Here is a 71,811-nt window from a genome sequence, read left to right as displayed (position 1 = left end):
ATCCCCTGGGGAAAAGGTGAAAGAACCTTTATCTGCATCATTTAAATATCAACTGACTGGCTAGGGAGCAGCTTTGCAGAAAAGCAATTGAACATAAGTAAGCAGCAAGCCCCTGAGTCATTTAAATATCAACTGATGGGCTAGCAAGCAGCTTTGCAGAAAAACAATTGAACATGAGTAAGCAGCAAGGCCTTTCAGCAATGAAGGCTAATTACATTTTTGGGCTGCATTAGCAAGAATGTAGTTAGGATGTTGAAGCACTTGTGATGCTATATTTGGAATACTACCTCTATTGTCAATACATACCCCCACCCTGCCCCAGCCCCAGTACAACAGAGATGTCAACAAATTGTAGAGAGTCCAGCAGAGGGTCACGAGGATGATCAGGGGACTGGAGCAGAAACATAGGAGAAGAGGCTGCAGGAATTGATTTTGTTCATCTTGGAGAGGCTAAAGGATGGCTATTTGCATGACTCCAACTGCCTAAACAGACTTGGAGTCTTAGAGGGGCACAGTGGAAGCCAGTGGGAACAAGCTGCAGCAAGATAAACTCTGATTAGACATAACGAAAAAATGCTTCCTCTTGAGGGTGCTTCAGCACTGGAGCAGATTTCTCAGAGAGCTTGTCAAATCTCTGTCCTTGAAGATAGTCAGAAATCACCTGGACAAAGCTGTGAGCAACATGATCTAGCTTTGGAGTTAACCCTTTTTTAAATAGGAATTTGGATTGAGAGATCTCCAGAAGTCCCCTCCCATCAAAATTTTTCTACAAGTATATGATTTTTATCATCTTGTTTTGCTGTTTGCAGATATTTAGAAAAAACATGGGTGGTTTGGGGTTCTTTTTCATTTGTAAAAGCAGGTCAGCAACTCCCTAAAACCCACAAGTTTTTCGTTTTTTGTGTGTTGCACAACAGAAACAGCAGCTGCACATGCAAAACCCATCTGCAGACTTCAGTAACAAGAAGATTGTGTGATAACATGAGACAAAAAACCCACCAGCTTTCATAAGGCCCGTATGTGTCACTATTTCTGTCCAATTGTCATATGGTGAACAGAGAGCTGCACCCTGTGCCTTATCCGGAGAGGCTGCGGTGGTGTTGTGGTAAGAGAAGCTGATGCATTATCAAAATGGGTTTTTTGAGTAAATGTCAAACCTCATCCTGTTTTGGCTAAATTCAACTGCTGTTCCCCTAAAGAGATGTTTTCAAGCACATTGTGGCATGTCATCTGCTCTGATTCTGAGGTACCATTTTCTGCTGAGGCCTTCAGAGATATTTCCCCCTTCTGTTGAAGACCCTGGCTGTGCTAGACAGAAGCTTCTTTCAGGGTCCCCCCTCCATGCCTCCTACTCCTTCTGCCTTGCTATTGCATTTGCAGATGTTCTGCTTCTGACTTTTTTTTTTTCATTCTCCTGATTAGGAGAACTTGTTCAGTGCTCATTTGCACAAGTTATAACTTGGCTGCCCTTAGCTGAAATATCATGTTAACTAGTAATTGTATTAGACTTTTCACATTGGTATGACTGATTAGGAATTGGGCTGAAGAATGAAAAGTTCGGGGCATCAGATGAAACTGGATTTGGAGTCTTTCTCATGGGAATATAATTTATTCTAATTCTACAGTATACTTAAGGAGATAACGTACTGTAGTATCTGGAGTCAGTGACTTAGCAAAGTGTTCTAATTGCTTGCTAGAATATCAACGTACATCTTTATGCTACAGGCAGGTCTGCTGCTCTAAGTGATATTTTTATGCTGAAATATTGAGTTCTAGCAGCCAGTCACATGGAAGATTTCATGAGAGTAGACAGTAGAGTTCATATCTATGCAGGTGTATTCAACAAGAACATGAATGCATGTGTCTGCACATGTACAATCCTGCACCCATGCATACAGGCATGAATAGCTATGCCTGCCAGCAAACACAAACACAACACACACACACAAGACACATCTCTCTTTGCATACGCAGGTGTATGTATAGATAAACAAACTCACTGTCAAGAGACAAAAAATTAATGGTTTAACTTACCTTTGAAGATACTACAATCTGAAAACAGAAGAAAAGAAATAGGAGATATTATTTGAGCCCAGATATGCATCAGCACTTCTTTTAAAGTGCTGTGTTTGTACAATTACTTGTATAAGAGGGTAGATGTGGGAATGAGAATTAACATGGCTTGTAGCAAGTTTGGAGAAGAACAGGATTGGACTTCTGTGCTTGGTCTCCATTTCCTGGGGACTCACAGACCTGAGTTAAGTGTAGTAGACTGGCAAGAAATATGCCTTCAGTAATGACTGGTTACTCTACATATAGGAGCCTACAGAGGATGACCCCCACACCCACATATATTTTACTCACCAGCATCACTATAGATGAATTTGTGTATCGCTTCCAGTGTTTCATTCTTAAAAAAATGGCAACACACTCAAAACAGTTCAAAGGGTTGAACCATTCCCAGGCTAAGATCCTCAGCTGGCTGGTCAATGCGTAGGTAGTCCCATTCCATGTGGAAAACTCATCTGTCCCCACCCCTTCTGTCCTCTTAACACCATTCACCTTCTAGACCAGATTCAGGTGGTCAGGGTAGAAACCAGAGGCCAGGCATACCAGTGTGGCCTTGCTCTTCTGTTGGATCTTTTGCTTTGATGGGGAAAAGATGGCCACAGCTGGAGGTAGGATTTCATCGTTCTTCCCTGAAACAGAAAGCAGTATGGCCCGGAACCTTCACCCTCATATGTCTAAATATCAGACCATGTGGGTTTTTGTAGAAATATGTCTGTTGGAGACTGGATGCTGAATTCAAGATTCAATGTGACCTATAGTGCTGAACATAGCTACAGTGCTGGTTTTAGTAATTATGTACACAAACTCCGCTATGTTAAATACTCATAGCAGCAACTCCATGGTAGTTGGAGAGTCAGAGCCGAGACTTATGAACAGCCCAATGATTAGCTCATGATCTTCAGGCTAAAAGACAATTATATTTACATTAAATTTTAATTGTCTTTCTAACATAGTATGTACTAAATATGCCATGCTATATATGTAATTTAAATCAAAATAAATAGGCTATTTGATCAGAATGTGGCTCCAGAATTTAAAATATTAATGTACAGAGCAAGTACAGAAATTTTTCTCTGGATACTGACCAAATAGCTGAGCTTGCTAAAGCTAAGGTACTAATTGAAAAAAAGAACTTAATTCTCTGGTTTGTTGTGCTAAGCTATACAATGAGCAGGGGGTAAACTGATCCTCTGCATTCACCCTCCATTGTCTTTATCTCTTTCTGTGTATGTCCGTCTCCTCAGATATCACACTATCTACAACTGCAAGCTGGTTTTCTTCAGCACTATATCAATTTTCACCAGAGCCAGACCACAACAGATTTGTTCACTCATGCACAAATGCACTTTGGCACCACAATTGCCATCTGCCATCTAAGTGTCCCAGACAATGACTTTTCTTTTTTCTAGGCCACTTGGCATCATATATCCTACCATTTCAGGCTCCAGCAGACTGAAGTGTAATCACACAGCCTGACATTTGCCCTCATCCCTTACTTAATTCTGCAGAATTTGAATCACCTAACTGGAAATCCCTTACCCATGCACCCTCCTTCCTATAATTCATACAATGATCAGGTGCTTAACCCACAAACTCTGTTTTCTCCTCTCCCATAATTAATGTTCTGCCTGTTTCAAGTGATGAGGGACCCAAAACTAGATGTCCTTTTCAAGGTAAAGTTTTATCATAGCCACCAGAAAGAGTTCCTACTATGCACATTTCTTGGGAGGTGTTGCTTCAGATATGCAAATGCTGGCTCCCACAGGAAGGTCAGTACGTCTGGCATGTGCTAACAAAAATGTTTCTTAAGGAGGGTGAAAGAGAATTGACAGATGCACTCAGTTTTGCTGTCAGCCTCTACTTATGACTGAGTGTAGTCACTGAGGTCTGTTGTCTGAAGTTGAGATGGAAACAATAAGAAAACTACATACCTGTTGTAACAGTGTAAAGGTTTTGAAGGGCCAAGGACAAAGAAGCCTCCATCAACTCCACTCTTCCCTCTCTCCCTCTTCCTAGATCCCTCTTCTGTGATCTAGGAAATTTTGGACACAAGAGTTCACCAACTGGGAGGTGTGAGGAGCTGTTTATTTTCTGTTCCTAGGATTCTGGCTTGTGCCAACAGATATTTGTCCCCTATTCCATCTCACATTTGGCACAGAACTTGCTCAGCAACCTTTTTTGCTTCCTTCACTTCAGATTATATCCTTTTGTCCTTTTGTTTCAAATGCTGTTTCTCAAGTATATTGGTCCTTTGCTTGGATTTTCAGACAGCAGTCCCTTGCCATCAATCCTCCTCCTCCTCATAAAATACATTGTTAGAACTCTAGTTTGTCCCTTTATCTATCTTTCAATTTCTGAATAGAGTGTTAGTGCCTTGATCTGCAAGTTATCTCCAGCTTATGAGTTTTACTTCAAGAATCAAAACATCATCTTCTTTCTTCTAGGGTCTTCCCCACTCATACCCTGTCTGTGTTTCTTGTTGGGTTTTTTTTCCCCTTCTTCTGTATCTTTGTCTATTTCCTTGAATATTTCAAAAGTAAAAATAACAGAGGGTCTTTTGCAATGATCAGGGCAAAAGCGGCAAAAATTATTTATGAAAATAACAATTGCAACTGTAAGACTGATCACCTCTCTCACTGATAGACAGAGTAGATTAAACATGACTTGACTAAAATAGAAAATATAGGTATAGAAAGAAATAACTGAAAGACAAAATTCTTTCTGGGTTTCCTTTGTTTTATTTCAAACATACTTTGTAAACAACATTTTCTTAATTGTAACAGTCAGCTTGGTCCCTCCTCCAAACTGCAGTGGCTCTGTGCAAGCCAGAAAAATTATTGCTAGAATTGCTAAAATCTTGCAGATAGAAGTCCAAATGTCTAAGACTGTTACTCTGTGTTGTCTGAGTTTGTGTAAAGGAGAAATCAACTCAAATTTCCTCCCTTAGTGGGGAAGCAAATGCTAAGACTTTATGTAAATTATTGAGGGACATTACATTGTTTAGTTGAGGATATCAAAAAGTGCTCCTTTTGTTCACACTTCTGAATTTGCAACCCATAAAGGCATTTTTGTAAAAAAGCAGTCTCTCACAAAACAGTTCTCCTTTTTTTTTCTGAAACAACTGTGAGACTACATAAGTAATAGTTGTAATCTCTTTGTCCAATATGATATTATCTTGTGTTCTGAATTGTTCTGAGATTAAAGAAGTGACAAGCACAAAGCAGAAAAAATTAACTTCATTGAGCAGAAAAAATTACTCCATTTTATGGGATTATACCCATCTGTCCTCTGGCACTAAGATACACTTTTTTTCTGATAATGACATTAAAAAAGATATGCCAGGTTCCCCTCAAATCTATCATCATATCCTTTTCAAACAAATGCATTGACAGGTGACTTTTAATCTATTCACCGAATTTTTCTTTGCTACCACAATGAGCCTGGTGCAATCACCAAGCTAATCTCGAGTAACAACACAGTGAGAGAAGAAGCAGCTACTGTGCCTCTCCTGAAAGGGTGTCACTTCTCATCTGGGTAGTGTTCTGTTCCCTTCTCTACCACCCTTGAATTCTGCATCTATTTTGGCTAGAAATCAGCCTATTTTTTATTAGCAGGTGTGTGAGGATTTGCTTAGATGACAGATACCAGAAATGGAAGAAAGCTCCTCTTCTCACCAGTCACACAGGAAAATATAATGGAATATGTTCTAAAGCTTTGCCCTTTCCTGATTTTGCTGTACTTACTTTAAATAAGAATGCAAAATTGTTAGAATAGCTGTGTTGGTCATACTGAAAGGTTCTGCTAGACTAACACAATATGAAGAACGAATGCCAAGCAGAGACTGTAAGACTAATGAAGGCATGTAGTGGTTACTGTCCTAAAATACTCTTTTATCTCCAAAGATTTTAAGTTCAGGGATCACAGTAAAATTGAAGAATTCTTTACAGTTGTGTCCTACTTTTCTGATCTCACACTGAATCCAGAAAAGCATTTAATTTATAAATATGTTTAGTAATAGAGACTTCTTTTCCTCCTTTACATCAGTAGGAATGGATTTAACAATTACTGCAATCTGCCTTTTGCCAAGATAATAAATAATTTTAACCATGTTTCCTAAATCAACCCTTTAGCACATTTTATTGGTTGTATCAGCATTTTATTCTGTAATTAATTAATATTATACAGTAAGAAACAAAAAAACCTAAGGAAACTTACCAAGCACTGTCAGCTGGGTGCTCTGTCCAAAGTACAGTGATGAGTTTGCACAATATTTTAAAGATGTACCAGAATTGTCTGCCACTAGAAGCTCTGAACTGCACATAAAGCCTGTATGATATCATGCTATATCTTACTTTTCATGAGGTCACAAACAGAGGGGACCTTTATGCTCTCATCTGTGTTAGAAAATATTGCACTTTTGTAGAAGAATATGCTGAAACAGATGGTATATTGCTCCAAAAGGTACTGTACATAGTGAATCCAGCCTATCAAGGAAGTAGCTCTTTCCATCTCTATCTGTGTCCTGTTCTCAAGTGTAGTTTCAGAATTCAATCTAAGACACCTTCTATAAATAAAAGCAGGAACAATGAATCTCTCCCCTTTCTGCCATCACTAAGCTGTGCTAAAGAAGAGTTGAGTTTCTGAAACTCACCCATCCTGCACTTATTTCCTCTGACTTCCCTCTTGCCCAGTTTTCATACAAAAGATTTCTTTTTGTCTTAAAAAAAAAAAAATCCAGTGTCATGTATTTGTTAAAAGTGTAGGTTTCTTTTCCTTACCTAGTATCGCTACCTGGGTCCCAGGACCAAACTGCTGAATATGTTTCATAATACTACAGAGACTATCTCAAAATATACCCCTCCCCGTAACAAAAATATGAGGGAGCAATATGAACATCCCATCTGAAAAATCCAGGAAGGAGATGTGTGATCCTGGAAGACAATCTCAGGGACTGATGCTCACAGGAGACATTGCAGGAATGCTGATAGTACTAACAAGTAGGCCACAGAATCTGCTTCCCAAAAAGAAGTGATGTAAATGCTGTTTTACAGCAAACTGGAAACTAGCCTGGACAACATCCTAAGGAGTATCCTATTGGGTATGTTGTCAAAAGGATAATATGGGGTGGGAGTGTAGATATAGTAGACATTCTTGTAGTTTCCTTCCGAGAAGTCATTTACCTGACATGGTGCTTTCTCCTAGCAAGAAGAGTCTTTGTAAACATGTTGAACTTACTATTTTTTCTTATGATGATATGGAATTAATTTCTCCTCATCCGTCAGCCAGACAGAATCTTCCAAGGCCTCATATAGGAGAAGACAGACATTGCATGAAGCAGTATGATTGGCATGTGGCTGCTCATTAATGACACAAACCTGCTGATTTCTATTTAGAGGACGTCCTGCTTGAGACTGTCTTGTAATGGTGGAAATATATATAGAACAGTTATGGACTGAGCAAAATGTTTTTTCTACACACACACAATCTGCAATGAAGTCTAGACTAGAAACCCTCCCATGTGCAGACAAACAGGAATGCTGCCAGGATTTTGTTACAGGATAAAAAGATTTTTTTATGTGGGTGACTGATGGGTATCAGGAGGAGAGGTTTCTCTATGTTTTGTCCACCTGTTCTTGCTGGGCATACTCCTCTGAAGTATGATCTCAGAGCAAGCTTTAGAGTTTATCTGTTCTGAGGGAGTTTTTTTGTAGAGGTGTCCCAAAGGAATGCATTGCTGTCTCAGCAGTGTTCCCACAATGGTTGAGGTTGATACAAAACCAATGCTTCCTTCAGCTCCACCACCAGTGGCTGAGGAAAAACTTAAAAAAGCAAGAGTCTGTGCTTATACACACTGAACTTTAGAAAATAGATGGTCTTGGCTATGTTGCATGTCTCTGTATTGCAGAGGCATCTGGAAAGGCAGAAGGGCTTCTATACCTCTGTATGCAGAGTTGTACTGTGTTATTTGTCTCCTGTGACCCACTACCACTCACCAAGCTGATCTCGTATTTATATCTGATGAGAAACAGGAAGGGGAGATGGCTGTGATAGGCTGAAAACTGGAGAGACACTGACATGGGTATGAGCACGTAATACAGATACAAAATACTAGTAGGAGTCTAAACAGCACAGGTGCACTAACAAGGGAGAGTGCAGAGTTGTTGTCATGGCATGATTTAGGGGTGAGGTAGTCACAAGAAGAAAACACCACTCAGTGACATAGAATCTAAAATATATTTACTAAGTGGTAAGTATAGTGGGTAGATACCAATTTCTATTCTAAGATTTCTGGCATGTGCACACACACAAACTCTGTACAGCAAACACATCAACCAAGCCCCCCAGTGCAGCTGTGGCCAGCACCCTGGACTCAGGTGAACAGGATGCTCACTCCAGCTGGTTGAGGTGTCTAAGTCTAGGCTGGTCACCTGCATTTTAATGTGGGCCTCAGGCTCAGTCTTCTACAGTATTGGACGTTCTTTAATGTGTTGGAGGAGCTCGTCTCAAATATTTCTCTAGCTTAGATGGCTGGCATAAGTCAACATTGGCCTTCCTAGTCATGCCACACCAGGCTGATCTCTGACTTTCTCCATACCTGAAGCCAATTAGCATTTGTTACCTGGGTCACAATCACCTTCTAGCCTCCCACTGTGCATGTAACAAGGGTGTAAATTTGGTGGATGTAGTCCGGAACTCTCAGGTAGGCCTGCCCTGTAACAGTAATCTGTGCTTTGTTTCTCAGCACATCCTGGAATTGCCTGATGAGTGAGAACAGCACACATGTAGTAAAAATCTCATTCTATCTGAGTGGCACTTTCAGGCAGGCTTCACTCTGTGAAAGTACAGAAAGTACTTCTTTCTGAAATACAGAAAGTATTTCTGTCAGGACCTGAGTGTGCCTGTAGGCATTAATGTCCCCAACCACCCTCATCAGGGACCTCCACTCTCTGCCCATGGGCCCAGGATCTCCATTTAAGCTTAGATCTGGGCCTTCAAATCTTCCCTGATCTATGTTGTAAGTGTACTTGTATCCAGCCTTGTCTCTGATCCTTCCTCCTGAATGGAGACAGACCCAGATGAAACGGGCACAAACTGAAATGCAGGAGGTTCCCTCTGAACACAAGGAAACACTTTTTTACTGTGAGGGTGACTAAGGACTGGAGCAGGTTATCCAGAGAGCTTGTGGAGTCTCCATCCTTGGAGATAATTAAAGCTGCCTGGGTCCCGGGCAACTGGCTCTGGGTGCCCCTGCTTAAGCAGGTTGTGTGGGCAAGAGGACCTCCAGAGGTCTCTTCCAACCTCAACTATTCTGTGATTCTGTGAATCCACATTGTAGCCTTCTTTCCAATCCTGTCTCTGGACTACAGTCCAGTCCATTCTTCTTTTGCTCCTGACTGGACTTCCTAAATATATCCTGGACCTGGTGCACTGCTTGCCTTGCTTGGGACTGTTGATGGACCTTACACCCTACTCTGCTTGCTGTGTTCAGGTGCTGTAGGAGTGTGCCCTGCTTAGTGAATGTACTGCTTGAGCTGTGGTCACACTTGGTTCCTGGTTTGCCTTCTCCACTGGCCCTTACTGCTTCTTGTCATGATTCTCAGCAGTAAAAATGTAACCAATAATGCCTAGACATATTCATACAGTCTCTTCTCATAGTAGTCTCCAGGTGAAAGAAATAGAAGCCAAACCTATGGAATGATGAGGGGCTTCAGCAGGGAATGGAGTCTCTCAGGAAAACTTAGCAGGCATGCTAGAGAAGCAACTCAGTATGAGCTTCGAGCATGATCTGTAGCAGAAATGGTTTGTGCCTTGAATGCAAAATCAAGCAATAGAGTGTAAGACAAGGGAGGTTGGTTTACAGTGCAAGAGCACAGTAATCTAGCTGGGAAGCGCATAACCTGAACCAATGTGTGGGAGCTGAAATCAAGTATCTTCTGACCGAACTAAGGCAGAATTACTCAAGAGTGGAAGTGCTCAACTACTGCAAAAAATTATCAAGAAAGGATGTGGTTTCTTCACTTCTTGAAGTCTTCCCATCATTACTGCATGCTTTAGCTGCACACAAGCTTTTATTTATTATCTCAATGCAAAGTAAAATTAATTATATGAAATTTTTGGTGTGCAATATGCAAGATATCTGTCATGGTTTAGCCCCAGCCAGCAACTAAGCACCACGCAGCTGCTCACTCACTCCCCCGGCCCCGGTGGGATGGGGGAGAGAATTGGAGAAGTAAGAGTGAGAAACACTCCTGGGTTGAGATAAGACCAGTTTAATAGTTGAAATAAAGTAAAATAGTAATTATAATAATAACAATTTAATAACAACAACAACAACAACAACAACAACAACAATAATAATAATAATAATAATAATAATAATAATAATAATAATATACAAAGCAAGTGATGCACAATGCAATTGCTCACCACCCGCCGAATGAGACCCAGACAGTTCCTGAAGAGTGATCGCTTCTCCCCGGCCAACCCCCCCAGTTTCTATACTGAGCATGATGTCATATGGTATGGAATAGTCCTTTGGGCAGTTTGGATCAACTATTCTGGCTGTGCCCCCTCCCAGTTTCTTGTGTACCTGGCAGAGCACAGGAAGCTGAAAAGTCCTTGACTAGCATAAGCAGTACTTAGGGCCAACTAAAAACATCAGTGTGTTATCAGCGTTCTTCTCCTACTGAATCCAAAACACAGCACTATGCCTGCTACTAGGAAGAAGACTAACTCTATTCCAGCTGAAACCAGGACAATATCAAAATGATAATTTAATGGTCCCTTCTGGCCTTTTGACAGATACATGAGCTCATGAAAATGTTGGCTTTGAAATTAGCTTCCAAACTGGTTTTGTTATAGGCCTTGGCATGTTGGTGCCAGCTGCTGGCAGCCTGAGGATGGCTCACAGTTTATCTTTTCCAAGAAAAGGGGCATTTATCCAGTTTATTCTTTTGCAAGACTCCATTGGTTGGAGAGAATAAAGGCGAGATGAACTTTCATACCATGTGTAGATATTCTGTAATCTGGAGTGGTTGGGTCATCTTCAACACTGCAAAGATTGACCTAAATTATGTACAGGTCACTCTAAGCAATTAACATAGGGTATAGTCAAAGATCGTCAGCTGTTTACACATGTTCATCCTTCTCAGGAGTGTTTCTGACATGTTGTAGGGACTGGAGCAATTCCTTTTGGGCCAGATGCACCAGTCTGGACAACCTTATTGTCACTATAAAGATATCACAAGATGGGAACAGTCAAGACTCTTGACCTTTGGGAATGTGAATACTTCTTTTTCCCTTGCTTTTTGAACTCCATTCAGCAATAGCTCTGATCTGTTACTTTCAGTATTCTTCCCAGTGTTACATTTTGACAGTAGTCAAAGTTTCCTTTTCACAGCCTTCCTGCATCTCTCACATGATATCATCATCCCACATCCTTATTCCATGCTGGATGCAGTAGAACAGTCTGTTTATCCTCTAGCAATATAAAAACACCAGCATCACCCGAATCACATATTAGGGTGGTTGTGGGCAAAGGTACAGGATGACATTCTGAAGAGCCTTGTGAGTGTTAAACAGGAGTACACAACAGATGGAATGCTGTTCACACATATCCTGTCAGTGTTTCTTTTTGTATAGGAGTTAAAAATATATTTGTTATTTTTCTTTTATTCTCACTCTGAAATATATAAATTCTCTTTTGTCCAAATAAGTGTCTAAACTTCATTTATTTGCATTTACCCTTATTTTAACTTCTGTACTATGAGCGAAAGAGCAACTCAGTCTTCATGGCCTATTTAGTGCTTGGCTTCTGTGATGAGAAGGGCAGCAGTGAGGCCCTTTTGTAACAGCAGTGGGGATTACATTTCACAATAATGAATGGGACCTGTGCTTCCATACTTCCCAGCTGCATGATATTATAGGCAATACCAAAAAAGACTAAAGACCTCTATTTTTTTCCTTCCTCTGCCCCCAGTAAATTTATGACTGTAAAAACACAGGATCACCCCTTCTACCCTCCACCCCCATTTTTCTTTTCTTCATTTAGTCTAAGATTGGACCCATCTTCACAGATTCTGAACTGCTGTGGCACAAAAACTATTGACAAGGTTGGGATGAAACATAGGAAGCCTATTTTTCCTAATGCTGACAAGATGTACCACTGTCCATCTAAATACTGCTGTGCAGTAAGCATGGGTTGGTTGATGCCCTAAATGCTCTAAGATGGCTAGAAGTGAATGGTAAGTTCTAACTGTTGTATTTGGGGTAACTGAATCCAATAGCCCAATAGTGGTGAGGCTGCTGCAGCTTCCTTTCCCTAGGTCCACCCACTAGGAAAGCTGCATGTTTATTCCCAATAGGCATACAAACACATACACAATACAGATATATGTATACACACAGCCAGCCACACAAACCAATACAGACAGAGACACTCATACAAACACAGATGGCACTAACAGACCTGGATGTGAGAGCCCCTGAGGCCTGCAGCCCCATGCCACTTCCTGGTACAGACCCTCTCACTCACAGATACAAACCCTCATGCACTCCTTTGCACACATGTGCACGTGCGCACCCGCACATACACTGGGTCCCAGTAACTGGCCTTAGGCAGTCTACCCAGCAACTGGCCCTGAACTCCCTGGTCCTCCAGTTACCTCACACACCCCCACACATGCTGGGACCCACACTTACACACTATGGCTCTCCCAGAAACTAGCCTTAGACATGTAGTCTGCTTGCTAGCTGGCCCTGGATGCTCACTCTCCCAGTTGCTGGTACTGGAGTGTGCAAGTGTCTGAAACCTGCAGCCCCACTCCAGTTGCTGGTACACAGTGTAAGTACTGGATGAGCCTTCTTATCTGTTCTCATAACAGATAAGCTACTCCTATAAGGATTGTCAGTGAATGTTCTTTAATGCAAGTTCCTTATGATACTACGCATCACTGGAAGTTGTGTTGTAGGACATTATTACTAAAAAAGACCAAATTAAAAACCAACAACTCATGCTTCTTGAATGGAAAAGAAGCTAAAACTTTATTCCTAAATCAAGGAGCTGGGTCCTCAGCCTCTGAGCATTAAGAAGGTGTTAGTTTTAAAGGTACGATACTGTATGATACGATACAATATGATATGATACAATATGATATGATACAATATGATATGGAAGTACAGAGAAAACCCAGCAGTGATTACAACAAAGTGGAAGGAACAGGAGGGGGACAGAGAACCACCAAGAAATAATACTCAGAAGTTGTTAGACAGAAGCATAGATCCTTTGCTATGGAAAGGTAGAAAGTATAATTTGCTGTGTTCCTGCTGATGTGATGAAGAGGGCTCTTCATTTATTCTCTATACAACTTGCCACCAGCCTAATTGAAAACAAAACAGAATAAACAAATAATAATGAAAAAACAAACAAGCAAAAGGAACAAATGCAATAATCTAGGAAATAATAGACCATATTTATCATTTTCCCAACTGTTGCATCTCCTGAGAGCATTAACAGAAATGACCATGTTGTATCTCCATGCTTTCTCCCCTTTTTGTACCAAGGAAGTGTCTTAACCTGTACAAATTATTTACTTACATACTGAACTAGTATCTTTACACACAACTTTGTATGTTAGATGACTAATCTGGTGGCCTTCTGTAATGGAGTGACTGCATCAGTGGACAAGGAAAGAGCTACGGACGTCATCTACCGGGACTTCTGTAAGGCCTTGGATAAGGTTACCCACAACAGTCTTGCTGCTAAATTGGAGAGATATGGGTTTGATGGATGGACTGTTAGATGGATAAGAAATTGGCTGGGTGACCATGCCTAAAGAGTTACAGTCAGTGGTGCAATGTCTAAATGGAAACTAGTAATGAGTGGTGTCCCTTAGGGGTCTATATTGTGACCAGTGTTGTTTAATACCTTCATCACTGTGTCATTGATAGTGGGATTGAATGCATCCACCTCAAGTTTGTGGATGACACCAAGCTGAGAGGTGCAGTTGATATGCTTGAGGGGAGGGATGCCATCCAGAGGGGCCTGGACAGATTTGAGGAGTGGGCCCATATGAACATCATAAAGTTCATCAAAGTCAAGTGCAAGGTCCTGCACCTGGGTTGGGGCAATCACCAGGATCAGTACAGACTGGTGGATGAGTGGCTTGGAGCAGCTCTGTGGAGAAGGACTTGGGGATACTGGTGGATGAAAAATTGTCTCTCGGCTGGCCATGTGCACTTGCAGCCCAGACAGCCAACGGTGTCCCAGGCTGCATAAAAAGAAGCATGGCAAGCAGGTCGATTCTGCCCTTCTGCTCTGCTCTGGTGAGATCCCACCTGGAGTACTGCATCCAGTTCTGGTGGAGTTCCCAGTACAAGAGAGACATAGACCTGTTAGAGCAGGTCCAGAGGAGTGCCACAAAAATGATCAGAGGGCTGGAACACTTCTCCTATGAAGAAAGGCTGAGAGAGTGGTGGTTGTTCAGCCTGGAGAAGAGAAGCCTCTGGGGAGACTTTCTTGCGGCCTTTCAATGTACAAGGGGGCTTATTAGAAAGATAGAGAGATACTTTTTTCCAAGGCCTGTAGTGACAGGACTAGGGGCAATGGTTTTAAACTGAGACAGGGTAGCTTTAGAATAGATATAAAGAAGAAATTTTTTATGATGAGGGTGGTGAGACACTGGAACAGGTTGCCCAGAGAAGTTGTGGATGTCCCACCCCTGGAAGCATTCAAAGTCAGGTTGGACAGGGCTTTGAGCAACCTGATCTAGTGAAAGATGTCCCTGCTTATGTCAGGGGTGTTGGACCAGATGATCTTTAAAGGTCCCTTCCAACCCAAACCATTCTGTGATTCTACAATTTTGATCGAGTAAAGTATGAACCTCCTCCCTCTAGTATCCTTGAAAAAGGACACAAAAACATAATTGAGATTGCGTTCATACTCTGAACTCCACCAGGCCACTTTTCAAATACATCTCCCAGTCCTGCTTTTAAAGAAACAAGTGCTGAGACTTGCACTACTGTCACTAGGAATATCTTTCAGCCATATGAGAAACACTGATAAAAAGTATTTTGTGGTAGTTAGTTAAACTTCTCCCACTTGTTCAGGTTTATCCCATTGTTCTTTGTAAATCTGTATAAATCTTTGTTTTTTCAGATTTATCCCATGTATCTCCTCAAACACCCTGCTTATTACTTTCACTGCAGGCATGAGTCCCTTTTCAATGCTTACAAAAAAGTATGATATATCTGATATTTCCCTTCTTTACTTTCTGGAGAAGTTGTCCTTAATTCTCATCTTTTTCCATGTGTTTAAAGATTGTTTTGAGAAGGGATTGCTCTGCTAGACAGCACTGATTTTATTTGAGTTCTGGAAAAACAATAATAGAAAACTCGTCACTTATGATTTTTCAAACTAGCCTGCACAAAGCCTGGCAGAGCACATGGAGAACAAACACACAGCTGAGAATAGATTTAGTTTGTATCCACTGATCCTTGTTCTAGTGAATAAGCTCAATCTTCAAGCAGCACACTAGCCTACCTTGGCTGTCCACACCAGACTGCTCACCAAAACTGCATAGAGCAAGGCTTTGCCACAGAGAATGAGGTAAGTGAGCTTCAGAGAATTTCCATACCGCAAGTAGGACTCTGCAAATCAAACATCATTTCTGTATTGAATTAGCATCATCATGAGAGACTAGATCTAATGTAGCTTTAATCAAATAAGAACCCTTGAAATCTTTAGCTAAGTGACACAAAGGAACTAGAACAAAATGAATGGTTCTGTTGACACGAGATAGCAGGGGGTGGGAAAGAACACTGTGATTCAAAGAACCAAAAGACAAAGTGAGTCTAGAAAAGACAGAGGTTGGCTTTATGCTAAGAAAGTATGTCCTGATCAGGATTGTTTAACCACTGTGTTGCCACACCTACTGAAAAACTAGGCTGTTCATGTGAATCCCCTCTTTGGAACTCAAATTAACCTGAATCACAAGACACAATTTTTTTTCACTCGTTATTGTCAGTGGCTTTGTGAGTGCTGCTGATATATCAGGGAAGTTTTACATAGCCCAGAATAACATGGTATCTTTTATTCTTATAGACTTTTCACTCTTAAGGAATTGCAGTAGTATTGAGACACCAGCCTGATCTTGGTTCAGCCTTAAGATTACTGAAACATTGAAGAAGTTGGTGAAAACAAGAGTGTGTAAATATGTATACATAAAGGAAAGAAACATAATTTTTAATATGGGCATCCTCACAGTTTGGAGGGGTATGTGACTTGTAATGAGAAGAATTCTGAATTTGATACTAAGAAATATTCAGAATTACAGATTCTGAATCTTGATGTCATAATCACTTGGCTAAGTATGATTTTTTTCTTTCATGGCTGAGCAAGAAGCTTTCCAACAGAAGGCAGTGTTAAGTACTGGAGGAGATGATAAAAAGAGCAAATTATACTCTATAGGAAGGTTCCACAAATTCTTCTGTTATTTTGAAAGGGAATCATAAACAAGAGCTAAAAAACCCAAAACACAGCTACATACAGCATGTACATACAACCCTCCCAAAGACTTTTTTTCTCTTTTTTTTTAATCTAACTTACAAACCACTTAGATGAGGAAGTAGAAGCTATTCTTGTAGTAGAAATCTCACACACCTTGTACTTAGAGTCAGTAAAACTGGAATTAAAATGTGTACAGATATTTCCCTGTGAGAAGACACACATACCTTCCGTGAGTGCACAACCTGAAGGACAAAAATGAACTGAAAGTCATGTTTCTCTTCAATGCAAACAGAACACAAATCTTAGAAGTTTCAGTTTACAATTTACTACCTGATTGATTTTACTATACTATATATTTTACTAAACTACAGAGATTTCTCAGTGAAAATCTGAAGAAACCTTTTAAAAAACTGTAGATCTATAATGATAATGCAGATACACAGGCCCATGAATATGAAGACACATGCAAATACCTACATATTTACATATATATTTGTGCCATAACAACAGCCTGTATAGAAGTTGTATATAGATGTGTTTCAGATCATAACCCACAGCCTTTTGATTTGTGATTTCTAGTTTGTACAGCATAGTGATACACATTTTTTACTCACCAGCATCACCGTAGATTAATTTGTGTATCGATTCCAGTGTTTTGTTCTTAAAAAAATTGGCAACACACTCGAAACGGTTCAAAGGGTTGAACCATTCCTGGGCTGGGATCCTCAGTCGGCTGGTCAATGAGTAGGTAGTCCCATTCCATGTGGAAAACTCATCTGTCCCCACCCCTTCTGTCCTCTTAACACCATTCACCTTCCAGACCAGATTCAGGTGGTCAGGGTAGAAACCAGAGGCCAAGCATACCAGTGTGGCCTTGCTCTTCTGTTGGATCTCTTGCTTTGATGGGGAAAAGATGGCCACAGCTGGAGGTAGGATTTCATCATTCTTCCCTGAAACGGAAAGCAATATGGCCCAGAGCCTCCATTACTGTCTTCAGTCAGAAACCCCTTAAAATTATACTGTATTTGTGCTGTGTGACTCCAGATATATCTGGCCTTTTAACAACTGTGTATTAGACGATTGATATCTATTAAATAGGTAGACACCAGGAAACTGAAAGCATTTGTCTTCACTCATTACACAGAAACATAAAAGGTCTGGCTACAGAAATGCATGAGTGTTTGAATTTCTAGTATTGTCTCTGTCAGAACAGCAAAGCTGAAAAGAAGCTAGGCAAACAGGTAGGCAGAGAAGTACCCAGTAGTGCTATAAGGCCTGTATTTGTAATATTTTACCAATAGGTAAGAGTCTGTGTTATAAGGCACAAGCATCTTCAACTGACTGCATTACATTCCTGGAGGTGTAGTAAGACATGATGGTTATTGCAGTGTCCAGAATTATACTGCCATGTGATACCCTACTTGGACCCCTCCATCTAAGAGGTGACTTGAAAGGGAGGAGTTAATCTTTCTCACTGTCTGAAGTGAAGAACACTTTAGGTGGGTAACCTCAATCTCCCTGGGACAAGTTTTGCTTTAGGTCTTAACTTGCCATCCTTTTTTAAGGCTATGAAATATCGCTTTATGTTATTTATTATTTAGGTTATCCTAGGTATGAGAAGCCCTCATCCTAGACCATAAATCTGCCCAAAATGATGCAAGATTCTATACACTCACAAACCAAAAGATGTCCCCTGTCCTAAAGTGTTTAATACCTGCCTATAAGACTGAAGACAACAGACTTCTACAGTCAAAAGGATGTACAAGGCAACAATGAGACGTTATTCAGAAGCTAGGCAGTGACCCTAAAAGACACCTTTTTTTTTCCCTGCATACTTTATTAGAGTGCCTTTTTTACTCATCTAGTATGATAAACCCGCCAGGTCTGCACAGTGTACATGGAAACAGAAATGCAGAGAGAACTATGGATCCAAAGAGAAAACTTTTACTTTTTTGGAGGGTATGAAGGCACTATAAATTGTACATGTTCTTCATCACTCCCTCTTTTCTAAAGCGGAGAGAATTAGCAGAATTATCAGAAACTTTTGTCTTGCATAGATCTTGACCCCTAAGCCCTAGTGTTTGCTTTCAACTGTTAACCTTAATCATGATTGTCAGTGCTTACTCTACAAAGATCCCTGGGGTGCTTCTGTGAAACCGTGTGAACTTGTACAGACTTCAGAAGACGTAACTGGATAGTAATGGAGATAACTCCCTAGAAGGTTTGGCACTGCTCTGCTTTCCTTCCAGTGGAAATGAGGAGAGGTTGATCACTTTTACTGCTTCTTTCTAGTACTTGGCTTTGTGATTTTTTTTCCTATCCTAAAAGTATCTGTGACATAAGTTCATTGGCTCATAGACTAAATGGCTAATGAATGAAGACATGGACACAAGAGAAAAATGAGAGAGATTTAATGGACTAAACCAAAAAAAGACAAAGAGGAAGGCAGGTGAAAAAGGCAGAAAGAAAGAATGATAAAACTACTGGAAAGATAAAGAAAGCCAAAGAATAAGCATGCTTGAAATGGAATAAGGAGACTGGTACAAGCAAGAGCAGAGACAATCAGAAAAAAAGTGTTATCAACAGCCCATTCTGTTCTGATCTTCTACAGTGTTCATGGCGGACATTGGCACAACACTTAGTCACTTCCATGCCTAAACTCATGCATTCCCTGTCACACATTCTTCACCAACGTAAGAGAAAAAGTGCCACAGTTCTTCCATTCCCATCACAGGAAGGTCAGTTTCATGATTTCTTGTTATCTTTCACTCCTACTTTCATTTTAAAATCATCTCTGTATATGCTACATATTATTAATGCAAGGGAAATTTTCAAGCATCCTCCACATTGAGCACTTGGGTTAATCACAGCTACTTACCTGTAACTCTGAACACAGTGCCAACTCCAAAGGTAAGTAGAAGAGTAGAATCATAGAATCGTTTAGGTTGGAAAAGACCTTTAAGATCATCCAGTCCAACCATTAACCTAACATTACCAAGTCCACACTAAACCAATTAAGGGTAGACTAGACTAAACCATGTCCCAAAGTGCCAGGTCTACCCATTTTTTGAACACTTCCAGGGATGGTGACTCCACCACCTCTCTGGGCAGCCTGTTCCAATGCTTGACTACCCTTTCCGTGAAGAATTTTTTTCTAATATCCAATCTAAACCTCCCCTGGTGCAGCTTGAGCCCCTTTCCTCTCGTCCTATTGCTAACTACTTGGGAGAAGAGACCAACACCCACCTCACTACAACCTCCTTTCAGGTAGTTGTAGAGAGCGATAAGGTCTCCCCTCAGCCTCCTCTTCTCTAAGCTAAACAATCCCAGTTCCCTCAGCCGCTCCTCATAAGATCTGTTCTCTAGACCCTTCACCAGCCTTGTTGCCCTTGTCTGAACATGCTCCAGCACCTCAATGTCTTTCTTGTATTGAGGGGCCAAAACTGGACACAGTATTCCAGGTGCGGCCTCACCAGCACCGAGTACAAGGAGACAATCACCTCCCTGCTCCTGCTGGCCACACTATTCCTGATACAAGCCAGGATGCTGTTGGCCTTCTTGGCCACCTGGGCACACTGCTGGCTCATGTTCAGCCACTTGTCAACCAGCACCCCAGGTCCTTTTCAGCCAGGCAGCTTTGCAGCCACTCTTCCCCAAGCCTGTAGTGTTGCATGGGGTTGTTGTGACCGATAGCACAGTTAAAAAGCACAGCTGTGCATGATCAGCTGTAGTGACCTGCAGTGTCATTATGCTCTACTTGCCAGCCACTCAGTTCCTTAAAATGGTACTGCTTAAAGGAGCAGGCACCAATGTGTATTTCTACAGTTTGCTATCAGATGTGACAGAAGCAGATGGAAAAGGTTATTTTGCCCTGTGATTCCAAAATGACTTAATATAGGTGATGTTAAATCCTTTCCTGGGAGGGGAGAAGGCAGAGAAAGCAAATGGGGAAAAAGAAAAAAATAGAGAAGAGTGAACAGAGAGAAAAAGAATATAGACCTTTTTGAGAATTAGAAGTCATGAAAAGGACTGTTAGAGGAAGATAAGGTCCCAAAGCAACTTTAGGCAGCCTGCCCACCATTTATGGAGAGGGGAGCAAAGTACCAGCAAGAGCACTCCTTCCCTGCCTGATTCACCAGACACAAGAATCCAGACTCTACCTCTAAAATGTTGCTTTTGATTGTTACATAGATGAACTGCAAAAACTTGCAGACCAAAGAAGGATCTTTCATTCCCAACCTCTATTAAGTTTTCTTGGAGAATGGGAGGAAACAGAATTATATCTTCCTTTCTCTGTTCATGAAGTTCCCAGTAAGGGAAGACAGAGCCAAAGGACACAAGCATCTCAAAATTTGTGCCTGCAAATCCTACACTTCCATATTAGCACATCTCATTTTAATAAGCAACCAATAAAGCACTAATCTTGTTCTCATGGCTGTATGAAAAATTATCATTATTCTGCTGTTAATTAAGAATGCTCTTGTCCCCTAAACCAGTATCACATACATCACAGAGATCTGACTTCTGTCTTACCTAGGACTGTGAGTTTTGTCCCACTGCCAAAGTACAGTCTTTCATTATTCACACTGTTTTGCAGCTGCAGGAAAACCTCTCCTCTACTTTCAGTCCTCTGAGCCAAACCTGTGGACTAACCCTCCCCTCATGCAGTACCAACAAAAGAAGAAACACAAAGTACATTAATTTATGATCCCCTAAAAAAAAAGAAAGGTCTGTAAGGAAACACTGCCATATCTGTGTGTCTAACCAGATGAGATCAGTCTAAGAAATATGTCTTCCAGAGTTCTTTTGCTTCAGGCTTAGGTGAATTGGTTGTTGCAGCTTTCACCATTTCTTTAGAGGACACTTATCTATTTATCTAGGTGTACTATTAGAAAGTATTTCCCATATGCAGACAGAGTCATTTTCTTTGCTTATTTTCAATTAAACAGCCTCATTTCCTTAATTTCCTCATTTCCTTTCAACATCATGAATATTCTTCTCTTGTAAAATAAATGTCTTTTTTTCACTTACAAAATAACTGTAATATATAACACAGTACCCTGGTCCACTGTCCCCATTGTAGCAGTCCCTAAACATTCCTCCCTTTCTCCTTCCCTGTAAGGAAGTCTCTGCTTTTATTCTCTCTGTTCTCTCATCTATGATTATTAAAATTAGCTGCATAATTGACTATGGTCAATGAGGGATCAGTGCATTGATTTTGATCAGGTCAGGCACCTCACATTCACACTGGATTTCAAAAACATGCTGATCACTGAATTTTTCCTATGGAGATTGAATTTTATCACTTGTTATCATTTTACTCTGCAGTGGAATGGTTTGGTACAAAAGCCTGAGGCATCAATTCTTCTGCCTCCAGGAGCAATACAACAAGAAGAGATCACCATCAGAGTCTTAGAAGCAGCCTTGGTTTTCCCTGGATTTGGAGGGAGTCCAAATCGAGAAGTGTGGCCCAGAAACATTCCCTGAGAGCTACTTTTATTTGAAGTGAACCACATATTCTGTTTCTGTGGTTTTCAGTGGCCTTTTAGCATCTATTCTGAAACAGTAAGACTGTTGTCCTAAATGATCTTTTTATAACCATCCTGATGAGCCTGTTTTGTGGCAAGAAACTTGCTGTGCTGTGGAGAGTTGTCTTCTATAACAACAAGGAATTAAACAGCCACAAAGAGCTGTTAGTATTGCTTATGATAAAGTTGAGTATTTATTTGTGGCTTCTGTTTTGTCAACTGAAAATGCTAGTACACTTTTTTGTCTTTCCCAGTTATCTGAGATAACATATGCTTTACCTTACCCTGAAAAGATCCAAAGTAGTTTAAGTTTGTAGAGTCTTGATTTTGTTTTCTAGATGCGGCCAAAGTGTAACTGAGCTCAGCTCTTTCCAGACAGATAGCCTTTCATTGACTTGTCCTTAATCACCTGTAGCCTCAGGTGAACTAGCATTATGGAGAATAGTTATACTTTTGGGGAATAGTGATTTTTGCAGATGTCGATTTATTAAGACAATATATTTATGATACGCACATATATTTTAACCCATTCCTCATCCTAATTCTTCCTATGGACATCTTTATAGTCACTGAAAATGCATTCATTCAGTTCTCCAAAGTGAAATGTGTGTCCCTAACTGGAGTACTAAATTTCTAAACTTCTTAAGTCTATTCTCCAAAGTAGACTGGGTTACTAGCACATCAGGAAAGCAGTTGAAGGGGAGAATAGGGTTGAAGTGAAGTTCTCTAAAGAGAAGACCTGGGAATGAAGTGATTTAAGAGAGAAAACAAAAATTTCTTACCCACTACTGTAAGTTTTGTGCCATCGCCGAAAATCATCTTATTGGTGGTCACGGTGACAAAGTGTTGTATCATAAGCTAAGTAAAGGGATGCACTGCAGTTGACTTCAGCAAGCAGAAGCTTAAGCAATGTTTACTGTACCTAGAATCCCAAAGATCCCTCAATCTCTGTCTGAAAGGCTTTGGCAGAAAACCAGCTTGAAGTCCCATTGTATAATCTGTATCATTTATAAAAGCATTTCCTAGATTTTTTTTATACTTATTGTTATTGTCTACATTTCACCTCAAGCTGTTTTACAACCTTTCTCTAATCTCCATGTTATCTCACTGATATTACCTTCTAATTCTCATTTTGCAGATGTAGAAACGATGGAGACATACCCAAAGTGGTAGAGGCTGTCCTTGTCTAGAAATATAATTCCTCTACAACTAGAACTTCCTTACTGTCAGTCTTGTAATATAAGCATTGTGAAGCCTTCCTTTCTGTAACTTGTGGAGTTAATAATCAAATAATACTTGCTTTGTGGTTGTCATAGTCACATGCCTTTTCATATAGGTGGTTAACCTTTGTGGCACTGAACTAAAACAAATCCATTTGTTTTCCCTTCAATGGCAGGCCAGCCATCTTGAATAGTCTTTCAGGATCCCATTCAATTTTCTGATAGGTTAAAAGTAATCCACACAAGGAGAGTCCAGAAGAATCAGTTGGCTGGTCTGAGGCAAACCCTTGATATCCATTAGGAAGAACTGCAGTGAGACAGTGCAGAGAAAGATTAGAGTAAACCTTTGTGCTCACAGGCATGAGTCGGTCAGTGGACACTGGAGGCTTATTTGAGAGAAAACCCCAACACATTTTTTATAGTACCTCTGAGAGATACCTGCTACATGTCAGAATTCTTTTTCTAACACTTTTATCACATTAATAAAAACCATTTTGTGGTCTATTGCAAACACTATTGCATCAGAAAAAAACCCTAATTCTCTGATTCACATACTAGGTTTTAGGTGCATCTGCAGTCAATCTGGTTTGCTGAAAATTATTTCAGTGTCTCAAAATCTCCTGGATTGTTTTCCAGAGAGGACAGGCTCGGTTCTCAGATGATGAAAGTAAGTCCTAGCATACTAAGTCTGTCAAGAAAAACCAAGACAGAACATGCCCACTGTGCCTCAGAATTCTTTGTAGCTTTCTTAACACACTCTCCCACAAGGCTTATGCACCTATGGGTTTTTGTAAAGGCCTCATGGGGAATGTATCATTGTGGATCACCAGTCCCCACAATGATACAACTTCATACAAAAACAATCCCACCCATGGCTCCACCCTCCCATTTTTGTCACCCAGTCACCATGAAAGATTGCCATGGGAACCACAGGCCACATCCTTCCTCTACCGTTGCTGTTTCTGTGTGATAGTCTGGTTACCTTTTAGTGTATCCATTATCCCTGAATTTATAATCCCGACATTTTTTTCCTATAGACAAAAAAGTGTTGAGGTTTTTTTTTTTTTTTTTAGCTGGTTTTAAATGCAGTTATTTTTCACTTGGTAACTTCATGACAATGTTCATGGTGCTTTCCTTCCCCCTCTTTTTTTCTTCTGCCCCAGGGTGATAAACAGACCTCAAGCCCACAGTAACTGGTTTGCATTGAGAGCAATTTGCTTACTACAGACTGGTGTTTCTGTTTGTAGGCTGGCCTGATTGTGAATATCCTCTTTGGTCTGTGCTGCACTTGTCACGGCTGCTCTGAAAGGGAGGGAATTAGGATGCTGAGGTCTTAAGTTTGTCTTCCTCTGACTGCCCTGTTACAAGAAGCAGGAGTACAAGCTTCTCGCAGGTGCCTGTAACCCTGACTATGAAAAGGCTTCATCTAGGAGTAAGAGCGTGCCCTCATTTTGGAGGCTGTCTGAAGGGAGTGGGGAATGGCGGTGACAGGTAACAGAATATTTTTATCTCCCTCCCTTACACATTACTAAATGGAGATAGAAAACCAGGGTTTTTTCCCCCCATAGGTTTGTCCTATGATGTAACTCCCAAGAGGGAAAGATCTGTGTCATTGAGACTGTGTGTACCAGCACACACTGAAGCAATACAGGGAAAGACTGGCATGTGAACAAACCATTTTAGGTTTGGGGCATACACAGCCCATTCTGGCCTAATATTCTCACATAAAAGGTTAACACATAGTCAGCAACATTACCAAGTACCTCCGGTAAACATGTTGTTCATATTTCTCTTCAATGGTTTCACTTCAGTCTGTCTTGATATAAAAAGTAGACTGTAAGTACAGGACAAAATCCTCCAAAATGAGGTAATTCTACTAGGAAAAATCACAAATTATTTTCTCTTGTTTTCAGATATCACAGAAGAACCCATAATTTCTGATACAGCCTGTTCAGCTGTTAGTGACCCAGGGAAGGGAATGAGAAACATAGACTAAGCTGAAACATTTAGGACCAAGACATAAGACTACAGAAGGCAAGATATTGGGCGGGTGATCTCAGGTGCCCCTACAGTATCCTCTCTTTTACAACAGCAAAACTGTGTGTTTAAGTCACTAATTATGGGAATGACTGCAGACATCTGTCTTTGTTTTCTTTTTAAAAATACATTTAAGATTTATCTGTCTGGCTCTGCCTAAATAATAACACTAATAGTGGGATATTATTTGCCTGCCTTGTTCTTGGTCTGCCTCAGTCTTAGTCTGCCTCTGATCTCAGCACTGTTTATTCAGGGTTTAAAACAATTCTGCTAAAATTCATTTAAGATTACTCTGTCTCCTTCTGCAGTCTACAGCTCCATTAGTGTCTTTACTGTCACTAACAGACTCTTTCCCATGTGGTGTCTTTCATTAAAAAATAAGCAAATCACCTCTGTATTAATTTTGAAGGAGTGTTTCTATGTGGTGCTAACATCTCCTCAGGGCATGTTCATAACACAATTTCCAAGACATGCCAGCAGAGACCAGTCTTGTCCCACTTTAATGTTCATCTGTAACCTGTCAAAAGGAAAGGCCTTGTAGGCCATGAATTCAAATGAGTGAGAGGGAGAGAAGAGAGGAAAGACAGTTCCTTGATTTTTATTTCATGTCTGTCCTAGGAGGTTTCATGAGCCAAGCTGTGTAAAACTTCAGACAACAAGGAAAGGCAAGAATATGCAAGCAGGAGACACGTAGCCCATATTTTCTATCAATGGTATCATTTTAGTGGGAGCATCTCACAGGAAAGTAATTATCATATCACTTATATCAGGCCTGGATTCTTCTTTAGAGTTTACAGAAGAAGCAGATACAAAGAAGCAGGCAGAACTACAGAGACGCCCTGAGCTTTGCAGATTTCTTTTAGGGACACTAGGAAGTTCTTTTCATAAACATTCAGTACTTTTTATCATGAACACCTAAAATTAAACAACATCCCTTTTTCAGGGCATATCTGTTTACTGAAAAGATAAGATGATGGTGGGAGAGGATGTGTAAAATCACATCCTGTGGTGGGTTGATGTTGGCTGGCTGCCAGGTGCCCGCCAAACCCCTCTATCATTCTCCCTCCTCAGCAGGATGGGGCAGGGAGAAATAAGATGAAAAAGAACTTGTGGGTTGAGATAAAGGCAGTTTAATAAAGAAAAACCAAAGGCACATGCAGAAGTGAAGGAAAACAAAAAGATTTCTTCTCTATTTCCCATCAGCAGGTGCTGTTCAGCCACTTCCTAGGAAGTAGGGCCTCAGTACACTTAGTGGTTGCTCTGGAAGACAAACACCTTAATAATGAATGTCCCCTCTCCTCCTCCTTTCTCTTAGCTTTTTATTGCTGAGCACGACATCATATGGTATGGATTATCCCTTTAGTCAGATTGGGTCAGCTGTTCTGGGCTATGTCCTCTCCCATTTTGTTGCCCACCCCCAGCATACTGGCCTTTGCAGTGGGGCAGGGGGGCAGTTTGGAGAGACAGCCTTGGTGCTGTGTGAGCACTGCTCAGCAGTAGCCAAAACACTGGTGTGTTATCAACACCTTTCTAGCTACAAATACAAACACAGCACTATGAGGGCTACTATTGGAAAAGCTAATTTCATCCCAGCCAGACCCAATAGGCATACCTACAGAGCTACTGATGCTATACCATCCTATGCATGTATATTTCCTGTATTTCCCTTCTCTTCCAGCCTGTGTCTACTCAAGCTTCTTGTTAGAGGCCATTGATTTCCACCCAAGTTGTTCCACTAAAGAACAATATTGTTTCCCAAACGTTCATCTTCTGCTGCCAACCCAATACCTGTATTGGATGATTAACACAGGGTTACCTGTCATGTTATTTCTGTTCTGAGTCAATTCTTGTCTCACAGGAAGCCTGAGAAACAGCAGCTCTGGTGGGAAACATCTTCTGTTTAACATCTTCATTAATGATCTGGATGATGGGGCAGAGTGTACCCTCAGCAACTTTGCGGACAACACCAAACTGGGAGGAGTGTCTGGTACACCACAGGGTCTTGCTTCCATCCAGAGAGACTTTGACAGGCTGGAGAAATTGGCCAATAATAACCTCATGAAGTTCAACAAAGGGAAGTGCAAAGTCCCACACCTGAGGAGGAATAATCTCATGAACCAATATATGCTGGGGACAACCCAGCTGGGAAGCAGCTTAGCAGAAAAGGACCTGGGACTTCTGGTGGAGCAGACTGAGCATGAGCCAGAAATATGCCTTTGCTGTAAAGAAGGTGAATGGTACCCTGGGCTGCATTAGACAAAGTATTGCCAGCAGGTCAAGGGAGGTGATCCTTCCCCTTTACTCAGCACTGTTAAGGCCACACCTGGAGTCTTGTGTCCAGTTCTGGGCTCTTCACTAGAAGAGAGACATGGACATACTGGAGAATATTCAACAAAGGACCACAAAGATGATTAAGGGACTGGAGCACCTCACATAGGAGGAGAGGGTGAACGATCTGGGACTGTTCAGCCTGGAGAGAGAAGGCTCACGAGGGATCCGATTAATGTATATCAGTACCTGAAGGGAGAGTACAAAGAGGATGGAGGCAGGCTCTTTTCAGTGGTGCCCAGTGATAGGCCCAGTGGCAATGGACACAAACTGAAACACAGGAGGTTCCTTCTGAACAGAAAGAAACACTTTTTTACTGTGAGGGTGACTGAGCACTGGGATAGGCTGCCTGGGAAGGTTGTGGAGTCTCCATGCTTAGAGATGTTCAAAAGCTGCCTAGACACAGTGCTGGGCTGCTGGCTCTAGGTGACCCTGCTTGAGCAGGGGTTTTGGACAAGATGACCTTCAGAGGCTCCTTCCAACCTCAAGCATTCTGTGATTCTGTGGTTCTATGATTCTGTGAAACCCTCCCAGTAGTTGCAGGATGACCACATCACATGGTATAGCATCATTAGCTGCATAGAGATGTGACTGTACACATCCTCTCCTTCCGTCATCTTGTCTTTTGAGTAGCCAGTATAACCTCTAGACTGCAGGTAGGCTATTATTGACAAACTGCTATTCATTATGAATAAACAGCTTTTTACACAGATGTGCCTGAGATGTCACTGCTGAGCATCTAAACCAAGTACCTTTGACTATGGTTTCTGTAGCTACAGCTCCCCTGCCACCTTCTACAGCAGGAGATGAAGGAGAATAAATATGAGGACAGGGAGTGCAACAGGGAGGAGAGTAGCTGTTTCCTGAGAAACTTCTTAGAATAGCTGCTTTTTGTTCAGTGCCACTTGAAGCTGGCAAAAAAGGTACTGCATAGGAAAAAATTTTACCTGGAATAGGGAACTGTGACTGCAGAACTTCAAGATGTCAATGACTACTAGAGATCTCTGTGGTTTTCTACTACCACCTGGAAATTGCACAGCTGTGACCAGTCAATAGCCAGCTCATTAATCTGCTGAATGTTGAAGGCTACTGATAAGTTTGTTTTCACAGGGCCTTAAAATTGCATTTGCCACGCTAAACTAAAAATGCTCAGAAGCTGAGAAATAGAAAGAAATCCTTCCTCTGTTATGTTCCCAGAGCTGATAAAGCTGGTTTTCAGTGTTTATGCAAGAGGTCCGAGCTAGGACTGTAACATTATGATTTTCAGGAACTGGTAATTTATTAAAAGAGAATTTAAAAAAATCACCAAAAAGTCACTCCCAAAGTTACTACCATGGTGTTTGTATTCCTTAATGATTCCAGCATAAACCACTTTTCCTAAAACTTTTACAGGGCATTTGGGTCACATGTAATAATTCCAGACAGCAACAGAGTGAATCTGTTTGGTACCTGTTAAAGATGATCTCTATATAAGAAGATCAGAGACTGAAGAGAATAAGTAACTCAGTGTGTCTCTGCTATGTGAGAGACAATGCTTTCCCAGTGCTGCCCTGCTGTATGTCTGTAGCCTGATATGAACAGTGAATAGATCATGGACCTGAGAGTGTTCTGAGGAGCAGATGAGTGCTCCCTGGAGCAAGGAATGGTGTGTTACACCCATTACTGAGCAGCTCCTGGAGTCAGAAGAATATTGACTACCAGGGTGTGCAAGGAGTGATGCGTGAAACTTGAGTCTTTCAGAAATATCTTTGTAGGACTGGAGCAAGTCTGGGATGCAACTAGATTTAGTCTCTTCAGAGCCTCCACTGTGTCCAGGGTGAGACTACAATGAACACAAGTTTCTGTCATGCATCCAGATTTCCCTAGCCAAAAACAGTTTAGCTTCTTTTAGAGCAGAGCCTGGAAAGCAAAGTAACATTTACGTAGCATGGTTGATCAGGACTAGGACCCTGGCATGAAATCAAGTGATCCATCCTGGCAGTACAAAAGTCTCCTAGCAATTTTGGTGAAATGGAGTGTGAGGATCTTTTACAGGACATGCTCTGAGCTGATTCCCACTCCTTGCTCTCAGCAGCTATTCTCATGACCTCCACTCCTTTTTTTGCTGTAATCAAATAGTGTTTCACTTCAGTATATCCTTTTGCCACATTTGGTGAGCAGCATAGTACATTTGCTCCCTGTGATAGTTATGTGCTTCATATCCTATATCTTCCATATGAGCCTATGAGACAAACAATTGGTCTGTGCTCAATAGTATGCAGATTGTCGAGGACATGACCTAAAAACAGAAGCCCAAAATACACAAGTGTATAGCCATACTTTCTTAAAGATACCATTTGCTTTCTTATGTGCTGTTTCCGTTTCATTGAAGAAAAGGTTCATGCAATAAAAACAGGAGCAGAGACAGGCAATGGTAGGTGGGGGAGCTCTAATAATACCCTGCCCTCACTTTTCCCAGGCCCATCACAGAAGAGCAATTAGTTCATCAAAAGGTGATCTCTGCAAGCAATGAAGACAGAGGCACAATGGGAGGCAATTTCTGCCTTCAGCTGTCCCTCACAAGGGGAGCATCAGGTGACAGCAGCTTTTTGTTTTTTCCTTTCACTACCCATGAGGTTTTGCCATGAAGACATGGCTTATCATAGAATCATAGAATGCTTTGGGTTGGAAGGGACCTTTAGAGATCACCTAGCCCAACCCCCCTCCAGTGAGCAGGGACAGCTTTAACTACCTCAGGTTGCTCAGAGCCCCGTCCAACCTGACCTTGAATGTTTCTAGGGATGGGGCCTCTGCTACCTCTCTGGGCAACCTGTTCCAGTGCCTCACCACCCTCATTGTAAAAAATTTCTTCCTTCTAGCCAGTCTAAATCTACCTTCCTTTAGTTTAAAACCATTACTCCTTGTCCTGTCACAACAGGCCCTGCTAAAAAGATTGTCCCCATTTTTCCTATAGGTCCCCTTTAAGTACTGAAAGGCTGCAATAAGGTCTCCCTGCAGCCTTCTCTTCTCCAGGCTGAACAACCCCAATTCTCTCAGCCTGTCCTCAATAGGAGAGGTGCTCCAGCCCTCGGGTCATTTTTGTGGCCCTCTTCGGGACCCGTTCCAACAGTTCCATGTCCTTCTTGTGCTGAGGGCTCCAGAGCTGGACGCAGTACTCCAGGTGAGGTCTCACCAGAGCAGAGTAGAGGGGCAGAAATCACCTCCCTCGACCTGCTGGCCATGCTTCTTTTGATGCAGCCCCGGATATGGTTGCCCTTCTGGACTGCAAGCACACATTGTTGGCTCATGTCCAGCTTTTCATCCACCAGCACCCCAAAGTCCTTCTCCACAGGGCTGCTCTTAATCCCTTCATCCCCCAGCCTGTATTGGTACCGGGGGTTGCCCTGTCCAAGGTGCAGGAGCTTGCACTTGGCCTTGTTGAACCTCATGAGGTTCACACAGGCCCACCTCTCCAGCTTGTCCAGGTCCCTTTGGATGACATCTCGTCCTTCTGGTGTGTCAACCACACCACTCAGCTTGGTGTTGTCTGCAAACTTGCTGAGGGTGCACTCAATCCCACTGTCTAGGTCACTGATGAAGATATTAAACAGCACTGGTCCCAGTATGGACCCCTGAGGGACTCCACTTGTCACCAGTCTCCATTTGGACATCAAGCCGTTGACCACTACCCTCTGGATGCAACCATCCAGCCAATTCCTTATCCACTGAACAGTCTACCCGTCAAGTCCATATCTCCCCAATTTAGAGAGAAGGATGTTGTGGGGGACTGTGTCGAACGCTTTACAGAAGTCCAAATAGGTGACACCTGTTGCTTTTCCTTTGTCCACTGATGCAGTCACTGCTTCATAGAAAGCCACTAGGTTGGTCAGGCAGGACTTGCCCTTGGGTGAATCTGTGCTGGCTGTCTCGAATCACCTCCGTCTTCCATGTGCTTTAGCATAGCTTCTAGGAGGATCTGTTCCATGATCTTCCCAGGCACAGAGGTGAGGCTGACAGGTCGGTAGTTCCCAGGGTCCTCCTTTCTTCCCTTTTTAAAAAAGGGCACAACGTTTCCCTTCTTCCAGTCACCAGGGACTTCACCTGACTCCCAGGACTTTTCAAATATCACGGAGAGTGGCTTGGCAACTACATCAGCCAATTCCCTCAGGACTCTGGGATGCATCTCATCAGGTCCCATAGACTTGTGTACATTCAGGTTTGTCAGGTGGTCTCAAACCTGATCTTCCCTTACAGTGGGAGGGGCTTTACCCCCCTGGTCCCCATCTTGTTGTCCATCGACTTGGGAGGGATGAGGAGAGAGGTTGCCAGTGAAGACTGAGGCAAAGAAGCTGTTGAGTACCTCAGCCTTCTCCTCGTCTGTTGATACTAGGTTGCCATTCTTGGTCATCGGGGGGGGCGGGGGGGGGGTACGCTTTCTTTAGCGTATGTCTTTAGTATGTCAACCTTTTCTGGTTGACATACCTGTAGAAGCCCTTCTTGTTATTCTTTACATCCCTTGCCAAATTCAGATCCAGCTGCACCTTGGCCTTCCTGACCCCCTCCCTACACAACCGGGCAGTGTTGCTGTACTCTTCCCAGGACACCTGTCCCTGCTTCCACTGCCTGTGCAGTTCCCTCTTACTCTTTAGTTTGGCCAGCAGGTCTCAACTCAGCCATGCTGGTCTCTTCCCTTCCTTGCCTGATTTCTTGCACCTGAGGACTGAGAGCTCTTGCGCTCTATGGAAGGTGTCCTTAAAGATCTGCCAGCTCTGTTCCGTTCCCCTGTCCCTGAGGACCATTTCCCAGGGTGTCCTTCTGACTAACTCCTTGAAGAGCTGGAAGTTTGCTTTTCTAAAATTTAGGGTCCTGACTATACTTCTTGCTTTTCCCATGTCCCTCACCAGTGTGTGCTCCACCAATGCATGATCACTGCAGCCCAGGCCGCCTCCAGTCTCGACATCACCAATAAGCTCACGTGCATTGGTGACCATCAGGTCCAGTATTGCATCCCCTCAGGTAGGGGTGTCTATTACCTGGTTTAGGAAGTTATCCTCAATGCATTCTAGGAATCTCCTGGATTGCCTACAGCTTGCCGTGTTGCTTTTCCAGCAAATGTTGGGATGGTTGAAGTCCCTCAGTAGGATGAGGGTCTGCAAGCGCGAAGCCTCCTGGAGCTGGAGGAAGAAGGCTTTGTCAGTAGGCTCCCCTTGGTCAGGGGGCCTGTAGTAGACACCAGCCACACGGTTCCCTTTGTTGCCTCTGTCTCTGATTCTTACCCATAAGCTTTCCACCTGCTTGTGGTTATTCTTCAGGGACAGCTCTTCACACTGTATCGATTTCTTTATGTTCCATTGATTTCTTCACGGCCTTGGTCCAGCTCAGAACAGTATGCATTTCTGTGGCAAGGAAGAGAGAGATCCTGCAATTAAGTGGTGTGTGGAGCAGGTAAATAAAAGTGCTGCAGGGCACACTGTTGCTTGTAAAGCTGCTAAGGGACTGTCCATTCCACAATGGAAGGTATGCCTGGTCCCCTGGGTATGTTTCCTCCCACCTGTACAGGTGTCACCCTCCTATATCCATAATCAGAGGCTGGGCTCTCTTCCCACACCATTCAACCTCTCATTGGGCACCATTGTCTTTGGATGGATCATCAGTATGTGGAAGAACCTTGAATTCTCCTTCTGCTTTGTATTCTTTTCTTGGTGCTATGGTGGGGTCCGTGGGGAACTAGTGGCCCAGAACATGGCTGTGCTTCTGTAGCATCAATTGTAAGAAGTATCTGCTGCCTCTCTCTAACCACATCAGCAGTGCCTCAGTGCTTAATGCTGATCTATGGGTTTGTATTTCTGAAGGCTTTTTGTCTTTGAAGCTAGGTGCTGCTGCACTGCTTTGTCTGTCTCTCTTCCCTCCAAAAAGTCCTGGCTCTATTCCCCCACTTCTTCCTTGTCATTCTTCTGCTCTTCCTCTGCCCCTCTCCAATCTGTCTCACATTTTTCAGAGACTCCATCTCTCACTCAGGCAAGGCAGGGATTTTATCTTAGTGCTCAACCCCCTCACTGTACCGTGTGATCACTCGCAGCACAGAAATATGTGGCTGCATCGTTGGATGTCACATTCTTGATCATCATCACAGAGTGATCATTATTGTCTCTGCTTATCTCAAACTTGTCCTCACTGTAACCTTCCTCATAAGAGTTCTGCATCCATGTAGAAGTACTGACTACTAACTTCAGACCATTTCTTGGAGGCTGCTGGTACCAGAACATATAGGCAAGTGTGGTATAATTCTGGTAGCAGGAGATGTCCGCAGTCTCTCCAGCTCTCTTAAGGGTGTCTTCTGGCCACTGTGTGATAAGGTTTCCGGTCCCAGGACCTGCATGAGTGAGAGAGAAAAAGAGAAAGGGAGGAGGAGAAGAAGTACAGATGATGGCCGAAAAGGGTCCTTTACCTCACAACCAGGCCTGCATGGCCCAAATGAGAGCCATGCTGTAGATGGATCTGTTGTCTCTCACCAGGTAAAAGAGCAAGCAAAAGATTCAGCATGGCCTGTCAGCTGTCCCAGAACAGTGTGTTACTGCTCATCGTGAGTTAAGAGAGAAGAGGCTAGAGAGACTGATGCCCCTCCCCTTGTCTGATTTTTCCATCAAGCCTGGGCAGAGAAGAAAGAAGGAACAGTCCACCTTCGATACGCTCTTTGGTGAGCCATTAAAAGCAAAACTAAGTATTCATGCAGTTGTAAATTTTGCTTTAGCCTTTCCACAAGACAGGCAATGTTCTGAGTTCCTGACAAAAATGCAGGGTTGCTTGCAGACCAGTAAGTTGCTGTCTGAATGTTGTACTGCCTGTCATTCCATCATCGTTCATGTCTGCGTATTGGATCTGTCAGCCATGAACCTTGGAATATTGGCCTCATAAATGATTTTTTTCACTCATTTACACCTGTGGATATAACTTGGGCCATCTTTCCAGAAGCGTTTATTCCAGCAAATGTAAACATACATTGTTTCGTTCTGGAGAGATATTCTTAATACCTGAAAGATGAAACCTCACGGCTAAGAGCTTATGTTAGACAGAAGCAAAGACGACAGACCAATATAGCGGAGGCACAAAAATCATGTTTAATGACATCTTAATTTCTTCAGTTTTCCAGCCAGGGAAGCATATTCCCTGCAGTTTAATCTTCCTGGGAGCTCTAAGTTACTTCCTAATTACAAAAAGCAAGGCATCTTGGCCAGCTTCTTTTTCTGAAAGCAAAAACTGTAGTTAGACATAGCCTCATGAACAGTCTGTTTTTTCTACTCTGCCAAGTACACCCTAGTTAGCTTTGTCTTAACCCGTACCGCTCTCTATTCTTTTCTAAATATGTAAGATTCAAAAAACTCATATTATTGTAGCTGATACTTCTCTTGCTAGTACTTTGAATGAAATATACATATTTTGTTTCAATGATCTTCTTCAGTAATCCTGATATTCCATCTTCCAAACAATAAGCAATATTACTGAGGTTTTCTCTTTTTCTTCCCTTTTTGTTGATATCCCCCTTCCCACATTTGCCTGAAGCTCCAGAGAGAGTCATATCTTCCCTTGACCTTTATATATTTGCCGAAAAGGCATGTTCTTTCTGTGAGCCTGGTGATACTGTACTTTCTCTGGGACTAAGACCGAGTTCCTAGGGTCATACCAGGATTCAGAGCAGTGTGAATCTCAAAAATTTTCGTAGTCAATGTTCCCTGTCTCCCTTTTTTAATCCTGCTTTTTTAAGTTCTTAACAGAAATTACCTGTGAAGCTATAGCTTCTTCCCAGAGAGGAAAGAAAATATATTCTATATGATGTATAAAAGTTTTGTATGATCTCCAGTGTCATGGAAACTTAGGATATGAGAAGTAGGGTTTTGACCATGGCTCCTGTTCAGTCCCTGCCTGTTCTTGCCACTGCAAGAGATGTTCTGAGGAGTCTTTATGTTGCCTAAGAAAGCTAGATACTTTACTCCCCAAGCAAGCCTCTTCCAGAACTAAGGACCATTAGGGCAAAAGTTCCCATGAATTAAGCCCCATCCGTGATTCCCATCTCATCCTGAACAAGAACAACACAGCAGCACTGTCGGATAAACCCATCTTCTAACACAAACCTTTGTCAGGAACGGACCTGACAGACTATGGAGACTGTGGGAATAAATTCTAAGACTATACTGTATAAGAACTCTGAGACAAGGGAAAATAATTTCAGTGCAGCTGGGCTGCACATTCTTCTCGAGTCACGTGTTAGAATTTATTACTCATTCCAGGCTGGAGATTTTTATTCAGAGTAACTTTTCTGTCTCAGGAAACAAAAAATGATTGCACAGTCTCCGAAAGAAGGAAGTATCTGGAAGATGTAACTCGGGACCTCTAGCGTGTCTCTCAGGAATTGCATAACATGTTGCTGCCTTCTGAAGAGTATCTAGATTGACGGCCCTTTTGTTTTTCAGTTCAAAATGTCTAATTCTTTCAGTCTGTTTTCTTTTAAGATTAAAGAAGAAACAAGGGAAAACAAGAAAGTACCAAGTACCAAGGCAGGTGTGGTCGAGCTTCCCAAATCAGGCCCCAAACTACTGGACTTGGGGAAGAACAGATGTAGGAAAACAGAATCATAGAATCATAGAATCATTTAGTTGGAAAAGACCTTTAAGATCATCCAGTCCAACCATTGACCTAACATTACCAAGTCCACCACTAAACCAATTAAGGGTAGACTAGACTAAACCATGTCCCAAAGTGCCACATCTACCCATTTTTTGAACACTTCCAGGGATGGTGACTCCACCACCTCTCTGGGCAGCCTGTTCCAATGCCTGGCTACCCCTTCAGTGAAAAACTTTTCCTAATATCCAAGTCCTGCCAAGAAAGACAAATGTGTGTTAATGCTGTCTGGTGATGGGAAGAAGGGGACAGCAAGTTATTCTCTGTGGAAGGAAGGTGCCCTCTGTCCCTTTTCCCTATGCAGACCATTTCACGGTTCAGGTGTCACAGGTAAACAGCTTTGCTGAAACCAATGCTGGGGTTCTTAAAAAATCCCTGTGATTTCAAAGAGATTCTAGGGGGGTCCCATCACACAGGATTCCAGTCTTAGATCAGGGCCCCAAGATTTGTCCAGTATGAGTGTCCTCAAGCCTTGACTTATGTCCAGTGCTCCTTACTCCATCACACAGAAGAGCTGAGCCCCCTTTCAGACACTGGGGCTGCACTCAACTCTACCTGGACCTCTCTGGACCAGACCAACCCAGCCCAGCTGCCCCTGCCCCCACTTGCCTTTGTCACTTGGTCAGGACGGCATGGGTGTCCTCTCTGTGCCCGCCGGGGCAGGAGGTGGAACCAAGGCCTGGGTCTCCCCCACATGCCACTTACATCCTGGCCATTCACAGCCATGATCCTGCCGTTGAACCTGCCTTTGCCCTGGGAAGACAAACGGATGTCAGTCACCCTTTGCCCACCGTGAAGCAGAGGCCACTCCATACACCTGCCAAGGGCCAATGTTCAGCTATCAGCCCAAACCTCTATTTCATTCTTTTGTCGTTCTTTCAGTCTATTGTTTCATTCTTTGCCATGGCACAGACAAACACAGACAGTATCTTTACACTCACACCAGTGGGTTGGAAGGCTCACAAATCACCTCCCAGGGATTCAGTTCTGCAGGAGGGGGTTGGCCAGCACCCAGGACAGCAGGTGCTGGTCCTTTAGTTCAGCTAAAAGAGCAGTTTTCAGGAGGGCAGTTTGCAGGCTGGCTGCTGAGTTCCAGGGCCACACACTTCTCCCTCCACAGTCAGCAGGGTGGATAGTGTGTCCCCAGCACAAAGCACAAGTCCATACAGGACTGGTTAATATTTGGCCCTGCGGTATCTAACAAGATTCCCGGACCTAATGCCAACAACCAAGCTTCAGCTGGGGTAAAGTGGAGCCGGTTGGCTCCAGCCATCCAGATCCACACTAGCCAGTCCGCAGGTGTTTCCCCTGCATCAGCTCAGTATCTCTCTTCCAGATCTCTTAATTCCAGCGCGGTAAACCCTCTAGTAGTTGCTGTGGAGGGAGGCGGGTTTTGTGCCCCCACAGATGTGCTCTGCTGTTCAGTCCTGATTACTGGTGCCAAGAGGGCAGGGAATCATCCTCATTATCACCTTGCCCTGAGGGGAGGGTATGCAAGTCTGCTTCATTCCAGATATCCCCATCCCAATCATCGTTATTTGTCTTTGACCCATGAAAAATCCCACTTGGAATTTCACCATCCCTCTTTCTCAAATTTTGCTCCCAGCTGTTGCCACTCAGCGTCTATTGTTTCATTCTTTGCCATGGCACAGACAAAATCTTCACACTCACACCAAACAGATTGCCTCAACAGGCACAGCAAAGCAGCTTGTGCTTGCCAACAGAACGCGTCCAGGAGAGATCCCACTTCTGACACCAACACAGTGTCAAGAGTCCCTTTGGATCTCTCAAATTTACAGGACAACCTGCTCTGTGATTTAAACTTTATTTCATGAGCTTATTAAGAAATACAAGAAACAAACACAACAAACCAGGGCTCAATCCCCTTTTGCCCAGACTAGCCTATCACATTATCACATCCACTTACTCAACATTCAAGTCACAAGGTTTCATAACTTATAACCTGTAACTCTTAAATTCTGCACCTATGGCGGGGGGTGGGGGGCGGGCGGCGGCAGTGGGGAAGGATTAGTTACCTAGCTGACAGTGAGAGTGCTCATCCTTTCTCCTCCACCACAGTGCAGGCATCCCACGTATCACACCAGGAAGCATGAGCACCTCAGCAGTCCAGCTGCTGTTGGATTCACTTCAAAAGCTTTGGGGGTAAGCTGATGTTTTACACCATCCAGCTTGGAGGCTTGGTCTATAGCATTTCCGCATTGGCGGATTCCAACAAAACTGCTAGACAAAAGATGATGGCTGCAGGAGCCAGCATTTTGTAGGGCTGTGTCCTGGTTTCGGCTGGGATAGAGTTAATTTTCTTCCTAGTAGCAGGCGTAGTGCTGTGTTTTGGATTTAGTAGGAGAAGAATGTTGATAACACGCTGATGTTTTTAGTTGTCCCTAAGTACTGCTTATGCTAGTCAAGGACTTTTCAGCTTCCCATGCTCTGCCAGGTACACAAGAAACTGGGAGGGGGCACAGCCAGAATAGTTGATCCAAACTGCCCAAAGGGCTATTCCATACCATATGACGTCATGCTCAGTATATAAACTGAGGGGGGGTTGGCCGGGGAGCAGCGATCGCTGCTCGGGAACTGTCTGGGTATCGGTCGGCGGGTGGTGAGCAATCGCATTGCGCATCACTTGCTTTGTATATTGTTATTATTATTATCATCATTATATTGTTGTTGTTGTTATTGTTGTTATTATTATTACCACCTTATTTCAATTATTAAACTGTTCTTATCTCAACCCAGGAGTGTTTTTGTCACTCCTACTCCTCCGATTCTCTCCCCCATCCCATCGGGGTAGGGAGAGTGAGCGAGCGGCTGCGTGGTGCTTAGTTGCTGGCTGGGGCTAAACCAGGACAGGCTGCCTAAGGGCCCTTTAGCTCTTTCTGGCCACCTGCCTCAGGTGTCCCTGAGGAAGTGAAGGGGAAAGCTGATGCTCATTGGTCACAGCTGTTGCCCATGGCCTGATTGCTCTGTGCCTGTGGCCTCCGATCACTGTTTGACCCACCATCAAAGCTGTGACAGTACCAGTGAGACAGTAACTCCAGCATTGGCAGGAGCAAAACGAGACTCCGCTCCGCTGCTGTAGGAACCTCCTCCCTAGAAGCCTGCTCCCTCTCCTCTCTTTCTCAGTAAGAGAGCCAGGAGTAAAGAAAAGGAGCTGCCTGGCTCAGACTTTCTTGTGATGGTCGCACAGTTCCCTATCCCCTTGCCTGCTAGCCCAGCAGCTCTAGGACACAGCTCCCAGCACACACACCTAAACCAGAACAGGAGGGAAGGTTCAGGAGGAGCTGGTGTACGGCTGCAGGGAATCCCACTTGTGTATGGTGTTCATCAGTCCCCAGAGCAAATACCTGTAAGGCTCTTGCAGTGGTCTTCAAACATTTTTGAGCCCACACCCCCAGGCTTTGTCTTTACTACCTTGAGTCAGAAAGAGAACAGAAGAGCAGAAGCTGCCAAAGAACTTGCAGCTCATGGCTTGGACGGGCGTAGTCTTCGCTGGGTAAAAAACTGGTTGGGTGGCCAAGCCCAGAGAGTAGTTGTAAATGGAGTTAAGTCCAGTTGGCAGCCAGTCACGAGCGGTGTTCCCCAGGGCTCCGTTTTGGGGCCAGCCTTGTTTAATATCTTTATCGATGATCTGGATGAGGGGATTGAGTGCACCCTCAGTAAGTTTGCAGACGACACCAAACTGGGTGGGAGTGTCGATCTGCTGGAGGGTAGGATGGCCCTGCAGAGGGACCTGGACAGGCTGGATCGATGGGCCGAGGCCAACTGTATGAGGTTTACCAAGGCCAAGTGCCGGGTCCTGCACTTCGGTCACAACAACCCCATGCAACGCTACAGGCTTGGGGAGGAGTGGCTGCAAAGCTGCCTGGCCGAAAAGGACCTGGGGGTGTTGGTCGACAGCTGGCTGAACATGAGCCAGCGGTGTGCCCAGGTGGCCAAGAAGGCCAACAGCATCCTGGCCTGTATCAGGAATAGTGGGGCCAGCAGGAGCAGGGAGGTGATTGTTCCCCTGTACTCGGCGCTGGTGAGGCCGCGCCTGGAATACCGTGTCCAGTTTTGGGCCCCTCAATACAAGAAGGACATTGAGGTGCTGGAGCGTGTTCAGACAAGGGCAACAAGGCTGGTGAAGGGTCTAGAGAACAGATCTTATGAGGAGCGGCTGAGGGAACTGGGATTGTTTAGCTTAGAGAAGAGGAGGCTGAGGGGAGACCTTATCGCTCTCTACAACTACCTGAAAGGAGGTTGTAGTGAGGTGGGTGTTGGTCTCTTCTCCCAAGTAGTTAGCGATAGGACGAGAGGAAATGGGCTTAAGCTGCACCAGGGGAGGTTTAGGTTGGAAATTAGGAAAAATTTCTTTATGGAAAGGGTGGTCAAGAATTGGAACAGGCTGCCCAGAGAGATGGTGGAGTCACCATCCCTGGAAGTGTTCAAAAAATGGGTAGACGTGGCACTTTGGGACATGGTTTAGTCTAGTCTACCCTTAATTGGTTTAGAGTGGACTTGGTAGTGTAGGTTAATGGTTGGACTGGATGATCTTAAAGGTCTTTTCCAGCCTAAACGATTCTATGATTCCATGATAACTTCACAAATGAAATGTGTGCAGCCTTCACATTGGCACCTTCACTTCCATGGCACCTTTGGAACAGGATGCAACAGCTGTGTCATGGTGGAAAGCACACGGTGCGCATGTGTGTAGGCTGAGAAATGGAAAACGGCAAATGCAGTTGGGAGTGTCAGCGGAATTTTAATTTGCTGGGGGGAAGCCAGGGGTGAGCAAGAGAGGAAGGAAGCCCTGGTAGTGAAGAAATCAGGGAGAGCGTGAAGGCTTTGCAGAGTTGGAGGCTGATGTTATAGCAGAATGTAAGAAAGAACATGTAAGGTGTTTGTCGAAACCACTAAAACAGTGGTCTCCAAAAATTTTTGATCGCACACCCCTATCAGTAAAATATTTTTGAGCATGCGCCCCCAGTATGTGTATACTTAGTAATGGATAATTATATACCTATACTACTGAAGTTCTAATGCTTTCTTCCCACACCCCAGTGCATCGTCTTGCGCACCCCCAGGGGTGCATGCACCCTGCTTTGGAGACCACTGCACTGGAACATCGTAAACCAGGAGCCTGTCTCTGACCATTGATTAGAGATGCAAAGAGCAGAAGATGCAAAGCCCTTCCCCACACGCTCTCCTGGCCTCCAGCAACTGGGGACTCAATGTTCCTAGGTCAGATTGGATGTCTTTCAACCAGCTCCTCCCAGGCAGGAGAGACTTGGGAGGAGAGAATCAGCGGTCCCTCCACCACCACGCTCTGTGAGATGTACAGGGACTAGCCTCAGAAACTCCTCCGCTCTATGCTCCTGGGAGACTTTATCTCTGTCAGCCCACAGTCTCGCCAGGTTTCCCTTTCCCAGGGTCTTGCATCAGCCTGGGCAAATGTATTTACTTTATCTGAGTCCAGTGATGATACAGCTGACTGAAATACTTGAACTAGGAACATGGCTGTCTAGAAACGCAAGCCGCCATTGCTTGTCCGTTGATAATATCTAACACAGCTGCCCTCCATTCACCAATCCTCCTCCTTCCTGTGCCCCTGGAAGGCCGCCAGCATTGTGCTGCAGCTTCACTGGGTTAAGTGAGAGACTTGTTTGCAGCTGGAGATGTACCCCCAGCATGTATTTTTTGAAAAGACCCTGAGAAAAACCTTACAACGGGTCTGAGGCATGTCCAACAGCATTGAGAGGAAGAGGGTATTTACATTTCAGGTAGGGATTTGTCATCTTAAAGAAGGGAAGGAGGGGCGTGGGGAGGTGTTCTGATTTCAACCTGAATGCAAAGGAGTCAGTTTGTCCTTCACAGCTCTCACTGAAAGGCCTGAAGGGCTGTTCTGAAGCAGTCTGTCTGCTGGATGACCTCTGAGTTGTGCATCACAAACACCCCGTTTGCCTTCATTTGAGATCAGTTTGCTGCATGAGCTGCCCTGCTGGCACGCATCCTGGAGTTCTGGGATTCACAGGAGCCTCTAGAAGGGACCCCTGGGAGACAGATAGGAGAATGGGAGGGACTTGGGTGAGGTATGTTCACTAGAGGTCTGCCATCAGGGACTTAGGAACACAAGAACCACAGGAAGTACGACCCAGGACTTTTGCCGTGAGCTCTGGCAGTAGCCTGGGAAGAGGCAAGTACTGTCCTCTTGTTGATTTAAGCAAGTAGCATAGAGAGTCTCAGAGAGACCTTTTTCTTCAAGGAGATTGCCAACCAGCCCTATATGACGCCTTTCCTACTGTTAAGAATAACTGATCAGTTAAAGATCGGAGTATATTAAATAAGTAACAAGGGAAAACAAAAAAATACCAAGATGAAGGCAGGTATGGTCAAGCTTCCCGGTTCAGACCCTGAATTACTGGATTTTCCTGAAATTTGGGTCCATACTAAACCAAGTATTAAACCTTGTGAAAAGAAGAAAAAGGAAGCTGTCTTTCATAGCTTAAGTGTTACCTAATAGGTTATTAGAGTTTTGGTTCAGGAAAAATACTGTTTTAAAGTATCTGGTGACAGCCTGTCTCTATGTCAATGGCACATTTTGGACAAAGAAATTATAAATACACAGGGAGATCAAATTATGCAGTATTGTAGATTAGGAATTGTTTTTGCTTTGCTTAGTTCTGATGGGATTAGATAGCTCTGGTAATTTTTGCCATGCTTAGTACTATTACAGATCTTTCCCTTTTCCACAGGAAGCTTCTAATCCTTATTTGTTTCTCAGGATAAAACATATTTGTGAGAAAACTGTGCACTGACACCAGTTTAAAGCCCAAGACAAGTCATGCAGCTCCTTGGAGGAGTCCCTGGCCTTGGACTTGTCTTTTAACATGAAGGAAGATTTCCATCCGGACAGTGCCACTGTGGGTACCAGTCCTCCAGGGACTTCTGTTTACAGTCACTTGAGGTCATCCCATGACTTTCAGGAGCTAACATGATGAAGTTGGCAGCTGCTCAGAAAATGATTATTCATCAAATGCATTAAGCCTTAGCAAACTCAGCATCATGATGGAAATTGTCACTCTTTCAGAGAAGGATTTGAGGAGATCTCATTATTTGTGTTCACAGTATTTTTGTTCGTACACATTACATCCACAAACATCAATGTTATACTCAAATTCCTCTGTGGCAAAAATGAGTCTCTATAGAACATTCCAAAGCTAAATAAAAAATGTGGTTCGGTACTGAGGCCGATATTATCATATAGATTAGGTGAGAGAAATTAGGAAAGAGAGAAATGCTTTCAAACAGATACGGTGCACATTCCCACATTTGAAGAATTTAACTTTGGATGTGATGGGGGGCACAGAATAGTTTCTTCATACTCACCTATTGAAATTACTTTTGAATAATTTTATTTGGGAAAACACGGTGTTCTGTATGATAAAACCACACACACACACACATTACTCAAGAAAAGGAATTTGCTAAAATAAACTTAACAATACTGAGAGGTTTTGGTTTTGGTTTTGTTTCAAAATAAATGCATAGTATCTTACAGTCCATTACCTACAATACTCAGCTTCTGGTAAAAAAACTGCATTTTTAAGAATGACACCATCAGCGCAGAGGAATCTCAAAGGGGTTTGAGAGTTGCTCTCAACAGGTGCTGCGTATAAGAATGAGACAGGCAAACAACTACACATCTTCCAAAGCCCAAATGTATTTTTAAATTGAAGGCTGTCCTCTGAAATAATTTAAAATAGCTCTCTCTCTTAGGAAAGGTTTATGATTAACTGATCTGTTATTTGTACTTTCTACCAGTGCCTGTTAATGCCCACATATGGATCTTCAAATTTTCCACTGTGTACTTTTTGTCTGGAGAAAACCTTGGACTGGAGATAAGGCCGTTTAAAAAAATGTATTTCTAGCAGCTCACGCTTCCAGTCCACCAGTCTGGGCTTGAGGCTGTGTCAAGATCATGAAATACATACTGTTTGTCACCTTTCTTGGTGTGTCTGGTGAGTATATTTTTTCCTTCTATTTTCGTAATTTATAAGGAAGCTCATTTTCTGAGCAAATTTGCAAATTTCCTGCAAAATTGCAGGAAAGTGAAGTGCAATTTCAACTTGCAAAAGTTCTAAGGCAGAGCACTGCAACTTCTTTTGCCTGCTGTCTGTTCATAATTGCTTGTGTCACAAAATGGGGAATGAATGCCTTCACAGGGGTTCTTGACCCAGGAATACTGAATGTGCCCATAGCTTCAAAAAAAGACTGTCCCTTTCTTAAGGACTATGAAGTATGAAGATAACACCTCTGGCCCAGGAAGTCCTAAAGCTGCTGTAAATTTCTGGACTGTGGGCGAGTGCTTGCCCACCACTGCTACTGCGAGTTTTTATAGAAGTAGAGCCTACAAGTGAGATGCTTCAGTCGGTCACAGGGGCGCAAGGTTCCTTTATGCCAGATGTTGACATATGCCACTTCTTATCTCCCAGTTGCCTTCCCCATCAATGCTGATGATGATGATGACAAGATTGTGGGAGGCTACACCTGTGCAGCGAACTCCGTCCCCTATCAGGTGTCCCTGAATTCTGGGTATCACTTCTGTGGAGGTTCCCTCATCAACAGCCAGTGGGTCCTGTCAGCTGCTCACTGCTACAAGTCGTGAGTGGAAAAAAATATATTCTTCTGTAACGTACTTCTTTTTTCCAGTTCACTTCTAGCAGGAATTCTGAGCTGTGAGATCCAAATATGTAAGTGATTCTGTTCTGACAGGAGACAACCAAGGAACGGGTGGCTCATTCAGGAAGCTGGGCTGAGGCATCATAAGGGGTTTTCCACTTCTGCAAACGTTTCTGTGAACACAGATCACTTTCTGAAATGACAATGCGATAATCTAGCAATGAGTTACGGGCTGTGATTTCTTATAAATTGCATTAATCTTACTAAAACTTAGTCACTGGAGAACAGGAAGAGGAATGAGGTCAGGGTGATTGCCGTTTGCCTTTTTCCAGCACCGCTATATATTCAACTTGTCCCAGCTCAAAAAAATAAACCTGCAGAAATTCACCACCTGCACTGGGAGTGGGCAAGATCTCAGTGTGGGTCCCGGGGACTTATTGCAGAACAAGAAGGATAACCTCCATGAAAACAGCTACTACGATAGCGATGTTGAAGCGAGTGCACATGGGGACAGGCAGGTTCCTTGTAACCTGTCAGTAGCAGTAAAGTATACGCCATTCCTTCTCTTTTCCAGTCGCATCCAAGTGCAGCTCGGGAAAAATAACCTGGCACTCACGGAATCGACACAGCAGTTGATTAGTTCAGCTAAAGTCATCCGCCACTCTGGCTACAGCTCCGCAACACTGGACAATGACATTATGCTCATCAAGCTTGCCCAACCAGCCCAGCTCAACCGAGCTGTCCAAACAGTTCCTCTGCCTACTGGCTGTGTGGCCACAGGCACCACGTGCCTAATCTCTGGCTGGGGCAACACACTCAGCGATGTCGGTGAGTACTCTGTGGGAATGTACAGCATCATGAGGGCCTGGGAGACACTCTAAGACCCCACAATTACCTCCAAACAGTACAGGGTAAAGCACGGAGAAGCGCTGCCGGACAGGCCTCTTTGAGTGATCAGTCTGTGTAGGACAGCAACCATTACCATTTAACTGCTTTAAAGGCAAGCCTTTACAAGGTCCTTCCTCGTGTTCTGTGTTATGAACATGGAATCACTTAAATCATCTATGTGCCTTTCACCAGGATGTTCACAGTGCCACAGATTTTGTGGCCTGGTGCTATCAGCTGTGCAGTGCCAAGCACTAGCAATTTAACTAATGTCAACAGAGTTGTCAGTTCCCTGAGAACAAGATCAAAATCTGTGATCGTGGATCTAAAATCACTAAAATCACTACAAGAGAGCTCCATTCTCTTACACCAGTGGTCAGAGGTGTGGATGGTGACTTGTGTCTCATGTTCAGTGATTACTTTTCTGCTAAGAAAGATCTTCTCTGGGCTCTGAAATTAACTCAGAGATGTCATCAGCCATCTCTCCCTGTTTTCTTGTAGATCCATATCCAGATACCTTGCAGTGTCTGAAGGCTCCTGTACTCTCCTCAAGCGAGTGCACCAAAGCCTACCCTGGGAAAATTACCAAGAACATGATATGTGTAGGATTCATAGAGGGAGGAAAAGACTCCTGCCAGGTAAAACATCTGCCTCTCCTTTCCCATATGTTTCTCTCCTGCCTTTTGCTAGTAGAGGAGGCCATCATATTAGAGAGTCTGCTATACTCACTGCACTGGCATGTCTGAATGTTGGTTTTTTGAACAACAGTGGAGGCTTAGGGTGAGAGTTGCTTATTGAATGAGGCCAGGCTTTTTTCCACTCAGTTAGTCATTGTCCCTTTTTTGAGACAGTGAATACCTCTGCCCTAATTCTCCACAAGCAGACCATGCCACCTCCTGCACCTTAGGCTTCTGAAAATGGAGGAGTGCTGCACCAGACCGTTAACAGTAATCATGGTGACTTTAGAGCTTAGGACACAAACATTAGTTTTGGACTCACCAAAAATGAAATAGCCAGTATGCCGGGATCCAGGCAGTCTGGAAAATGAACACACCTGACAATTGCTCTGCATTTCACATGTGCCTAGCTCCACGGAAATATTTGGCAGACTAATGTTTAAGACACACATATCCTGGGACACACATGCCAAGGACTGCACCCGTCAAAAATAGGCAGCTGACTCATCCTTAGCTGTGGTGTCCTTGGAGCTAAAGTAAGGCACAGTAGCATCAGGTGTAGAGTGGTAATCAGAAATGACCTTTGTAGAAGTTCTGTGTTGAAAAAGCCCAACTGAGCTCCCTCGAATGTCAGTGATTTCTGGGATCTCTGGCTCATCACTTACGCTGACGCCGTTTGCTGAATAACTGTATCCTTTATGTGCACAGGGGGATTCCGGTGGTCCAGTAGTCTGCAATGGGCAGCTCCAGGGCATTGTTTCCTGGGGTATTGGATGTGCGCAGAAAGGCTATCCCGGGGTTTACACTAAGGTTTGCAATTATGTCTCCTGGATCAAAGCAACTATGTCTGACAACTGAGACACTCTCGTTCTATGTGACCTGCTTTTTCTCCTCATCGTTTTCTTCTGTTCTGGGATTAGACATACAAAAACTATCAAAAAATAAAGACTTTCAGGCACCCCTTCTTTGTGCACCATTTCTCTGGGTAATTCCATAGGCTATGATATGGAGGACAGAGGCAGGGAATGTCACTCTGGGGGAAATAGTTAATATTTGTAGTGCCTCTCAACTAGCAGGATCTTGGAACATTTTGCAGACTCATCTTCAGGGGTGCTTCAGTCAGTTACAGGCAGCCATTTCTGGAGCAGAACATCTTTTCTGTTTATCAGCATGTACTCAGGTGCCACAAAGCTGCCTAAAACAGCTGAGAGAGTGCACTGAATCACACAGGCAGCATAGTCCTACTGTAGAAAACAGTAGGCAGCAACACAAACACTCTCCATCGCCCCCATTCCCATCCCCAACAACATGAATGAACATTGTCTAGTGGAACCTCCCTGAAAGCTCTACTTGGTGAATGAAACAACCTCTTGCTAGGGCTTGTTCTCCTCATGAACCAGTGCCACAGGGGCTGCTGTCTGGACTTTTTTGGTCAGTTAACTGGTCGTGCTGGGCTTGCTCAGTTGCCCTGGAAGAGTCAAAAGGACAGAGATGTTCCTGGGTTCTGGTTTTAACTCCTCCCAACCCCAACCGGCAATGGAATTGAAAGTCCAACCGTATCCTGGGCTGCATCAAAAGAAGCGAGGCCAGCAGGTCGAGGGAGGTGATTTCTGCCCCTCTACTCTGCTCTGGTGAGACCTCACCTGGAGTACTGCGTCCAGCTCTGGAGCCCTCAGCACAAGAAGGACATGGAACTGTTGGAACGGGTCCCGAAGAGGGCCACAAAAATGACCCGAGGGCTGGAGCACCTCTCCTATTGAGGACAGGCTGAGAGAATTGGGGTTGTTCAGCCTGGAGAAGAGAAGGCTGCGGGGAGACCTTATTGCAGCCTTTCAGTACTTAAAGGGGACCTATAGGAAAAATGGGGACAATCTTTTTAGCAGGGCCTGTTGTGACAGGACAAGGAGTAATGGTTTTAAACTAAAGGAAGGTAGATTTAGACTGGCTAGAAGGAAGAAACTTTTTACAATGAGGGTGGTGAGGCACTGGAACAGGTTGCCCAGAGAGGTAGCAGAGGCCCCAACCCTAGAAACATTCAAGGTCAGGTTGGACGGGGCTCTGAGCAACCTGAGGTAGTTAAAGCTGTCCCTGCTCACTGGAGGGGGGTTGGGCTAGGTGATCTCTAAAGGTCCCTTCCAACCCAAAGCATTCTATGATTCTATGATTCTCTTTCTGCAGCCTTCCCTCCCTTGCACTGAGGGAAGGATCTGATCCCCTGCAGCCTGCAAGGTGTCAGTGCTGCCAATGAACTGAGGTTTGTGTCATGGTCAGCAAGCTGAACTCTGCCACGCACTTTGCACCTAGTACAAGAGGTGGTTTGGGGCTGCATTACCATCTTTCCCTCCAGCATCAGCTCTGTTTCACTACCTCACACACATCTGTAGGTTCTTTCCCTCCACAAAATGTCCTCAGCTTTTCCAGTGGCTCTGGATGGTTCCAGGGAGCGCAGCTGGCCTTGGGCACTCTGCAGATCCTAGCTTCTTGTTGCACATCCTGATTTAGGATTCTGCCGACTATGCCAGTTTGTCACAAATGGGTGATTTAGAGCTCTTAAAGACTCACCATCAAAGGTATTAGCAAAAGTGCTTTTAACACGATGTTGTAAAAGTGCGACTTAACAAAGTTCAATGGCAAGGTTCACTCTACTACTGTATGGCGCAATCATTTGAACAGTGATCATAACTACCAAGGCATAAATCAAAGTTACCAGGGCACAAATCAAAGTTACCATACTACCAGGTTATGCACGATATTGGTCGCTTACCAAAGATCTGCTGTTGGTAAAAGGTCTCTCTGCCCCGAGGAGCAACCTTGAAAGGTGTCCCATCTCAAGGGGAGATCACTGCCATGCAGCCAACCGCTTAGCAGGGAGAGCTGAAAGAAGGATCACTTAGGCTGTCATATTTATGGAATAAAGTGGTTGGCTTGTAGTCAAACTGCATGCAATGGAAAAGGTATGCACGAGACTCCTTGTACCCACAACTTTGTTCCTTGATAAATGAGTCTTGGAAAAGCCACACGCTATTCATGTGTTAATCACATGATCAGTGTTCCAAGCTCGTATGCATCGATGCTCACTGTGTCACTCTGCTCCTTTGTGGGTTTTCAGAGAATACATTGGAACTAAATGAGTTCTTGGCCCGGTCATGGCTTAGACCTTTATCTCCTTTGGAGCCCGTACCAAACTACCGCTAGTTTGGTTAAGGGGTCGAGTGCATCCGACATACTTCTCCGCAGAGACAATACCTGGTGCAGATCCCTGACAATCAGGCTCTCATTCACATTTGGAAATAACCCTGTCTCATCACTCCCCACTCTGCTCTCTACAGAAAAAGAGGGGAGGCTGCATCTTGTGATGGTGTGAGGAAAATTATAGTTAAACCCATACTCTCCCAAACTGATTCTGCAGGGACGCCTGGCCTCAACTCTGTGGGCAATGGCCAGCTGACCATACCAAGAGAAAGCAGAGGCAGAATCTCCCCAACCAAGAGATCACTTTCTGTACAGAGAGGTTTGTGCTCAGCTTCCTCAGCGTCTGAATCAATGTGTATCTCAGTACAGCAATATTTGCCAGAGTCATTCACTGAGGCAAAATCTATTGAAAAGGACAAGCGATAGCCCATACTCCTACAGATCTTGAAGTGATTCTGAAATTTGGCCTCAAACTCTGCCTTTTCTCCTTCCACTGAAAACACTACCAGCTGCAGCATGCCATCCTTTCTTTGAGCCTGCTTATACCATGGCATGTAGGGGCATGTGGTTCTCATCTGGAAACAGCTGAGAGTCACAGCCCCTCCCTCTTTGATGACTGTGTCTGGAGACTGTTGAAGGACCTACCCTGTCAGGAGGAAAAAAAAAAAAAAAAAAAGAGGAAAAAAAAGAAGTGGGAGGGTAGGCAGAAGGTGAAATGATTTGAGGAGGAAGGGGATGAAAAACCCCCCCCAAAATCTAGATGGGGTAAGGGATGGGATGGGTTTAAAAGCTATGGGCAAGTTTCTCATCTGTCTATGAGAAGTAGAAATAACTGACAGAAAATGTGAATGCATTAGAAATGTTTCAAATGGGGAGGAAATCAGAAAAAAATAACAGTCAGCGATGGAAATCTGCTCGTGGTGGCAGCACAGGCACGGAGAAGTGCGAGGAGGAAACACTGAGGAAGGAAGAGATGCATGACATTCGGGGTGGGCAGGGCAGAGTGAGAGTGCCTGAAATGTGAGAAAGTCGTTGGCTGGCTGGGATCAGTGGGAAATAACAGTCAGACAGAGCAGCGGGTGGTATGAACCCTGCACAGCTGTCTTTATATGTGTATATGCACATGCGTGCAATCACAGGAACATGATGGGGCTGGATGGGAGCCCGAGTTTGAGGCAAGGCAGGCATGATGCTGTGGGGTTTTCCTTTCTTCCTTCCGCATCATCTGAGATCTCCAGAAAAGAGGCATTATGCAAAGGAGACAGAGATATGGGGCATGGTTTTTCCTTCTCTGTCCCACATCTGTCACTCCATTCCAGACTCCCTGAAACTTCACAGGCCCTGAGCCCACAAGCTGCAGTGTGGGATCATTTCTGTGCAGCCCAATGCTGTTCATGCCATTGCCCCAGGCACAGAGTGGGCTGCTGACATAATGATCCTCGTGTGCCTTGTAGCTTGGCAGAGAATGCTTGGCACAAATGCACCTTTCTCCTCCAAAGAGAGCTCTGAAGGGAGAAAAAACTCTGCCCTTGGCCTTAGACTGGGAGTGGAGATCCAGTGACCATGCCAAGAAAAATTCCCCGTGAGACTTATTATTCAGGGGTGAGGGTAGCGGGAAGAAGCTGGGCAGGAATTCCCCCTCAAGGACACAGAACAAGGTTACCTCTAATGCCTGCCTCCTCCTTGTGGGTTATTTGTGGTAGAACAGGAGACATTATTTCCCTCACATGGATCGCATCCGCTTCAAAATGTCCAGTGCTCTTGATGGCACGTAACATAAGAAGCAGTGTGCTGCTGGAAAGACCTGCATAGCTTGATATGGTCAGCATGTCCATGAAGCCTTGTTTCATCAGGACACAGCCACATCCATTCACCTGCATCCTTCCCAGATGACCCCATCCTTGGGCTGATGCCTCCCTTTTCCCTAGAAGCTTTCTCATTCTTTGTCAGACTCACATTTAACAGTCTGGCTCAGAGCTCTGGAGGCACTCTGATATGCAGCTTTACAAGATTAGTGCTCTGTGGTTCTGTTCATGGGTGAAAGGATGAGGAGGAACTTGAAAGCAGCTGTTCAAAAGCTCTGTCGCTTCTGGGTTCTCATAGGTGAAAGATATGCCGGAGAAAGATATGTGCGCTGACAGACATCCTGACTTGCATGGAAGCGTCTCCTGCTTGCAAAGCACCATCTGGGCCAAGGAATAGGTTCCGGTACTGTGGACTTTGATGCTCATACTTGCCTGTAGCTCCCTGGATGGCTGAAAGCAAATACATGAGCTGGGGGAAAGAACTTGTGTCACTGTTCACCATTTTGTCTCTGCTGGGAGGACAGACGATCCATGGCATTGTATGACTGAGGGAAGGGGGGGAGCAGGAAGGAATGGAAGAGGGGAGAGGGTGGCGTTTTGAGAGGGGGTCAGAAGGAGGCAGGGCATTGAAGCAGAGGCTTTGGATCTGCCACGTTGAAGAGTTGGTCCTTGCCTGCAGACTGAGTGGGACATCGTGTGCTGTGCTTGCAGAGCCACAGGAGGAGGCCTCCCCATCCCAAATCCCACCTTCCTGGGGTGGAGAACCTGCCTGGTCTGTTTCTTTTGCTGATGTGCCTACTCTTGGTCACAGGGAGAGCTGGTGTCCCCTGCACTCCTCTTTGGGATATGTCACTGAGCCCAAAGTGATTTAGGAGCCTCCTCAGTGGCCTAGGAGCCCAGCGATCAAGTCAAACATCTTGTGCTCCCAGGAAGTCACTTGGTTGTTCGCTTTGCGAACATAACAGGAGCTTCTGAGCTAGTCAGGGGTTTACCCACTGAGTGTCTGAGAACTGCACCGCAGAGGGTGTCTGGCATCACTGCTTACCCCTGGAGTCCCCGAAGAGGGGATCCAAGGAGCCATCATGCTCAATACAGGGACATCAGTTCCTAGGGACAGTCAAGTCCTAGCTCCATGTATCCCTGGGGTCTGGCTCTGTATAATCTGGTTCATATCATTCAGAGGGTGGGTCTGGGGAAAGGTCAAGATCCTCCATGCCCTAGGGAAGCATGGAGCATGCACACCCCCACACCCATACCTCTCAACCCCCACCCATGGCAGGTGCTTCCATGGGGGGAGTCCAAAAGCTTTCAGAACAATGGCAGAACCAGAAAGGTGACTGTGGGCAGCCAGCATGCATCTGTGGCACCTCTCCTCTCCTTGGGCTGGGGGTAGGAGGCAGCGGTGGGAGACCTGCTTTGCAAACCTTCCCTATAAATTAATACGAACAACAAGCCACCTAGGTCCATAGTGGGAAGCCTGCTGTGTTAGAGGCCTGATTATTGGATCGGTGCCAGGACTGTAAATCCTGGTTCCTCAATATTGTGTACTCAGAGGTAGGAAGTAAAAGTTACCTGTTAAGTGGATCTAGGTATTACCACGTAGTAAATAAGAAAATTAAAGATGAACCCATTTACCAATAGACCAACCTTCCAAGCTGGAAGGTATAAAACATCAGCTTACCCCAAAAGCTTCTGAAGTGAACCCAGTCCTGGGGTACATCTCCAGCTGCAAACAAGTCTCTCACTTAACCCAGTGAAGCTGCAGCACAATGCTGGCGGCCTTCCAGGGGCACAGGAAGGAGGAGGATTGGTGAATGGAGGGCAGCTGTGTTAGATATTATCAACGGACAAGCAATGGCGGCTTGCGTTTCTAGACAGCCATGTTCCTAGTTCAAGTATTTCAGTCAGCTGTATCATCACTGGACTCAGATAAAGTAAATACATTTGCCCAGGCTGATGCAAGACCCTGGGAAAGGGAAACCTGGCGAGACTGTGGGCTGACAGAGATAAAGTCTCCCAGGAGCATAGAGCGGAGGAGTTTCTGAGGCTAGTCCCTGTACATCTCACAGAGCGTGGTGGTGGAGGGACCGCTGATTCTCTCCTCCCAAGTCTCTCCTGCCTGGGAGGAGCTGGTTGAAAGACATCCAATCTGACCTAGGAACATTGAGTCCCCAGTTGCTGGAGGCCAGGAGAGCGTGTGGGGAAGGGCTTTGCATCTTCTGCTCTTTGCATCTCTAATCAATGGTCAGAGACAGGCTCCTGGTTTACGATGTTCCAGTGCAGTGGTCTCCAAAGCAGGGTGCATGCACCCCTGGGGGTGCGCAAGACGATGCACTGGGGTGTGGGAAGAAAGCATTAGAACTTCAGTAGTATAGGTATATAATTATCCATTACTAAGTATACACATACTGGGGGCGCATGCTCAAAAATATTTTACTGATAGGGGTGTGCGATCAAAAATTTTTGGAGACCACTGTTTTAGTGGTTTCGACAAACACCTTACATGTTCTTTCTTACATTCTGCTATAACATCAGCCTCCAACTCTGCAAAGCCTTCACGCTCTCCCTGATTTCTTCACTACCAGGGCTTCCTTCCTCTCTTGCTCACCCCTGGCTTCCCCCCAGCAAATTAAAATTCCGCTGACACTCCCAACTGCATTTGCCGTTTTCCATTTCTCAGCCTACACACATGCGCACCGTGTGCTTTCCACCATGACACAGCTGTTGCATCCTGTTCCAAAGGTGCCATGGAAGTGAAGGTGCCAATGTGAAGGCTGCACACATTTCATTTGTGAAGTTATCATGGAATCATAGAATCGTTTAGGCTGGAAAAGACCTTTAAGATCATCCAGTCCAACCATTAACCTACACTACCAAGTCCACTCTAAACCAATTAAGGGTAGACTAGACTAAACCATGTCCCAAAGTGCCACGTCTACCCATTTTTTGAACACTTCCAGGGATGGTGACTCCACCATCTCTCTGGGCAGCCTGTTCCAATTCTTGACCACCCTTTCCATAAAGAAATTTTTCCTAATTTCCAACCTAAACCTCCCCTGGTGCAGCTTAAGCCCATTTCCTCTCGTCCTATCGCTAACTACTTGGGAGAAGAGACCAACACCCACCTCACTACAACCTCCTTTCAGGTAGTTGTAGAGAGCGATAAGGTCTCCCCTCAGCCTCCTCTTCTCTAAGCTAAACAATCCCAGTTCCCTCAGCCGCTCCTCATAAGATCTGTTCTCTAGACCCTTCACCAGCCTTGTTGCCCTTGTCTGAACACGCTCCAGCACCTCAATGTCCTTCTTGTATTGAGGGGCCCAAAACTGGACACGGTATTCCAGGCGCGGCCTCACCAGCGCCGAGTACAGGGGAACAATCACCTCCCTGCTCCTGCTGGCCCCACTATTCCTGATACAGGCCAGGATGCTGTTGGCCTTCTTGGCCACCTGGGCACACCGCTGGCTCATGTTCAGCCAGCTGTCGACCAACACCCCCAGGTCCTTTTCGGCCAGGCAGCTTTGCAGCCACTCCTCCCCAAGCCTGTAGCGTTGCATGGGGTTGTTGTGACCGAAGTGCAGGACCCGGCACTTGGCCTTGGTAAACCTCATACAGTTGGCCTCGGCCCATCGATCCAGCCTGTCCAGGTCCCTCTGCAGGGCCATCCTACCCTCCAGCAGATCGACACTCCCACCCAGTTTGGTGTCGTCTGCAAACTTACTGAGGGTGCACTCAATCCCCTCATCCAGATCATCGATAAAGATATTAAACAAGGCTGGCCCCAAAACGGAGCCCTGGGGAACACCGCTCGTGACTGGCTGCCAACTGGACTTAACTCCATTTACAACTACTCTCTGGGCTTGGCCACCCAACCAGTTTTTTACCCAGCGAAGACTACGCCCGTCCAAGCCATGAGCTGCAAGTTCTTTGGCAGCTTCTGCTCTTCTGTTCTCTTTCTGACTCAAGGTAGTAAAGACAAAGCCTGGGGGTGTGGGCTCAAAAATGTTTGAAGACCACTGCAAGAGCCTTACAGGTATTTGCTCTGGGGACTGATGAACACCATACGCAAGTGGGATTCCCTGCAGCCGTACACCAGCTCCTCCTGAACCTTCCCTCCTGTTCTGGTTTAGGTGTGTGTGCTGGGAGCTGTGTCCTAGAGCTGCTGGGCTAGCAGGCAAGGGGATAGGGAACTGTGCGACCATCACAAGAAAGTCTGAGCCAGGCAGCTCCTTTTCTTTACTCCTGGCTCTCTTACTGAGAAAGAGAGGAGAGGGAGCAGGCTTCTAGGGAGGAGGTTCCTACAGCAGCGGAGCGGAGTCTCGTTTTGCTCCTGCCAATGCTGGAGTTACTGTCTCACTGGTACTGTCACAGCTTTGATGGTGGGTCAAACAGTGATCGGAGGCCACAGGCACAGAGCAATCAGGCCATGGGCAACAGCTGTGACCAATGAGCATCAGCTTTCCCCTTCACTTCCTCAGGGACACCTGAGGCAGGTGGCCAGAAAGAGCTAAAGGGCCCTTAGGCAGCCTGTCCTGGTTTAGCCCCAGCCAGCAACTAAGCACCACGCAGCCGCTCGCTCACTCTCCCTACCCCGATGGGATGGGGGAGAGAATCGGAGGAGTAGGAGTGACAAAAACACTCCTGGGTTGAGATAATAACAGTTTAATAATTGAAATAAGGTGGTAATAATAATAATAATAACAACAATAACAACAACAACAATATAATGATGATAATAATAATAACAATATACAAAGCAAGTGATGCGCAATGCGATTGCTCACCACCCGCCGACCGATACCCAGACAGTTCCCGAGCAGCGATCGCTGCTCCCCGGCCAACCCCCCCTCAGTTTATATACTGAGCATGACGTCATATGGTATGGAATAGCCCTTTGGGCAGTTTGGATCAACTATTCTGGCTGTGCCCCCTCCCAGTTTCTTGTGTACCTGGCAGAGCATGGGAAGCTGAAAAGTCCTTGACTAGCATAAGCAGTACTTAGGGACAACTAAAAACATCAGCGTGTTATCAACATTCTTCTCCTACTAAATCCAAAACACAGCACTACGCCTGCTACTAGGAAGAAAATTAACTCTATCCCAGCCGAAACCAGGACACAGCCCTACAAAATGCTGGCTCCTGCAGCCATCATCTTTTGTCTAGCAGTTTTGTTGGAATCCGCCAATGCGGAAATGCTATAGACCAAGCCTCCAAGCTGGATGGTGTAAAACATCAGCTTACCCCCAAAGCTTTTGAAGTGAATCCAACAGCAGCTGGACTGCTGAGGTGCTCATGCTTCCTGGTGTGATACGTGGGATGCCTGCACTGTGGTGGAGGAGAAAGGATGAGCACTCTCACTGTCAGCTAGGTAACTAATCCTTCCCCACTGCCGCCGCCCGCCCCCCACCCCCCGCCATAGGTGCAGAATTTAAGAGTTACAGGTTATAAGTTATGAAACCTTGTGACTTGAATGTTGAGTAAGTGGATGTGATAATGTGATAGGCTAGTCTGGGCAAAAGGGGATTGAGCCCTGGTTTGTTGTGTTTGTTTCTTGTATTTCTTAATAAGCTCATGAAATAAAGTTTAAATCACAGAGCAGGTTGTCCTGTAAATTTGAGAGATCCAAAGGGACTCTTGACACTGTGTTGGTGTCAGAAGTGGGATCTCTCCTGGACGCGTTCTGTTGGCAAGCACAAGCTGCTTTGCTGTGCCTGTTGAGGCAATCTGTTTGGTGTGAGTGTGAAGATTTTGTCTGTGCCATGGCAAAGAATGAAACAATAGACGCTGAGTGGCAACAGCTGGGAGCAAAATTTGAGAAAGAGGGATGGTGAAATTCCAAGTGGGATTTTTCATGGGTCAAAGACAAATAACGATGATTGGGATGGGGATATCTGGAATGAAGCAGACTTGCATACCCTCCCCTCAGGGCAAGGTGATAATGAGGATGATTCCCTGCCCTCTTGGCACCAGTAATCAGGACTGAACAGCAGAGCACATCTGTGGGGGCACAAAACCCGCCTCCCTCCACAGCAACTACTAGAGGGTTTACCGCGCTGGAATTAAGAGATCTGGAAGAGAGATACTGAGCTGATGCAGGGGAAACACCCGCGGACTGGCTAGTGTGGATCTGGATGGCTGGAGCCAACCGGCTCCACTTTACCCCAGCTGAAGCTTGGTTGTTGGCATTAGGTCCGGGAATCTTGTTAGATACCGCAGGGCCAAATATTAACCAGTCCTGTATGGACTTGTGCTTTGTGCTGGGGACACACTATCCACCCTGCTGACTGTGGAGGGAGAAGTGTGTGGCCCTGGAACTCAGCAGCCAGCCTGCAAACTGCCCTCCTGAAAACTGCTCTTTTAGCTGAACTAAAGGACCAGCACCTGCTGTCCTGGGTGCTGGCCAACCCCCTCCTGCAGAACTGAATCCCTGGGAGGTGATTTGTGAGCCTTCCAACCCACTGGTGTGAGTGTAAAGATACTGTCTGTGTTTGTCTGTGCCATGGCAAAGAATGAAACAATAGACTGAAAGAACGACAAAAGAATGAAATAGAGGTTTGGGCTGATAGCTGAACATTGGCCCTTGGCAGGTGTATGGAGTGGCCTCTGCTTCACGGTGGGCAAAGGGTGACTGACATCCGTTTGTCTTCCCAGGGCAAAGGCAGGTTCAACGGCAGGATCATGGCTGTGAATGGCCAGGATGTAAGTGGCATGTGGGGGAGACCCAGGCCTTGGTTCCACCTCCTGCCCCGGCGGGCACAGAGAGGACACCCATGCCATCCTGACCAAGTGACAAAGGCAAGTGGGGGCAGGGGCAGCTGGGCTGGGTTGGTCTGGTCCAGAGAGGTCCAGGTAGAGTTGAGTGCAGCCCCAGTGTCTGAAAGGGGGCTCAGCTCTTCTGTGTGATGGAGTAAGGAGCACTGGACATAAGTCAAGGCTTGAGGACACTCATACTGGACAAATCTTGGGGCCCTGATCTAAGACTGGAATCCTGTGTGATGGGACCCCCCTAGAATCTCTTTGAAATCACAGGGATTTTTTAAGAACCCCAGCATTGGTTTCAGCAAAGCTGTTTACCTGTGACACCTGAACCGTGAAATGGTCTGCATAGGGAAAAGGGACAGAGGGCACCTTCCTTCCACAGAGAATAACTTGCTGTCCCCTTCTTCCCATCACCAGACAGCATTAACACACATTTGTCTTTCTTGGCAGGACTTGGATATTAGGAAAAGTTTTTCACTGAAGGGGTAGCCAGGCATTGGAACAGGCTGCCCAGAGAGGTGGTGGAGTCACCATCCCTGGAAGTGTTCAAAAAATGGGTAGATGTGGCACTTTGGGACATGGTTTAGTCTAGTCTACCCTTAATTGGTTTAGTGGTGGACTTGGTAATGTTAGGTCAATGGTTGGACTGGATGATCTTAAAGGTCTTTTCCAACTAAATGATTCTATGATTCTATGATTCTGTTTTCCTACATCTGTTCTTCCCCAAGTCCAGTAGTTTGGGGCCTGATTTGGGAAGCTCGACCACACCTGCCTTGGTACTTGGTACTTTCTTGTTTTCCCTTGTTTCTTCTTTAATCTTAAAAGAAAACAGACTGAAAGAATTAGACATTTTGAACTGAAAAACAAAAGGGCCGTCAATCTAGATACTCTTCAGAAGGCAGCAACATGTTATGCAATTCCTGAGAGACACGCTAGAGGTCCCGAGTTACATCTTCCAGATACTTCCTTCTTTCGGAGACTGTGCAATCATTTTTTGTTTCCTGAGACAGAAAAGTTACTCTGAATAAAAATCTCCAGCCTGGAATGAGTAATAAATTCTAACACGTGACTCAAAAAATGGGTAGATGTGGCACTTTGGGACATGGTTTAGTAGGCATGGTGGTGTTGGGTTGATGGTTGGACTGATGATCTTAGAGGTCCTTTTCTACCTTAGTGATTCCTAGTTTTTACTTCCATTATAAATAATCCAGGCACCAAGCCAGGAAACATGAAATCGCTACTCCGCCCTTAATTGGTTTAGTGGTGGACTTGGTAATGTTAGGTCAATGGTTGGACTGGATGATCTTAAAGGTCTTTTCCAACCTAAATGATTCTATGATTCTATGACTTTAATGGAGAACAAGCAGTCTATGTGAGTACCACAAAGACCCTCTCGTCCAAACATTCCCCCATTCTTCTTGAAAGCTGTACTGCACTGGGCAATACACCAAAGGTTCACAGAGGTAATTGGGAGGTGGTATCCAAGGGTTTCCAGGCTGCCCTCCACTCGGGTAAGGTGTGGCTTTAGAATTGGAGCAGGTGTCTCAGGTCCTGGAGCAGGGCAGTTTGGAAAGTTTCCCTACTCCTTTGAGTACCAGGCCCTGTCCCAGGGCTGCCTCACTCCTCTGGCGCACAGCAGCGTGCCCGCTCCCATTTCCCCTGGTGGGGCCAAGGGACCAGCGCGCACTCAGAAATGCTCAGTTGCCTGGTCCTGCCAGTGCTCTGGAACTGAGTCCCTCATGCACGGAAGCGTGCTGAGCCCCAGGTTACCAGTGAGACACCTGTACTCTTGGAAACCACAGTGTGAGCAGTCCCAGGAGACCCTCAAATCTCGTGGACGCATGAGCACACACAGGAGTGCTCAGTTCCAGGATCCCTTGCCAGAGTCAACTCCAGGTTGGCCTTGGCTTTCCAAATGGGGGAGAAGGAAAGGGCTCTGTGAACTATTCCACATCCTGCTTACCCATGAGTTAGTGTAACAGGCTGAAAGGGAGAAGAGGAAGAGGATATAGGAAATAGGAGGGGGGACAGGTGTGAGAGAGGACAGAGGAGGAAGGGGATGGGGACAGAGAGAAAGTGAGTAGAGGAGAAAACTGAGAGGCAGTCTACGGATGGCAGAGAAATGAGGCAAGGCAGTGAGTACAAGAAGAAAGGAGGGTCAAAAGGTGACTCAGAGATGGGAAAGAATAGGAAAGAAATTAGAGAACAGGCAGCAGACAGACAGACAATACCACCACTTTCCTTAAGTAGACAGACCTGGAGGGCAAGAGGAGAAAATGGGGTACTGTCAAATACAGGGCGGTGTGTGTGCTGGGGGCAGATCCCTGTTTGCATGCAAAGGTTTGTGCTGTGCTGCTCCAGCTTTTGAGTTACTGTGGGTCCTGCTCAGCGCAGAAATATGTGCCTGAGTCATTGAGTAGGGCGTGATTTATCTCCACAGATAAGCCATTGTCCTTAGTCCCATTACTCTGGAAGTGGTTTTTGAATTCCTTCTCAATCTCTGCCTTGCCACCTTGCACTGAGTATACAACCAGCTGCAGAGTGGCATCCTTCCCCACGGGCAGCTTGTACCAGTACATGTTCGAGAATGCGTTCCCCTTTTGGGAACAGTTCAGAGTCACAGAGTCTCCCACTCGGACAACTGCGTCTGGCGATTGCTGAAGGGCCTGGCCTGGAAAGAGAAGGGAAAGAGATGTGAGGAGTGAAACACGTTGAAGGGGACACGAAAACACATCCTTGAAGTATGACATGGGATGGGGTGGCATAAGGATGTCAGCAAGCTACAGGACAGTGTCCCGTTTGTTTGAGAGAGACACACAGGAGAAAAAAAACCCAGAAACCAGCTTCAAATACAATAGTAAATTTGTTTCAAAAAATAATTACTTCAGTGCTCTCAATTGAAGTATTAAAATGGGACTGAAAAAAATCTGTAGATCTGTAGAGTTTTCTGAGTTAAGGTTGAGGAAAAGCTCATCTCATTCATTGCTCATCCTCGCCCTAGAAGCCTTGGGGAATGGGGTACTGCCAGCAACTGGGCACAAAACTGAGGCAGCAGCAGTGGCTCCAGTGCTGCTGTTCAAGTGGAAGGGAAGCTGACTTACCCGCAGGGGCCAGGATAGCCACAAGGAACCAGTGGAGAACCATGGAGAAAGGCCACCTTCTTCCAGCAACCTGCCCGTGGTGGCAGCACAGGCAGAGATGTGTAAAGAGGAAAGGTTGAGAGAGGAAGAGACAGTTCTCTTTGCGGGTGGGCAGGGCAGTGAGAGAGAGCCTGAAATGTGAGAAGGCAGTTGACTGGCTGGGAACAGTGGGGAATGACACCTGCGTGCAGGCGTGAGGTGCATGTACCCTGCTCCACTGACTTCCTGCTGTGTGTGAGTATGTGTGTGTGTACGTGCAGGTGGGAGATAAGCATTATCACAGGAGCATGACTGGGCTGTGCGGCAGCCTGAGTGTGTGCACAGCACAGGGGTGCACAAAGAGGCACCAAATGAAGGGAAGAGAAAGAGAGCTCAGGAATGCATGTTTGTGTCTGAGCCCCTCAGCTGAGTCTCATCTCTAGCCACCCTCACACTCACAGACTCCCAACCCTGCTAACTGCAATGCGGAATCTTCTCTGCTTATCCCAATGCTGCTCGTCATGTTGCCCAGGTATGGGAAAGGCTGCTGACCTGTCATCCTGGTGTCTATTGTAGCATGACAGAGAAGAGCTCTATAAATGTTCTTGTCTTCCTCCAAAGGGAGATCTCAAGGAGAGAAAAGGCTGCCTTTGGCTTTGCACTGGGGCTGCCTCTTGAGAGACTGCACCATGGAGTGATTTCTGAGGAGAAGGGTATTCACTGTGGGATATGCTGGTACAGACTTACCTTCCCCATGCCAGAAAAGAGCTGATACTCTCCTTTTTGTAGGATTCTGAAAAGGAGCAGCAAGACAAGTATGGACAGAGTTGCATAAAATCCTTCGTCTTCTCTACATGGGGCATAGCCTTGTTCACTGACCCAAGGCTGTGGGAAATCACTGCAGGCAGGAAGTGAGTCTTGCAGTTTGTGTGCAGACACACTCTCTGCATGTCAGAGGCCTGACAGAGCCTCTGCATGTCTGTGCCAGGCTGTGAGCCCAGCAATGCACGGCAGTGGAAGGCTGGCCCATACAAGAGAGCAAGTAATCCGGCTGCTCAAGGCTGTCATGGGCTTTTCAGTGAAGAGTTCCCCTGTGTCCTTTTAGCAGAAGGGTGCAGCAATGCCTCCATCTTCCAGACCCTCTGTTGAAGGTCCAAGTGTGTCCCATTGCATTCATTTTCACAAACTGCCTACAGGAGATTCAGGAATGACCCTGGATTCCTCAAAAGAAAAGGGAGAAAAGAACAAAGAGGGTGGGCTACATTGCGCAGGCAACAGGAAGAAACCCCACACCCCCACAACACCCCCAGCACTCCAGCTGAGAGGAAGCTGTATGTCCTGGTTTCAGCTGGGATAGAGTTAATTTTCTTCCTAGTAGCAGGCGTAGTGCTGTGTTTTGGATTTAGTAGGAGAAGAATGTTGATAACACGCTGATGTTTTTAGTTGTCCCTAAGTACTGCTTATGCTAGTCAAGGACTTTTCAGCTTCCCATGCTCTGCCAGGTACACAAGAAACTGGGAGGGGGCACAGCCAGAATAGTTGATCCAAACTGCCCAAAGGGCTATTCCATACCATATGACGTCATGCTCAGTATATAAACTGAGGGGGGGTTGGCCGGGGAGCAGCGATCGCTGCTCGGGAACTGTCTGGGTATCGGTCGGTGGGTGGTGAGCAATCGCATTGCGCATCACTTGCTTTGTATATTATTATTGTTATTATCATTATTATATTGTTATTATTATCATTACTATTTTACTTTATTTCAATTATTAAACTGTTCTTATCTCAACCCAGGAGTGTTTTTGTCACTCCTACTCCTCCGATTCTCTCCCCCATCCCATCGGGGTAGGGAGAGTGAGCGAGCGGCTGCGTGGTGCTTAGTTGCTGGCTGGGGCTAAACCACGACACTGTACTTGATGTGCCCATGGGAAGGACATGTCTCCATTTTCCATGGGGTTCCCTGGGATGTGCAGATGGCAGGGCAGTGCACTGGGAGCCTTGCAGAACACATGGTATTTGAGGAGTTAGTGATCTCAAACAGACCATGCTTGCTCTGTTGGGCCCTGTGCTTAGGGCTTGAGAAGCCTGTATGTTAGCGTGAGAAGCTGCAGTGTGGGAACCTGCTGGAGTGTCCCATGCCAGCCTGTGCTGCGCACTGGTGTATGCTATGACAGAGGTAACACTCTAACCTGTCAGGAAACTTTCAGTTAGCTGCACAGCTTGCTAACATAATCTGTAATTGATATAGTATCTTTGGGAAAGGTAAACTGTATGTGGCTCAAGGGGTGGAAGGTAGTGATCCTGACCCAGAGACCACTGTACATGGGGGAGTGATCCACATAACAGTTAACCTGAGTAGGCACAGGCCTGTGCTGTGCTGCACATATCCCTTGGCCACAGGATAACCTCAGGCAGGTCATTGTAATGGAGGAGCATGTGGGCAGCTGCCACTTGGTACCAGCTATTACACCACCTGCGTGGCCTTGCCTTTATCTAAAGGTGCACCAAGAACTTGTCATGTGAACATCTGTTCTGTTTGACACTGAGAATGATGAGCAGGGTTGGCTGGAGTTAAGTGAGAGGAAGTCTGTGGAGTGCAGATTGAAGAGAGACAGAAAGAAAAAGGTGGGGAGAGAAAGGGAGGCAGAGAGGAGAAGAAGGGTTGACAGAAGGGAATGTAATATAAATGAGAATTAAATGAAGAGGGAGGCAAGGAGGAGTGGGGTGGCAAGGAGAGAAAGCAGGACAAATAAACTCACAGATTCTGAGAAGAGGAGGAAGGGAATGCTAAGAAGCAGAGGAGGTAATGAGTGGAAATCCTGCTTTGTGCAGCACCAACAAGGAAGAAAGCAGGTCCCTTTTGTGCAGGGGGAGGTTTGAGCTCAGCTCCCTCAGCAGCCTAGCCACTGTGTTTCACTCTCAGCACAGTAATACATGCCAGAGTCATTGAGAAAGACATGCTCTATCAAGAGGGTCATCCTGTCTCCTTGTATTGCACTGCTCTTGAAGTGGCTTCGGAGATCCTCCTCAACATTTGCTTCACCACCTTCTAATGCAGAAGCCACTAGGATCAGCCTGGAGTCCTTCCCCAAAGGCAGCTTGTACCAATACATAGCTGTGCTGGAGGATTTCTTCTTGGAACAGCTCAGATTCGTGGACTGGCCTTGTCGTACCACTATGTCTGGCGACTGTTCCAGAGCCAACACTGGAAGGGAAAAGGAGGAGTGTTGAGGAGGAGGAAAAATGGAATAACATGAACTAGGAGTCATGCATTGTTAGAGAAGAGGGTGAGAAGGAACAGGACAGGCTAGAGAGCAGCTGAAGGGATGGGACAGCTCTTCAGATCAGCAGGTGAGTTTCCAGTCTCTCTCCGATAGGCAAGAAACATTCCTGGGCAGTTTGTGTCCAAAAAAGGAACCATTTGGGGACCATGCACGGAAGAAAAAAATAGACAGCCATTGCAGGAGATTCAATGATTCCTGCCCACCTCATTCATTGCCCATTCTCAGCACAGGAAGCTTTGGGGAATGGAACACTGTCAGCAACTGGGTATGCAGCTGGGACAGCAGCAGTGGAATTGAGGTAGGTGCTCAGGGATGAGTTGAGTTCACTTACCCATAGGGGCCAGCATGGCCACAAAGAACCATCGGGGAACCATGGGGAAAAAGCCCCTGTCCTTTCAGGGACCTGTCTTTTGTGTCTGCTCAGAGATATGTGAAGAGGAAACACTGAGTGAGAATGAGACGTATTGGGGTTGGGCAGAACATGAAATGTGAGAAAGGATTGGCTGGCTGGGAACACTGGGGAATGACGCACACAATCACAGGAAAGTATAAACCCTGCAGAGATGCAGGGGGGTGAGGGTGGGGAGAGAAGGGGGTTGCATGGGAGTCTGAGTGTGTGCAAGGCAGAGAAATGCTGAGAGTTCTCCTTCTGAAGTCCTTGAGAGCTGAGGTGTGAAGGAAATATATAGTCCCCTTGCATTTTCCCCCAGCCATGGCTTGTTCATTTCCCCTCTTTTCCTCTATGCAGTACTGTTAGCACAGCAATTAACATCAGTGAGAGGCAGGACCAGGAAAGACACAAGAGCCCATGCATTCTGCCTGCTGAGGACTCTCATGGACTTTGCAGTGAAGCACTTCCCCCATCCCTTTCTCGGAAGAGCAAAACAGTGCCTGCAGCTTCCAGCTGCTCTCCTGCAGGGAACTGTGAATCCCACTGCAGCCAGTTTCTCTTACTCTCTGCAGCAGAGTTGAGAATGTTCCTGAACATCACAAAGGAAAGAGTGGGATGGGGGGGGTCTCACCTGCCCCACACTATCCCTACCTATAACACTTCTCAACCTGGGACCAGGAAGGGTAGGAAACAAAGCAGGCCAGGAGTCCCTTTCCTGGCTGCTTTCCTCCAGAGAGGGACTGCAGGGACAGGAGATGGTCAGCATCCTGAGCCTTTGCCCACTACAGCCAGGCTGGTCACACACATTTGAGTATTGGAAATGCTCCAGGCTGGTGCAGTGATTACTGTGATGGGGATGGGAGGTATATGAGGGGTCAGGGTGTGTGTGTGCACACATGTGTGTGTATGTGCACATGTGTGTGTGCAGGGGTCCCTCCAGCTCTGGCCCAGCAGAGCTAGTGAAAGGTGTTGTAGAGGAAGGTAAATGCCTGTGAAGAGTGCAGGGACAGTCAATGCACTGGTATGGGAAGGAAGAAAGAATTGAGTGTGGCCCAAAGTGGGAAGCATGAGGGAGAAGAGGTGCTGAGGATTGGGGCTGGGGTGGTCTCTCCCTCCACTTTCCTTGCTGACAGGCAGTAGTCCAAGTTCCTCCAGAGATGGTTTGTCCCTGGGACCTGGGGCCTAGCTGGGGACCCCTGGGTGTCTCAGCCTGGTGCTGCCTCTGGGGCAAGGACCTCTGGCAGCTCTGCTTCAGGAGCACACTTCGTCTGGCAAGTTCAAGGACTGCTCAGGGACTGAGACCATCTGTGCCATTGCCCCCGCTTGCCCTGTGAATCAACCTGTCCAAGGTGGTTTCGTTTTCTGGCAGGACTGAGCTTGTTCTCCAGAGGGGTGTGAGGGTGCCGCTGGGATGCAACCGGTGAGACCACTAGCGTCTTGAAAGCAGCTGTACAGTGCTATTACATTCACTCATGCTCTACCAGTGATAGCTCTCTGCTGCTCTGCTCACAGGCTCACTGGAGTTCTCTCCACAGCGCCCTCAGGTGTTTCTGCTCAGAAGGACATCCACATGGCCTCTCTTGAATGGGGCAAACTCAGCATAGGCTAGCTGGGGAACCCGATGAGCACAGGGATGAACAGCTGGGAGAGTGGCAGGGGTGAAAGGAACCCAAGCAACAAATGACAAAGGTCTTCACCACGCTGAGCCCTGCTGGCAGCACCTTTCCCTCCTCATAGGAACTGTCAGACCCCATGCCCGGAGCTCTGCCTGGCAACAAGGAAGGAGAAACAAGTGGAAATGGGCTAGGATCCCTGATGGTACTTCTGCCTCATGATGCTGGGAAGGAGGCTAGTGGGGTGTCACCCAACTCAGTGTTTTTCTGAGGAAGAAAGTTCAGTGGAAGGCATGGGGAAAACTGTACGCAGGTGCTAAGCAGGAGATGCTGGATCAACAGGCGGAGACTGTGGTGTTGCACAGTTCACTTGCATGCCAGGCAGCATCTCCCTCTACCCCATATCTACAGCATGAGCTGGAGCACTGGTCCTATGCCTCACACTCCGTGAAGGTTGTCCTGATTTCAACTGGTATAGAGTTCATTTTCTTCCCAGTAGCTGGTATAGTGCTGTGTTTTGGATTTAGTCTGAGAATAATGTTGATTGTTATGAACACTGATGTTTTACTTGTTACTAAGTAGTGATTACAATAGTCAAGGATGTTTTCAGCTTCCCTTGCTCTACGAAGGTGCACAAGAAGCTGGGAGGGGGCACAGCCAAGACAGCTGACCCAAACTACCCAAAGGGCTATTCCATATCATATGATCTCACGCTCAGTATATAAAATGGGGGGAGTTGGCCAGGGGGCAGCAATTGCTGCTTGGGGATGGCTGGGCGTCGGTCAGCAGGTGTTGAGCTGTTGCATCACTTGTGTTTCCTGGGTTTTGTTCCTCTCTTTTTTTGTGTTGTTTTTCCTTTTAACTACAATTTTTATTATCATTGTCACTATTATCATTATCATTATCTTTATTTTATTTTATTTTATTTCAATTATTAAACTGTTCTTATCTCAACCCATGAGTTTTCTTACTTTTGCCCTTCTGATTTCTCCCCCATCCCACAGAGCAGGGGGAGGGATGGTGAGTGAGTAGCTGTGTGATGCTTAGTTTCTGGCTGGGGTTAAACCACGACAGTCCTTCTTGGTGCCCAGTCTGGGGCTAGAAGGGTTGAGATAACGACATATCTGACCAGAGCATGTTGAAATAAATTTGTTATAAGCATTCATTATATTAGTTTAATAGTCACTGATAACAATGTTGTTTTATTTGTTTGCATGGTTGTATTATGTAATTCCTCACTTGCAGTATGCATTTCCTGCAGTGCTGTTTATCACCTCTGGGAGGTTGATCAGGATTATCATTTTACTATACTGTGTAAGACGGATTTATGATAATATTGCTAGTCAAAAACCTCATTTGGTATTTCTAGTTCATACTGCTGTCATCTCTGTACCTCGGGCGCCATCTCTCGGAAATTATTAATAATGACACTCTTCAGTTTTTCTCCTCGGAGAACCAACCTATGGGGAAGATGAGGGGGGATGCTTTCCCTCATTCTTTTACCTTCCCTTTCTTCTTCAGGCTAGTTACACCAGCTCTCGAGAATTTTGAATATCCTTGGGATGTTCAAACCAGCATGGCCCTATTTCTATGTCTCCTGAATGTGTTTCAGGTCTTATTTAGGTTTAAACAACTATTTAAAAAAATTACCCAGAGATCTGCCCCGAGACTGCACAGTCATGGGTGGCATGGCATGTGGGAGAATACAGGCAGGTACTTAGAGAACTCCTCACCTCCAGTGATCTGGAACTTCATTCCTGAACAACTACAGGATCCTGATGAAGTGATTGAATGCTTGAAAAAAAAATGCTGTGGTTATCCCAAAGAGGCACAGAACTCATCGCACTATGCTGAGCCCTGGCTAGTATCTACAAAACACTGCTTGGTATTATGCAGCACCCTCAGGGAGAAGAGAGGGAAAACAAACCGACAGGCACTGCAGCTACTCCAACCCCAGTGATAGGCCCTGCGGCTAAACCAGGGAACCTACCTGTGCCGGCATCAGTCACCCCCATACACAAGAAGAAATATTGGAAGTGGAAATCAGCTCTTTTAGAAAAGGATGAGGAAGCTCCTCTTAAGAGGGAGCAGGAGGAAGAAGCATACTGTCTTGACAGCGAGGAGGCAGAGTACTTTAAAGCAGGGCCATCATGAGAACAGGAGGAGGAAAACGAAGAACTGATAAATGAGATGGTAACCGCCCAATCTCTATCCCTGAGTGAGCTGCAAGATATACGAAAGGATTTCAGCCATCATCTGGGCAAACACATTATCACCTGGCTGCTCCAATGCTGGGATAATGGGGCCAGTAGCCTGGAATTAGAGGGTAAGGAAGCCAAGCAACTGGGAAGGGAAGGCAGCATTGACAAAGCGATTGGAAAAGGGGCACAAGTCCTCAGCCTCTGGAGGCAACTCCTGTCAGGTGTGAAGGAGAGGTATCCCTTTAAGGAAGATGTTATATGTCACCCAGGCAAGTGGACCACCATGGAGAGAGGTATCCAGTACCTGAGGGAATTAGCCATACTGGAGGTGATTTATGATGACTTGGACAATCAGCAGTTATCCAAAGATCCAGATGAAGTCAGGTGCACAACACATGTGGTGGAAGTTTGTATGGAGCGCACCATCATCATAAGGCAACTCATTGGCAGTAATGACCTGGAAAGACAGAGAGGGACCAATGGTGGATGAATTGGCTGGCCAGCTCTGGCAATACAAAGAAAGTCCCTCTTCCTGCCTCATCTTGGCTGTGAAGAAACTGTCCCGGGAGGTCCAGCAACTCAAATAGGATAGATCCTACTCGCCAGTAGAGACCAGTGTCTCAGCTAGTAGGAGCCAGTGTTCCTCTGCTCAAGAGAGAGGATATAGGGGGTACACACCACGGGGTATCCTGTAGTTTTACCTGTATGACCACGCAGAGGACATGAGGAAGTGGAATAGAAAATCTACCTCCAACAGCATCCTGGCTTATATCAGCAATAGTGTGGCCAGCAGGAGCAGGGAGGTGATTGTCTCCCTGTGGTAGTGGACATGTGTGTATTCCACACCTGGAATACTGTGTCCAGTTTTGGGCCCCTCAATACAAGAAAGACATTGAGGTGCTGGAGCATGTTCAGAGAAGGGTAACGAAGCTGGTGAAGGGTCTGGAGCACAGACCTTATGAGGAACGGCTGAGGGAACTGGGGTTGTTTAGTCTGGAGAAGAGGAGGCTGAGGGGAGACCTTATCGCTCTCTACAACTACCTGAAAGGAGGTTGTAGTGAGGTGCGTGTTGGTCTCTTCTCCCAAGTAGTTAGTGATAGAACAAGAGGAAATGGGCTTAAGCTGTACCAGGGGAGGTTTAGATTGGATATTAGGAAATATAAATATGGGGAGGCCTGGCAGATTGATTATACCCCAGTCCCACAAACCTGCCAAGGCAAGCACATATGCTTACAATGGTGGAAGCAACTACCAGATGGCTCGAAACATATCCTGTGCCCCATGCCACCTCTCAGAACAGTATCCTGGGCCTTGAAAAGCAAGTCCTGTAGTGACATGGCACCCCAGAAAGAATAGAGTCAGACAATGGGACTCATTTCTGAAACAACCTCATAAACACCTGGGCTAAAGAGCATGTCATTGAGTGGGTATATCACATCCCTTATCATGCACCAGCCTCTGGGACAATCGAACAATACAATGGACTGTTAAAGACTACCCTGAGAGCAATGGATGGTGGGACATTCAAACACTGGGATACACATTTAGCGAAAGCCACCTGGTTAGTCAACACTACGGTATCTGCCAATCGGTCTGGCCTTGCCCAATCAAAACTTGTACATACTGTAGAAGGGGATAAAGTCCCTGTAGTGTACATAAAAAATATGCTGGGGAAGACAGTCTGGGTTACTCCAACCTTGGGCAAAGTAGTGATTACACTCGTCAAGGGTGTTTTCAGCTTCCCATGCTCTGCCAGGTGCACAAGAAGCTGGGAGGGGGCACAGCCAAGACAGCTGACCCAAACTGGCCAAAGGGCTATTCCATACTGTATGATGTCATGCTCAGTATATAAAATGGGGGGGAGTTGGCCAGGGGCAGCTATCGCTACGCAGGGACAGGCTGGGTGTCCGTCAGCAGGCAGTGAGCTGTTGCATCATTTGTTTTTCCTGGGTTTTGTTCCTCTCTTTTTCGTTGTTGTTTTCCTTTTCACTACAATTTTTATTATTATTATCATCATTATTATCATTATTTTATTTTATTTCATTTATTAAACTGTTCTTATCTCAACCCATGAGTTTTCTTTCTTTTGCCTTTCCAATTCTCTCCCCCATCCCATGCAGGCGGGGGAGTGAGCAGCTGCATGATGCTTAGTTGCTGGCTGGGGTTAAACCATGACAAGGATTTCTCAGCTTCTGTCCTTGGTGGACTGTGAAAATAAACCTGAGCATCAGCTTCCCCTAAGGATTTCCACTCTCTTTTGCTATTCAAGTGGCACTGGATTTAATGAAGAGTAGGCAAGTCAAGGCAGCCCTCTTGTCTTGCGGCAAGCAGCAGGGAATGCAGTGGGTGGTCCAGACCAGATGCTAGGAAACAACGGAGGTCTCAACAATCCCTTCTGAAACTTCTCTGGGACTTTCTCATCCTGGTCCTTGTCCTGGTCACCAGGGCCATTCCATGGATCACCTGGGATGTCTCCTGCTGTGGGCAGGGACAACTCACTATTTAGCTCCTGTTTCCTCCCTCACCCCTTTAAGTCATAGACCCCACTGCCTGCCAATACAGGGCAGGTGGGGAGATAGCCCATGCATTTGGCTCCAGGTAATTCCTGGGCTGTCTCCTCCTGGAGGCTTGTGATCTTCATAAGCCCATGTCCTAGATAGCTGGGGTTGTGGTTTGCAAGCTTGTGACTCCCACAAGGTTCCAAACAAATTCAAATGTAGAAATTGCACATCATCCCTCCTCACCCCTTCCAAGTTGCTCTGTTCACTATGGTCACCATTGGTTTCCCATCTATGGTTCTCCACAAACCCAGAGCTCCATGGCTCTGCACTGAAATGAGTGGAGAGCTACACTTGGAGGAGG

The 71,811-nt window shown here is 45.3% G+C and overlaps 1 protein-coding gene and 2 gene segments (V, D, J or C); 1 reads left to right on the top strand and 2 right to left on the bottom strand.

Annotated features, from left to right (window-relative positions):
• Positions 1-13,086: 13,086 nt before the first annotated feature.
• On the bottom strand, positions 13,087-61,625 carry LOC104026803 (T cell receptor beta constant 2-like). The segment is given in 8 exon segments: positions 13,087-13,448; positions 15,611-15,717; positions 16,801-16,818; positions 17,191-17,526; positions 21,110-21,147; positions 45,256-45,267; positions 60,715-61,012; positions 61,443-61,625. Coding segments are annotated over 8 exon segments (879 nt in total).
• Positions 44,326-47,446, top strand: LOC142597170 (trypsin I-P1-like). Its single transcript, XM_075727796.1, has 5 exons — positions 44,326-44,365; positions 44,840-45,008; positions 45,601-45,854; positions 46,413-46,549; positions 47,297-47,446. Exons 1-5 carry the CDS (start codon positions 44,326-44,328, stop codon positions 47,444-47,446), a joined length of 750 nt encoding a protein of 249 aa, XP_075583911.1.
• A 2,726-nt stretch (positions 61,626-64,351) lies between the features above and the next one.
• LOC142593434 (T cell receptor alpha variable 5-like) lies at positions 64,352-65,118 on the bottom strand. The segment is given in 2 exon segments: positions 64,352-64,665; positions 65,076-65,118. Coding segments are annotated over 2 exon segments (357 nt in total).
• Positions 65,119-71,811: the final 6,693 nt, after the last annotated feature.

This window comes from Pelecanus crispus, chromosome 1 (assembly GCF_030463565.1).
Source record: "Pelecanus crispus isolate bPelCri1 chromosome 1, bPelCri1.pri, whole genome shotgun sequence".
Taxonomy (NCBI): domain Eukaryota; kingdom Metazoa; phylum Chordata; class Aves; order Pelecaniformes; family Pelecanidae; genus Pelecanus; species Pelecanus crispus.
The sequence above is the reverse complement of the archived record's forward strand: the minus strand, read 5'-3'. Positions and strand labels throughout refer to the sequence as shown.

Excerpts from the sequence above, each read along its gene's own strand:
- LOC142597170 (XM_075727796.1), top strand. The coding sequence starts at position 44,326 with ATGAAATACATACTGTTTGTCACCTTTCTTGGTGTGTCTG. Across the intron at positions 45,009-45,600 it reads GCTGCTCACTGCTACAAGTC|TCGCATCCAAGTGCAGCTCG; the intron begins GTGAGTGGAAAA and ends TCTCTTTTCCAG. Across the intron at positions 46,550-47,296 it reads GAGGAAAAGACTCCTGCCAG|GGGGATTCCGGTGGTCCAGT; the intron begins GTAAAACATCTG and ends TTATGTGCACAG.